Here is a 72,089-nt window from a genome sequence, read left to right as displayed (position 1 = left end):
CAGAGCAGGTCACATATATGTCTGGGATGACGTCATCAGCGTACAGCGTTAAGTTCTGACGGCACAGTCCTTTACACCTGGAATGCGCGTGACAATGTTTATACAGCACAGAATTGTAGATCACTGTAGATCATTGTAATCAGGATGTTGTGCTCATAGTTGAAGATGTTTCACCTACCGTGGTGTTACATGGCAGGTTCAGACTCGTTTTATTCAGTATTTCGTTAAGAGGAGGCCTATAGTACACATATAATTGCTACAGTTAAATGCACGTGGTGGTAACATTTCTTGCATTGAAAACATGTTTTAAATAAACTGCTATAGATTTGATAACATCAATATTCTTAGGATTTAACAGACTGGACAATATTTGTTTATCTGTTAGACGGGTTGATATATCGATTATATACTTACTTAATCCATTGTCAGTGTTACCCTTATTACAATGTTTACAGATGGATTCATTATTATCACTCGAAACTCGCTTGGATTTGCGTAAATAGTGAATTTTAAAATCATGAAAACCAATTCTAAATTTACACAACTCCCGCATTAATGATTTGTCTTGTAGATTCATAAAGGTTCGGTTCTAAGTTCTAGCAACGATTTATGAAAAGAATAGTGTCCTATAAAACTTGAATTATTTGTTTGACATAAACAATTCTTGGAAGAAAATTTCTCCAAGGCGTTGCTATAAAATCATAGCAATTACTTGTCATACTCCATGTTCTGAGTTACCCATGGAACACTGTCACTGTTAACAGTCCAGGTGAAATTGTCTGTCTCCTGACATCTTCCGCTGCAGATCAGTGTAAAGTGGCCAGGGAAATCCCGTCCTGTCAATTCTTTTTCTGATATTGTCACACTTCTGAAGTCTGAAACATTTCTCTGACGATATCATGTGGGGTGATGTATTACAGACATGACTGTATTTCATATAATACGAACACGTCGATGACTTCTAGTCGCTTCTTTTCAAAGTATTCTGTCACAAACATATTTTGTGATGTGTTTGAGTAAAGCTTCTTCTCTGGGAGGTCGTATTGATTTCTATTAAATAGCAATAGTGTATATCTGCCGTAAAACATACGAACCTGTATCAAGAACGATAACTCTTACTGAGTTGCTGCGTTTTCCTGCGATGTCGCACATCCACAGGGTGTTGTGGTTAGGGACTGACGCATTGTGAAATGTCACTGCATGAAATTGATCTGTGCAATTCTCTGTCAGATTTTGTTTCAGACTGGCACAATAGACCTGTAGGTCTACCTTACATGATTCGCCGAGTCTAAAGCACAATGTGCCATTCATGTACCAGGACGTTAACGACAAGGTGTCTTTATCTGATGAACAGGTCAAGGTGAAGGTCGATCCTATGTCAGTTACTGGATGGTCGGTAGACATGACAACTGAAAAGTAATGGAAAGTTATTAATTCCGGGGTTTTATGAGCCCAAGTGTGCGCTGAATCTAGGTGCCATTGAAACGTAGTGTGCATGTAACAAAATATCACATGCCATATTGATACTTTTGCTTGACTCTGACAGAAATCATCACAGACGGCCTTGCTTAAGAAATCTTATTGACACAAATCTCACAGGTCGTATTGGAACAGCTGACTGTATCACAGATATCACAGGACGATTTGATGGCCGTACTGGCACAGCTGTCTGACTGTGACACAAACAGCACAGGCTGTATTGTCTTTGAGACAAACATCACAGGTCATGTTGATACAGCTGTGTGACTGACACAAACATCACAGGACGTATTGTCACAGTTGTCTGTCTTTGAGACAAACATCACAGGTCATGTTGATACAGCTGTGTGACTGACACAAACATCACGGACAAACATCACAGGACGTATTGACACAGCTGCCTATTATTAATTCTGGGGTTTTATGAGTCTAAGTGTGCACTGAATCCAGGTGCTTTCCTAATCAGCCATTGACGTCTTGAAACGTAGCGTGTACATATTGACACAGTTTTCTGCATGTGACACAAACATCACAGGACGTACTGACACTGTTGTCTGCATGTGACACAAACATCACAAGACGTATTGACGCAGTTGTCTGCACGTGACACAAACATCACAGGACGTATTGACACAGTTGTCTGCATGTGACACAAACATCACAGGACGTATTGGCACAGTTGTCTGTCTGACTGACACAAACAGCGGCGGTGTGTAGCCCGATGGTTAAAGCGTCAGCTCGTGGATGCGGGTTTCACCCACATTCGCATTTCTGGTGTCCTCCGCCTTGACATTGTTTGAATATAGCTAAAAGTGGCGTAAAAATGCACACTCACTCACAGTGCATAAAAACAATTATTATAACATAAGTCTTTACTCACATCTGCCTTCTGGTATTAGTGTAGCTGTTGAACCGTTACTTATCATGCCCCCTATCCTGCAGTACCAGGTGTCGTTGGATGTGATGTTCCAGACAGTCAAACTCTGGTACAGGTACCCATACCTGACAGTCATACTATGTCCAGCATCAATCAGTGTCTCCTGTTTGCACGTTGTAATATCCGTTCTTATTACCATGTCAACGCCTCTGGCCCATGTCACCTCTGTTGCGTTGGGGCGACTAGCTTCGATTTCACTCCATGTACAGACAAGCGTGAATGGACGTCCGATGACGGCAGGAACTGACGTGGTATACAGCATAGGATGTGCAAATGCTGAAACATGACAGGCGTGTGTTAGTGATATGTTTGAGGAGAGCAAGGAAGTACACGCCTTTCACCTATATCCAGCTGATATCAGGGCAGAGAGGCACCGGAACCACGTCATCTAACGTCAGAGCGGATGTCGAAGGCGAATGTGCGACGCGAGAAGATATACTGAATCAAAAAAAAGAAACTTCACATTCTTTCTTCAGGGCACTATAAAAGAACAAGAGATGGTAAGATAGTTAAATTGTTATTATTGCATAACTGAAATATATATGATGTACTCGATACACTGACAGTGCCACAATCAGGTCCATTAGGCTACACCGGCGTTCCAAAACATGCGTATACAGAATGTCAAGTCACAAGAATAAAAAATCGAATGGAAACTGGCAGTCTGCAACCGATTTCGAATGGTCTGTGAGGACAGTCGATCTCTAAACATCTCAGCCCTGGTTAGTGTAGCCGGCAGAAATCTGTCACGTAGGTGGTGTATGACGATTTGACGGTTTTCTGCTCGTGACGTCACACGTGGACGACCCGATCTTGGGCGATCAGAAGTGGTGCCAGTTTGTCGCAGAACGACCTTGCAAGTCCTACAGAGTACAACGGCTGCATCCCATAGCTCTTGCGACATCAGTAACTGATCAGTGCAAAACCTGATTTGGCACTAACGTCATTTGCACGACGAATGGATCCCATTTCGGATACATAGATGTATTATCAGAGAAAAAATATTCATTATTTTTAAAAATTACATTTGTGAAGCTTCTTTTTTGACTGTAGATTTGTAGTTGTAGATGTAGAGTTTTATTCAGAGTATCAGCATCTCTTACGAACTGACTCAAGGAGTGCATGCACACGTCGTGGTGTCATTATAATTACGGGGCGAGTTGAATGGGGAGATGTGCGAGTCCAGAAGTAGCAAGAATGTAGTTCGGCAAGTCGTCAGTGAGAAAGTTGGCTGATGGAAGTGAAATAATGTGAGTGGCCAAACTCATAAGGTGAGTCAGACTATGAGTTACCGAGGATGATTTTTCTTTGCAGAATGAAATTACGTGAGTGAATGAAAATTAAGACTCTGATATGAGAATCAGGAAGTTAGTACGTGGGTGAGTGAACCCGAAAGTTACAATCAAAAAGTGAACGGGGTGCAGAAAGTGAGTCGGAGTATGACTGGGAGAATCGGAAGTGGAAGTCAGCTAGACAATCATGCGTCAGAAACTGTGCAAACGGGGGAATCTGACTGAATCCGAAAGTGGGGAATTCACTAAAGAGTCAAAAAGTCAGCTCCTGAGGCAATCTGCGATCATGGAGGCAATTAGGGTGTTGGCGAGCTAAAGCATTAAACTTTGAGAGATGTGAAGTATATGAATAAGCGTCAGAATCAAACAACGAGAAGATACGAGAGTGAGTGGTCAGAAAGTTGAGACCCAGATATGTGACACTACTGAGTCGAACTGGCAGTTCTGTAGACTAGTAGGTGCTTTGCCCCGGGAATGATTTTCAGTCAATAGCTTAACAAAGTCAGCAATGTTGGTATTTCTCCTAGGAAAAAATAACAATATGAAAAATGAAGGGCCCTTGGGCTATTTACTTTGCACTACCACTCTACACCACTATACACTACACTATACTACCACGCACTATTCAACCAGGAAGTAGAAACAGTCAACAAGACGTTTACACATATTCAGTAATGTTAACTCAAGGTCACGTCCGGAACATAAGTCCGAGGGGGTGTTATTACGCCGCTTGGAACAGCGCTGTTCGAATATGGACACAGGAATAGTGAAACCACGGAAACAGACAATGTTGGCAACCACTGAAAGGAGCGAAATGGGGTTCGAATCCATGATCGACAGATTCTTCCTTGGCTAAGATACTCAACTCTTTCTTCCAAGCATTCCCCGCGCCCGAACCGATTCCAGGGTGTTACATCACGAGTATTATAAAGAGAACGGAATGTGCACAATCCTAATGTGGGCGTCCTAAAATGGAAATAGAGGCAGTATACGAAACTGACTAAGTAAACTTTCGGGTAGAGTAAATAATGAAATACCAAACCTTGATACACTGTGTAGACTACCCAGCAGTAGAAGACAACAGTCACTGCCTTCATACTTGACTGTATACATTACACAACTGGCGAGGCATCCTAACTATCACTGTTAGCTAAATATAATATACATCCTAGTGTGCACTTCCCTAATTCTGTATCTTCCGGAGATCACATGACTCATTTATCGTCTGAAGTGAATATGAATCTGTTCAGCTTCTAGGACTACAGTGTGTCCCTTGAACTACGTTCTATACTGCGCTCTTTTCTATTTTTTAAATATATATAAATTTTGAGATGACCCCCGACGTGAGACGTATCACAGTACAATATATGTAGACAAGGCCGGACACTTCGGTGTACCCCACCCGCCTGCTTTGCCGATCGCTACGCTACCATCAAAAGCAATCGATTAAAACTTCATCTAAACATAGTCATGGGTGATTGGCCTATGGATTACCACCCATGACACCTACCAGTTCTTTATTGTCATTTCTACAAGTCGACTGAGAGCCCATTTTGACCCTCAGTTATACGATCTTGACACAAATGGTGGACGATAGCAAGGATAGCAAGGACGATAAATAAATGAATGGGGTGTGGTCAAAGTAAGCACTCTCATTGGTCGACACTTGCTATATCTACTGTTCTTTGTTCTACGTTGGTTCTACCGGGGCCTTGTTCAAAACAACCCTATCTCTTTAGGATTACCTTGGCCCTGCTGTTCAAAACTTAAACTTCTGTTCCTCATACCCATGTATTACCCTGTGTTTGGTGCTACGTTCTGCATTCTCTTAACAACACTGAACACCATCTTCTACACCGAATATCAGCATGGTAATGAAATGAAATAGGGTGAAGAGGAGGAAGACATGTATTGTCCATGGCAATCGCCTCAGTGGCAGGATACCGGTCTGACACCAAAGCTCTGACACCAAATTGGAGTAATGATAACTTCCACCATCCTGTCAAGTAATGATCATCTCATGTGAGATCTGGGCATGATGCTGCTGCTGCTGATGATGATGATGGTGATGGTGGTAGTGGTGATGGTGGTAGTGGTGTGGAGGTGGTGTTGGATTTGGTGGTGCTGCAGTTGTCGGTGCTGCTGCTGCTGCTGATGATGATGATGATGATGATGGTGATGGTGGTAGTGGTGATGGTGGTAGTGGTGTGGAGGTGGTGTTGGATTTGGTGGTGCTGCAGTTGTCGGTGCTGCTGCTGCTGCTGCTGCTGCTGATGATGATGATGATGATGATGATGATGATGATGATGGTGATGGTGGTAGTGGTGATGGTGGTAGTGGTGTGGAGGTGGTGTTGGATTTGGTGGTGCTGCAGTTGTCGGTGCTGCTGCTGCTGCTGCTGATGATGATGATGATGATGATGGTGATGGTGGTAGTGGTGATGGTGGTAGTGGTGTGGAGGTGGTGTTGGATTTGGTGGTGCTGCAGTTGTCGGTGCTGCTGCTGCTGCTGCTGCTGCTGCTGCTGCTGATGATGATGATGATGATGGTGATGGTGGTAGTGGTGATGGTGGTAGTGGTGTGGAGGTGGTGTTGGATTTGGTGGTGCTGCAGTTGTCGGTGCTGCTGCTGCTGCTGCTGCTGATGATGATGATGATGGTGATGGTGGTAGTGGTGATGGTGGTAGTGGTGTGGAGGTGGTGTTGGATTTGGTGGTGCTGCAGTTGTCGGTGCTGCTGCTGCTGCTGCTGCTGCTGCTGATGATGATGATGATGATGATGATGATGGTGATGGTGGTAGTGGTGATGGTGGTAGTGGTGTGGAGGTGGTGTTGGATTTGGTGGTGCTGCAGTTGTCGGTGCTGCTGCTGCTGCTGCTGCTGATGATGATGATGATGATGATGGTGATGGTGGTAGTGGTGATGGTGGTAGTGGTGTGGAGGTGGTGTTGGATTTGGTGGTGCTGCAGTTGTCGGTGCTGCTGCTGCTGCTGCTGCTGCTGCTGCTGCTGCTGCTGATGATGATGATGATGGTGATGGTGGTAGTGGTGATGGTGGTAGTGGTGTGGAGGTGGTGTTGGATTTGGTGGTGCTGCAGCTGTCGGTGCTGCTGCTGCTGCTGCTGCTGCTGATGATGATGATGATGATGGTGATGGTGGTAGTGGTGTGGAGGTGGTGTTGGATTTGGTGGTGCTGCAGCTGTCGGTGCTGCTGCTTCGAGTGGAGCTGCTGGTATACTACTAATGTGCTACTAATATGCTACTGTGCCCACTTGTATCTTGTCTTATGTGGTCTAGCATTCCTCACCAACTCGTGTTACTCAGGGACAATCCGAATAACGTCTCGTACCCTTTTGAAAGATTTCATATCGGCGTAGGAAGATCAGAACTCCTTCAAACAGGAACGGTAACTCTTTTCCTGTCCCAGTGTTACTTGATATCTCCGAAGTACTCATACACTGTATTGCTGTTTTCGTTTTTGCTTATTTATTTCAAAGAATTAAACCCTACTGACACATCTAAAAGAAGGAGAAAACATTATTAGTTATTAACACATGCTCACCTTATATATATCCATTTATATTTCTGAAAAAGGGTTTAATAATTACAAATGAGATTTGTTTCATCGAATACGCAAATACACTTTATTAAAAGAAAACAGCTTTAAATCCCAAAGCAAAAACTCAAAACTGACTTTAAAATATTTCTCAAACTGAACATTCGTGTAACCTTGCTGTCATACCTCAAATGGAATTTCAAGTGAATTCGCTGAATGATATATGAATGACAAAAAACAATAAGGCTACAATATTCCCAGAGGTGTGAAATATATGCCCATTGTTAAAGATTAACGTTGATTAGTTGTACAGATGTAATATTATTGTTTTAAAACCCCTAGCGATTTATAATTACAATTCCTTAAACTGTTTGAAGCGCACGTTCAATCACCACAAGCCCACAGATCGTTAGGAAAACCCTCATTTAGACCAATGAGAGCCTGAATCTCTCTGACGGTCAATCGAATGCATTTTCATGAAAACCTTCACAATAGACAGCACATTTCTGTTAGTTACGTTTTTTTCTACTTTCCATATGACGATGTATATTTTTCATGATTTTTAAACAATAACATAATGCCTTAAAGGATATATGTAGTCGGGATTATTTTCATTAAAGCACCGCATCAATCCATTATGAGCGGTCTGACTCGTTTGTCGTATTTCGCACATGACAAGCATCGAGTGGGGGCGAGTTGTGACGAATGGTAGTCTGGAAGCCAGGAACCCTAAATAGAGAACATGTGCTACCGCTGTGACGACCGAACGGGGTGTGATTTTTCACAATCAGGAATGATTAAGCTTTGATTTCATGACGGTGGTCATCAGCTAAAGTGCGTGACTACCATGCATGGGCCCCTTTAAGGTGTAACATGTCATATCAGTAATGGCAGCATTTTAATGGGTCGCTAATTTAATAACTATGGTTAGAATTGACCGATTTGTATCAAAATAATAGTTTTGGGATGCTCAGATCTTGACTTAAAATTGTGGATAATAATACTGCGTGTATGTTCATCTCAAAAATATTTTGGTAAGATCATAGGCCATTTAATGAGAAAACGTTGAAGCATATCCACGGCAGAATTCAGACTTAACTTATTTGCAGCATTATCACAGAAGAATAGTTCACGAAGTCCTAAGACAGACACATATTGCTTTGAATACGAAACATTAAGTGCCTACTTTTATGGACAACATAAAGATATTCCTGGGTAATATTCATATAAACGTCTGTAACGTTCATAAATATATGCATCTCTAATGATAAAACAAAAGAATCACACATGACATGGTCACGCAACTATGAGCATCGATCTTCGCAAGTGGGACACAATGCCATCACTATCGACTGCATGTGATGGTAGCGTAGCGATCGGCAAAGCAGGCTGGTAGGGTACACCGAAGTGTCCGGCCTTTTATAAATATAGTGCACTGTTACGGGGACGTTGGTATATCCGTCAGCAGTATCTATAGAATTATTTAGCATAACTACATTTTTCGTATCATTGTATGTGAAATCATCACGTGAATGACTATCAGCTGATGAACGTCGACAATGCCAAATCAGCTTTAAAACTTTGACGGACCCCACTACATGAACACTAGCAAGTTGGCTGCATGTAGTCAACTGCATTGTTCCAAGAAATATTGAGACGAAACTAACTATGTTCAGCAGATCGTGTTTCAAATGAAGGACACGTTCTGCTGCCCAGATCTATGTACAGAGTATCTATTTTCCGAAAAGCAAAATTTTTAATGCTGATATAACTAGGATCTTAGTTGTTGTTTTTATTTATTTTTTTTTTTTCAAAATCCGTTTACTTCATTGCAAGAACCTCATTCGCTCTGTACGGCGGAAACTAGTTTTGTTCTGCAGAGCGTGTTTTAAATGAAGGGCACGTCCTGCTTGCCCAGATGTATGTACAGTGTATTTATTTCCCGAAAAGCAAATGCTGATATAACTAGGATCTTAGATAGATCGAGTATCTGTCTGTCCTCTGGCGTCTGGGTCAGAGGTCTCAAGTTGATACTTCCTGAAAGTGAGTGGGTTTCCGTAAGACAGTACAGATGAATGTTCAGAGAGACGAGACGACATGGGAAATAGAAGGAGGGAGGAGATTCGACTACAATAGGATGAGTGAGACATAAAGCAGAACAAAAGAATAGGACTGTATATGCTCGGCAAGTGAAAACAATAGACACATGGAGCGGAGATTGTGAAACAGAGAGCGGCATCACGTAGAATGTAGCTCCATGCCACAACCTCTACTAAAACGTAACGTGTTCTATTTCAAATCATGTTGGTTTTGGTCCTGACAATACATATCAGACGTTAAATATTCTCTCCTCAAACTGTTCGGTGATAATAGCGGAAAATTACGCTTGAGGCGACAAACGATAAAACGATAACCCTCTCCCTTCCCTGTGTATTTCTTTCTGTGTCTCACCGTGGTTAATGTGTTCGTCTCTTTATGTCACTCTCCCTCTGTCTCTCTATGCCTTTATCTGTCTCTGTGTGTGTCTCTCCCCTGCTTCTCTCTGAGCCTCTCGCTGTGTCGCTCTTTCTGTCTGTGTGTCTCTCGTAGCCTCTGTATGTCATTCTGTATGTGTTTGTGTGTCACTTTCTCTCTCTGAGAGACCTTTTCTGTCTCTTTTGTCTTTCTCTGAGTCTCTTGCTATCTCTCTCTCTTTTTCTTTGTGTGTGTATCCATGTCTTTCTGTGTCTCTCTATCTCTTTGTGTCTCTTTCGCTCTCCCTCTGAGACACTTTCTCCGTCTCTTCTCTCTGAATCGCTCGTTGGGCCTCTCTCTTTGCCTCTCTCTGTCTCTTAAGTCGTACGTTGTGCTGCACCTCGGAAAGCTGAACCGATTAATGGTGTGAATAATCTACGTATCCGAGTTATCTCCCTTAGGCTGTGATTTGAACTTCACTGGCATCACCTCGTTACATCCCTTCGCTTTACATAGTACAATAAGACCCCGTCAGCGACAGTATACGTACTCTAGCGTTATAAGCCCTTGTGCTCTTGACTTTACCCTGTATATACCCGCGGCCTGTGCCACTGGTTGGATGGAATAGTATCACCTCCTCGCAAACATCTGATATCAGCGCTATTTGATTGTAATTCCTTGCCACACACTCCTGATTTGGTCGCCATTATGCAGTCAGTTGCTTCTCCTTACCGCTAATACCTCATTGGGTGTTTTGGTACAATTTATGTTTCGAGGTTTTGGTATTTAAGCTGTACATTACACGTGTATTGACGTATCCAATGTTTGCATCTAGTAATATCATTTGTGACACATTTGCATCTAGTAATATCATTTCGGGACAGACTATTACAAGGGCCTCGTGCCGAAATACTAGTACATATATTTCTGGAAAACAATTGGTGAATCTTTAAAATTCAGTTACTCGCAAGAATTGCTGAATGGTTTGCATAAATTGTGTTTTGGATATATGGTCAATTACATGTATACATCTAGTTTAATCGTGTCAAGAAGGCTGATTTTAGAGATTATCAGAAACTTTTCTGAAATTCAAGTCTTACTTTGATTTATAATTAGCCACATTCGTTTGTTGACTCATGTCAAAAGCCCAAAGCCCTTTAAGTGTAAGGGAAGGCAGGGCATTAAAACACAAACATGTTTGATATTAAGCGTACTACAGATTACCGTAAAATTAAACCAAACAGGCCTTTCTTTCATGCTCTCCTCCGTATGAAACTGTGAGTCCTTGTCGGGCGTAATGGACTTTTGACAGAATCAGTCACATATTCGCTGTTTAGCTGCATGATTTATAATCCATGATACTCCCAAACGATAACGAACTTCAATAGCTATCATACGACTTACGTATTTTGCTCGATCTGAACCATCAAGGATAATTCAATAGGAATAATGGATATGTATGGAGGGAACTCTTCTCACCAATGGATGTCATGTACCACGTCAGGGTTATGAATCACGTCAGGGTTATGAATCACGTCATTACTAATCGTATGGCATGAGAGTGAGTACGTTTTTACGAGGATTTCAGCACCATTCCTGCAATATCACGGCAGTACACTACAAATGGGTTTTACACACTGTACCCATGTGGGGAATCGGCGTGGAGAGCGAACGCTTTAATCATATAAGGTCTGTGGACTAAAGGATAATGAAAAGTAGGTTTTCTAATGTGATGAGGATGAAATCATAGGGAAATATAGATGCTGGGTTTGACAATAGATGTCCCTATTCTCAAGTTACAATGTGGTATTGATTGACAATATTCTGATGCTACTCTCTAAACAGGCATCCACATATAATGAGCGCTTTTACACGTGTACATACAGACAGTCACGCCTGGCACACTCCCTTATTAGACACGCGCACACGCACGTATATACATAAAGCACACATGTATACTCAGACAGGAACATAACTCATATATGAAGAGTACACACCCACACAAAGCAATGTTGGCAGTTATTACATGTGTGAACACAATGCACCACCACCCGCCGTCGGGTGCGTACAATCTCCAAATCACGATCCAGCGCATACGAGACACATTGGCCCGCTCTCTTAGAAGCATCTCCCTCTAATCTTTGGACTTCAGTATCTAAGTGTGCACCGCTACCCCAAAACCCACTCCCGCCCTCTCTAAAATCCTGGATCCGGCCCCAAACCATATGTCTCATGTCCATTATGTCCGCACATGCGCAAACACTGAAATAGGTTAGTTTCAGACTACTTCAGGCACCAAGAGTTCTCTAGTGAACAATAATCTTTTTGCGTATCACAGAGTTACACAGTTCATGTGGTCACATGAGCACACAGCTACACGCATCCCAGTGCAGTGGATAAGAGTGATTCAGGTAAGGGCAATACATCGAGTCAGCTGTGGCTTTTCTGTGCCTTTCAAATCAGAAACGGTCTTGTTGCTTGGCCAGTTTTCCCAAAAAGCTAGCTGATGTTGAAGCACACTGGAACCACAGACTAGAATAGAGTTCATCACAGTTTGTATTGTATCACTTAAATTGCATAAATTGTACGGTTAAGAGCAGAAAACAAGTGACTTTTCATGATACAAGCAGTATATTATGACTGTACAAGTAGTGAAAAATGATCAAACCTAACCTAAAACGTATAAATGGATATCTTATTTTCCAATTTACCAGTGTTGTCCATATAAACAAGCATGTTGTAAGCCTTTTTGAGTAATCTATGTTCTTGCATACACAATATCGTAAACCATCCAATCTTTATACATCGAGTGTACAGTGATACTTCCCACACTCACTGTACACAATACAATTCGGTGTAGATGGTTCATCGTTGAAAAAGCCTTACTTGTATTTCTATTTGCTCAATGTCATTTAGAAAGTGGCAAATGTAACATATGTCATATTTTGGATTACACTTTCCTAGTAATTTACAGATTCTAGCACTGTTTTGGCTGAGTCCCATTCGGTAACAACCGGCACCCTCAGAGATAAAAAAATAGTTGCGTAGAAGGTCGCGTCAGGTAACCTTTGAGCAACAAATGGCCATCCAATCAAACGCGACACGGTTAAATAGATTTAACCAATCAGACAACGGTTACTATTTAGGGATCGGAGGGACTTTCAAAATATGCAAGACACTGACACAGATGCCTCCACAAACAAAAATCCGCATATAACACAGCTATTTGACTTGCAGTATATACGCGTTGGGGTTTCTGTTGACAAAGTTACCATTAGCTAATATTTCCGCGAGATGACATCCTTGAATATTGCCAAAAAGACTATTTTCAGCGTCTGTTTACTCACCGTTGTCATGGTTGTACGCACGACGTGTGCATCATCCGGAAGCGAGCGTACGCTAAATACCATTCGGAATCGTTCGGGTACGAACCTTTTCGAGATAAAACGTTCAAAAGGTATGTGCGAATGTCCACTTTCGCGATTTGGTAAGCTGTGTTCTGATTGGTCAAGTCTCAAAGGTTACCTGACGTGACCTCCCATAAGGTTTTGTTAGACTCAGTGGTGGAGTGTAACGAAAAGTACTGAGGATAAGTTTACTTAGACTGATATATGCTCAGTCGGATTCATATGTCGCCAGGGTAATCGGTCAACGCCTTGTTGTAAGGAAACGCTGTTGATAGCTGCTGCACGATCGGAGCGGGCCCTGTCGTGTTGTAGTGGAAACTTGTCTACATACACCCGGCGAGCATACGGGAGTAAAGTCTGCTCGACCACTTGGTGGTACGTGGCGTGGTTGACGTTTCCTTCTAGAATCAAAAGTTCAGTTTTACCGTCATACACGCACTTACGCACGCACACACGCACATATATAGGTACAGCTCTAAAGCAACATCTAACAACATCTAACAATGGGATTCTGTAGGCTACGCTAAACTGTTTTAGTCTGGTTTTCACAAGTGAGCGCTGGCCCGTGTATTGAGTGGGAGTTTATTCCATAAGAATTGTGCTGCTGTTGCTAGGCCCGAGGAGATGGCTGTCAGCTGACCAATTTTGGTATGGCTGGATAAAACTAAGGATGTAGTTTGGAGCTCTGTTGTGTATGATATGCTCTAACTTGCGAGCAAGATTGACCACACGAGCCGCTGCATTCTGGACCTGCTGCGGTTTCTTGACAAGATCAGCTGGGAGACCACAGAGGAGAGAGTTGCAGTAATAAAGGCGAGATAAAATGTAGGCCTGAACTAAAGCTGCTGCTGTTTTCTCATTTGGTGTTCCTGATATGATAGTAGGACTGCCAGCAAATTGATGTGACATGGGGCAAAGATCACTCCAAGATTACCTGCTTCCGTGGCTGGGAAAAAAGAAACGTTAGTACAATCCTCTTGGGAGGCTTGACCGACTGTTAAGTCTTGTCCTCATTCAATGGATATTCACCCACCTTTTCATATTTTCAATGCATCGCTGAGCAGAACAGGTGTCCTCAACAGATAGTTGATCGAGATGTTTAAAGGACAGCTACAGTGGCGAGTCATCCGTATCGAAGTGGAAGGAGAAGTTGTAAGCTCTGGTTAGTTCAGCATGTGGAGAAGTGTAGATAGTGAATAGAACTGGGCCAAGTTCAAAACGGAACTTCAAAACGAAGAACTATCTACAGTGACCTGCTGATGTCGGTCAGTCATGTAGAAGTGGATCCACCGAAGAACCCGTCCTCTGATGCCAATACGCTTTTTCTCGGGTGTTGAGCAGGATGACATGGTCAGTGGTGTTAAATTCAACAGATACGTCTATCAGAACCAGGATAGTTGTACCGTCTCTGTCTACTGTCTACATGATGTCCTTCTTGCTGTCTCTGTGCTGCTGAGATCCCGGTATGTTGACAGCATTTCTTCATAACACCCACTACTTCAGTCTTTTTAGCGACGGCACGCTCGGTCAAATTTACAGAACGAGAGACTAGACACTGGGCGATAGTTCTTCAGTGTGTCCTGGCCGAAATGGGACTTCTCTACTAGTGGAGAGACCACCGCTTCCTTCGTGACAGTAGGATCAGTCGCCTCTGGTAATGAAAGTATTTGCAACGTGTGTAGAGAAAGGAAAGGATGCCACCCAAAATGAGAAGTGAACCTCTTCCACAGGCCACAGCGCCATCTACAGAGCCAGCCCCAAACATTTCTCCCCTTGTAAGCTCCGTCCATCTACCCGATGGATCAGGAAACGCTATTCGTCTGTGAAAATGACGTGATACCAATGTTGCAGAGTTACATTGCGGTAGTGTACTGTCCATCCACGACTCCATTGCGTGTGATTGTACGTCAATATGGTCGTCGACCTTGTCTAGCTGTCTAGCCCTGTCATCTAGCACTGTAGCCCCTTGTAATTACTTCTTATTGGCTGTCTCCCGAGAAACTCTAACATTACCTATTTGGCACCATCTATCGCGTTGTGGTCATGCCACAGTAAACGGTCTTGGTCAATGCCAGTCTTCCATGGACGTCCTGAACCCTTCTTTTGTGTGACACTTTGGTTGATTGTGTGTGTGTAGGTTTTCTATTTGTCGCATTGTTCTTTTGCGAACATAAAGCTATTGACCAAGACCGCCATTCAAAGACCACGCCAAGGCCGTTCCAACGATTTGGTTCCGGATGCTTGGAGAGGATGGCCATGGTAATGGTATATGTTTTCGAAATTCCATAGCGAATTATTGCATCTAAAGATATTTTCTGTCTGAGCACTGTCTACACACAAAACCACGAACATTCACAGCCGACCGTCCTCGCAGTGGAAGACCGCCTGTACAATTTTGAGACAAAATTGGCAGAAAGTTCATCATCACCTGCTAAATTGTTTCACTAGGGCTACAGAAAATGCACTGACAACCATTGGCAGTCACCATAGACCAATCAGCGCAGACACAGTGCGAAGGCGTTTGGGGCAGGGTACGATCGTCTCCGTTTGACATCTCCACTGGACCACATATCGTCGGAATTGGCCTCACCAGGAGTGGCCGGTATTGCGTCTCGTAGGCTGACGGCAGAGTGAGGGTGTGGCGACGACGCAGGGAGCGGTTTGCAGATGATTGTATCCTGGAAAGAGACTCGTGGGGAGATCCGAGCATAAGGGAATTGGGTGTTATTGCTCTCAGTTACAAACTAGGCTCTATGGTGTTCCAGAATATTGGTAGCAAGCGCTGAAACCCTTCGTCGTGCCGCATTTTTGTCGTAATGGGAACCAGCAGGATAGCGCGTGCCCATACTGCCTGATCAATTAGAGACTTTCTCCATTAATACGGCATACAAACACTTCAATGGCCTGCACTCAGTCCGATTTGGGAAGAGATTCAGAGAAGGCGCACTGATGTACGACCAAGTAGACAGTTGCATCTGAACCCTCTCAGGCGTCTCATGTCTGGGTCGCAAGTTCTTATGGTCTTCATCAACCGCCTCATTCACTTCATGTGCAGACAATGCAACGCTGTTGTCAACGCTCAACCTCATTCACTTCATGTGCAGCCGATGCAACGCCGTTGTCAACGCTCAAGGAGACTATACTGTTGCACTATCGCGCCATCTGGGGTCATTTTGACTTGTAATCGTCTTCAAGTATTGATGATCAACCATGTCAATGTTGAAATCTTTTCGACGATTATTATGCTATTTACATCTGTTCGAATTACACTGATTACCATCTTCAAAATGGGGAGTGACTTTTTGTTATCAATGTTTATATTTATTTATTTTTTATTTTCATTTATTTCTTTTTTTTACTTTTTGCGGTTCAGTGCCACCACTTATAAAATTTATGTATTCCGGTGTTTATTTCTCCAGCACAGGCTCCTCTTGTTGGGGTGTCCAGTGTGCTTCGTTCCGATGGCTGGAGACTTTTCGTTTATCTTGTGGTTCCAACCCTGTATTGCCCCTTGTTGTTGGTTCGATTTCCAGGATAATCGAAGTGGTTCCAAAGTTCTGTTCCAAACTGGCGTCCGTCCACCCCCATTGTGGTAACGTAGTCCATGAGCTTAAACTTCTCACAGAATAAGTGCTGCCCACTTCTCTGTGTGTCCATATACGTAACACAGAACTGTGCATTTATCATTTTGAAAAATGTAGTGTACTCTTTAACTGAAAATTATATGCCCTATGTAATCCCAGTTAAAATGTTTATTGTTTAATTTTCTTAATTCTTTGATAGTCGTTAGACATGTTAAAATAGACCGGTTTATTCATTCATTGTATTTATAAGAAAGAACTCCCATTCAGTTAGTTAGACCCATGAAGGTTCGGGTTAGAATAGGCCTTCAGCAACCCAGGCTTGCCATAATAATAAAAAAAAAAGACTATGCTTGTCGTAAGAGGCGACAAACGGGATCGGGTGGTCAGGCTCGCTGACTTGGTTAACACATGTCATCGGATCACATTTGTGCAGATCGATGCTCATGTTGTTGATCACTGGATTGTCTGGCCCAGACTCGATTACTTAAAGACCGCCACCATATAGCTGGAATATTGCTGAGTGCGGGTTAAAACTAATTAACTCACTCAATCACTTATCAAAATGAGAATGACATGCCAGGTGTATGCATACCCACTGCCTGGTATAAACATATTTACTTCTCGAAGAAATCTGGATGGATTGGTAAAAGAACAAAGCTTGCTTATTTAAATACCTCTCCTGGCAAAAAGTTGAGACAACTGGTTAGTATATACACACGTTTTCCATGAGAGTGCTAAACATAATGTGCAGTCAGCATTTTGTGGCGTCTGAGCAGAATTGCGATAATGCAGTTATCACTTTTCAAATATTTTGCTTTTTACCTGAGCAGTAGTCTAATCTTGGTTGTGTACACAAACGAGTAAATAATCTACTCGTTACATGAAAAAAACCCATGTTGATTGTGGTAAGCAGCCTCTGTTACAGAGAAAGCTCAATGTCTGGTTTATTGACAAATATGCAGTACACAGCTTCAATCATTGACCACATGCAATTTGAACTTAACACCTATCAGGCTATACGCCATAAACAAAATAAATTGATTTATGACCCCTGTTCCTGCCTCTGCCACATTATGTAATTAGGCAGGTGTGATACTTGTACACATGACATGTTTTATGTCTGTTGGTTGCAAACAAACTGCATCCATTTTTCTCGGATGACTGGATCTGATCTGCAAACTCTTGTCAGTTTCAAGTCCTGCTTTGTACTTAGACGAATGACAGTTCCCAGCCACGCAGTAGTTCACCATCTGTACTGAGATGACTATTGATTGGAATGGGTTCAGAGAATCCAGCATCTCTATATACATTCTTTATGGATAGCAACTTCTTCGGGCGTATTTAATTTTGTTTGACAACGGTGTATGAATCCAAACTGACACGACGCATCAAGTACAATAAAAGAAGTTGTTATCCATAAACACTCTTACTTTCTGGTGACTCGCCATACTTCTAAAATGCCCATCAAACAGTTCTTCTTTCTGTACACACAATGAGCCCTCATCGTATCAGCAAAGGAACCAACGAATCGGAAGCCGCCGTTACACTTCAGTGCACACCCACCCGCTCTGACTGGGTTCGGTCTCCCGAGGACTTCGTTTCGAGGGAAGTAAGTACAAAATATTGCACTTTTGAATCGCGATTATACGGTTATAATTTTGTTGATTTGTTTTCTAACAAACAGCAATGTATATTATATGTCATGAATAAGTGATAACCGTGTGTTAATTATGTTTTATGTTTTGGTTCCATGTGACCTTTAACGTGTCCAGATTATTTAGAGTTTTTCATCTTCAGTGTATCATCGGTTAATCTCGGGATAATCTGTTTCCAAAGTAAATAACATATCAAGAAATGAAAAGGCTCACAGCTACGGTAAAAATGACTGAGCGCTATTAGTTTGAGCGGGTTTATGGGTGGAAACCACCCGGGAAGCCGGAGTGCGTACAGCGATCACTGCAGTAGAACGCCTGTGTCAACACCACGGCTTGGTGTGACGCCATGAAGCTTGGACTAAACCGTTGATTCAGGTGAGGGCCTACTCTTTTGTGAATCTGGTTCACCTATCACAGGGTCTGTCTGAATGATCGAGTGAATGTGACGCTGTTATAAGTAGATGTGCAGTCCATCTGGGTTCAGATGAGAACGATGAGAAAAAAAACCTCGAAATACAGAACGAGGGGTCACAAACCGCTGGTGGACCAGCGTCGGAACGCGCAACTCAGCACAGACCCCGACTAGACAAGAAACAACTAGCGCTGTAAGACCAGCGGAATCATCATTTGGTGTGATGCATGAAACTAGATTAATAATACATGTTTCTTAAACACCTTATTTCTGGGATTGATTATTAAACGTCAGATTTCAGACCCTTGTTGGGTACAAAGGTTTCAGAACCATGTGTCCTATTTATATAATATTCCATGTCCTTATCCCTGTTTATTATTTTAATCAATCATTCATCGGTCATTTGAACCTCAAATAGACTACGAGTAGTTTTCTGCTGCCATTTTCTCTATACACAAAACACGAGGTCGTTGTAAGCTGCTGGGAACAGGACTTGAACGCCGTTAGGTCACGTAAATCCGACCTTTGGAACGGTCTAAAAACAACCAGATCGACGTGCTGTCTGTGTCGCTAAAGCCGACCGGTTGTTGACTATCAGCAGTCAGTTCTTTTGCAATGCCAATGCTAAAATGTTCACCGAGAAAACAGTGAACAGGGATCACACTGTAAAATGTCATTTATATTTTTGTGTATTCATTTTATAGTAATTTCCATTACCTACATTATCTACTTTATAATAGGCTGTGAGAAAAACACAAAACATTCAAGACTGATGTTGCTTTTACCTTTTTTCAAATAAGTATCCATTGATTTTGCTATAGCCGAAATTTTAACTTTGACTTCATTGTGCACAGATCTGAGTTTGTGCTATCCAGATATTTTAGTAATTACATCGTTCACTGTTGGGGCATGTTGATCTGCAGTGTTTCTACAAGGACCTCACCAGACAATAACCATATACACATCGTTCAACACAAGACGTAAAACAACACGTGTAGTCAGTCTATAAAGTGGATGAACTCATAATGAAAACTGTCATTTCCAACATTCTTACAGCATGCAAGTTTACGTAACAAAATGGAATAACTCACTACTATTGAACTGTGGGAAGTAACATGGATTCACTCACATGCTGGTATACATGTCGTATTTCGTTTCGTTACTATGAACACATTTACCTTTTGTACAAGCTATTTGTCTTAATAATTCCCGATGGCGCAATATCAGAGGATGTAGACTGATGATGATGGTGATGATGTCTTTAATATAATGCTATTGATGATAATGTCAGGGAAACATAAGATTTCTGGTTTATAAATGTTTATATTCATATATATCATGTTATCTACTATAAATAAAATATGAATATAATCACAATTGTGTTATGTTTGTGCTATGGGCAAGTCCATATCTAAATTGGGTGTCGCCTGATTCACATTTATTATGTTTTATTATGTAGGCAGAATGAGATGTAAGCAGAATGTGAGTAAACCTACTGGACTACCCATAGAACGCGTTATCTGATATACCCGGGAACTGGGCAACTGTCTATACTGGCAGACACATCACAAGGTTGCTATGATAGAGCTATCCTAAGGGATACCAATACGATGTACCCCCAGTCTGCTAGATGTATCCCCAGTTTGCCAGGTGTACCTTCAGTTGCCAGCTGCCAGTAGGGGATTACCGGGGATTAGACAATACACATGAAGGAGCTTGCAGGACAGGTTGTTCCCGGTGTACTATAGCCCGGCGTAACTGGGCTACCCACAACCAGGGAGCCTATATAGAGGTTGTAGAGTATCCCTGCCACAACACTGACAGTATGACTTCATTCGTTCAATCATTTCAACATCTATATACCATTAAAAAGTAGAGAATATTCCCTTTTTGCGAACATTCTACTAGCCAATGCCATTATGTATGAGAAAAAGTAATATATCCATACAGATGAAACATTTCCAAAAGGCAATGGAATAAATTGTCTCATGTCCCCTTAATTTATCTTCACCGTTTCCTCCTTGACTTCATCTTTTGCATTTTATCAACTTTGTAAATCCAATATCCCATACTTTTTGAAGGGTATATTATCATTATCATTATCATTATCATTATCATCAGTCATATCAACAGCAATATGAGCTACAACCATTAGGCAACATTAGCGTTATCACCATGTTACAAACATGCATTACGAAATATCACATTATACACCGCATACACCATTATTGGTTTGGATATTCAACGGAATCATATAATAGTATACAATTGAACAAATGATTCATGCTGGCTTATAAAACTGATATTTCATCATGAATTTCACTAAAATATACAGTTTTGCTATATTAACTTCCTCTTGGTACTCGTCTGTGATCAACTTTGACTATTTATGTCAAGTTGGCAAGGATGACATACGACTTCAGCTTTGGAAGATCTGGGACATGGTTGTGGACGATGTTCCTGTAGGTGGTAATGAGGTTGTTGGCAGTGTTGGTTAATATTTTTGTTCGGTATCCAGCCTTACAACATTTCCAGTGTTTAGTCTCTCATTATCTGGTTTTCAATCGAAATTTGTGTCCATCATACTGTAAACACTGGCCACGCCGAGAATTCTGGATGAGTTTGTGCTGAACTAGTGCTTTTGCCATAACGCAATGATTTAAACATTTAATAACTGTGTCCACATCTCAGCTCAGTGGTAAGTTGAACCATGTCCTCCACCTCAGGGGTTGTAATAGATTGTCATGGTCCAGTGATCTGGAACCTTTAAACATATCTGCTGGCAAACTGGGGACACTTCCTCCAACGCAGGTCGTCGTCTTGACAACGCCGCGGCAGTGGAGCGTGATGCTAAATGAAGCCATGCATGCCGTTCAGACAGATAGTTGGCGTCTCTCCTCAGCTGTAAGTTAAATGTGAAAGGAAAATACAATTCTATGGAGGACAACTTCGTGTTTAATGCCATTATCAAAATGCCATTGTCATCCATAATATAATTATAACTGGGCAATGCAATAGGACATGGGCTTCATTTTCCACGCAGGTACCATAGTACGAGCTCTCCACTTCATTAACTGACTCAAACATTAATGACTAGAATTGTGCCCAACATAGCGTGAAAAGAAAACAATCTATCCTGGTTACAAAACTCTTATGATAAACTGAAGGACAACAGAAATGCTGGCAACATATTTTCTTATGAAATGAAAACGTAAGACAATATATGTATGCAATTATGACTTTATATCAAACAGACAACAGGTGTACACGCTATAACAATCATATGGTGCATATTTAAGAAATTATGATAAATATTGTTAAAGCTGTTGGATTGTCACACTGAAATCACCCAAAATTTAGAAAACGTAATCAGTATGAAGTGTGTCCACCTCTAGCTTGAATACACGCCCTGACACGACGTCTAACAGATGTAATCAGTCTCCTGACAGTTGCTGGGGTGAGTTGACGCCACTCCTCTTGCAGGGCTTGCTTCAACGTCTGTCTGTCGTGAGGACGTTGCTGACGTTGCCTAAGCCGTCTCCCGAGGTGATCCCACAGATACTCTATCGGATTCAAGTCGGGGGGTCTGGCTGGCCAAGGAGGAACCTGGATGTTATTAGCGTTCAGAAAGTCCCTTGTAACACGTGCACTGTGTGGAGTGGCGTTCTTGGGTTATTCGTCATGAAGGGAAGCACGACTGGTCTCAATACCTGGTTTATATATTCTTGAGCATTTCGATTACCATTAGTGACCACCAAATCGGTCTTCCTGTCACCACAAATACCACCCCAGATCATGACACCGCCACCATGGGGTTTGCACCTCTTGAACACAGCAACGTGACGTTTGTTCCCCTCTACGTCTATAGACGAGCACTCGGTCGTCAGCACTGAAGAGTTCGAATCTGCATTCATCCGAGAAAACACTCTGTCCCACTGTCGTCTTTGCCAGAGTTGCACAATTTGAGCCCACCGCAATCGGTTCCATCGATGTTGCAGGGTCAAGGTCATTCCTCTGAACGGTCGATACGCCCTCATTCCATAATGGCGAAGACGTCGGACCACGGTCTTCATGTTGATAGGGTGTTGTAGTGCATCTCTTGCTGACGATGTAACAGTGAGGTATCTGTGAAGCAGACGTTTTCGGTTTCATTTTGCGTTGTCACCCGCAGCCTTCCACTCCGTGGTCTGTCTGATGTCTGACCAGTCTGTCTGACACGTTTCACTAGCCTCTCTATCGTGGTTCTATGACAGCCCATGATTGTCGCAACCCTTGCCCCATCTCCAGCATACCTAACGCTCTCTCGCGCTGTACTGATGTTAAACGTGGCATTCTTGCATCACATCTAAACGGTCGAATGTCAGAGAAGAGTTTTAGTCATTATTTGTACCCGATCTTTGCACGAAATATTCGTAAAAAGCACTTTTGAAATTATATGCAAAAGGGCAGATTTCAACAAAACATAATGCTGCATGTTCATCGCATGTTATCAGCCACGAAGGTTGGGTTTGCAAGAATGTTCTTATATTGCTGTAAACCATGTTTTTGAGTTTGAATCAATTTTGCGACAAAATTTATGAGACCAATGGTTCTCTTGTCCGTCAGTTTACATATTTAAGTAATATTTTCCCGTAACTGTAAATCAAGGTCTTCATGAAAAAAACCGAAGACAAAAAGTATTATTTGTGGAAACATCACTTGTCTCATTGTATCTGACACATGACTTTACATCGCTATACAGTGCCCTATATGTATAACAAAACCTGTCCCTTACGTTCAGCTTAATGAATTTGAGCCACAACTGTCTCTACATTTGATACACATTACAGAATACCTTTTGACCATCTACAAAATCACAAACTACCTTCTCTTTTCCTTAAGGATATGATCTATCAATCTATCTAAATATAGCCAATATTGTAAAAATAACCTGAGACGTATTTGCAGCCACGCTACGCGGTATGGTTAATGTTTTAGTGAATGATTTGCTAAAACTGTTCAAGAGGTAGAAACCTCTCTAACTACAAGTGTCATTAACAGAGTTCATCTAATGTAAAGGTACTATAGATTCGATTGATCAGGTGGTGGAAAACATCTGGAATGACGTATAGTGCTGAAAAAATACCACTACAGACTTCGTGTATATTTCTGTCCATAATGGCGTCCATCATCGACAGGATTTAACCATCCAAATGTTTTCATTTTTACTTTTTTTTAAATTGTTTTCGTCACGACACGGCTGAGATATTGCCGATGTGACATTAGATAATAACTTACTCACTCATTCCTATTATTTGGTGTTTTACTTCAGTCAAGGTTATTGGTGTATTTAGTTTTTCATAACAGTCATTTGGTAGTCTGTCATTTAGTTCTTCTTCTACAGTTATATTTCTAAAGCTTTGGTCGGAATGTGTTAATATGAAAGTTAATTATGATTCAGCAGAAGGTATTTCATTCCTATTTATGAATTTCCCGAATTTCCCACGGTGTTTCATTTCCAGGTCACAAAGTTCAGATGCAGTTTCAAATTTGAATTGTGTCTTCCTTCTTCGTACACAGTTTTTATAATGTTGTTCACAGTATAACACATGGATTCTTTGATAAGTAGCGTCCCGTAAAAGTCCGGGATATAATGGGCCTTCAGCAACCCATGTTTGTCATAAAAGGGTGACTTTGCTTGTCGTAAGAATCGAATAACGGGATCGGGTGGTCAGGCTCGCTGACATGGTTGACACATATCATCGGTTTCCATTTGCAAGAAATCGATGCTCATGTTGTTGATCATTGGATTGCCTAGTCCAGACTCGATTTTTTTCAGACTGCCACCATATAGCTGGAATATTGCTGGGTGCGGCGTAAAATAACTGCTGTGCTCGGTACACTCTGTTCTACAGTGTGTGGTGGATGTATATACTCACCAGGGCGTTACTGAACGTGTCGTTGCTGTGATACTACAGCCACTCAGCTTGGTTCCCTGGACGTGAAGTTAAACTTCAAAATGATTTGATTTGTTTTCATGACTACAACGATGGAAATGTTAAAAAAGATGACCAAATAATTTTCCGATTAATTGCAAAACGAAGCAGTATTTCGTTTTCGATCAGTTATAGGATACGCCCTAAAACAGCCAATTGCGCTTTCGGGTAGCGCACGAGAACACGAAGGAAAAACAGTTCGGGCACATGGTCTGTTTAAGCGATGCCCAGATGATGTAGTTGTTAAATTTGTCCCTGGGGACTCGGAGTCGAGAGTCTATGTACCTTTTCCTCGGCCCTGCAACTGATGTAGATTCACTTCTGTCAGTGACTGCTCCCTCTTCTTGGACGGCTTCGTAGATGTTTAGATGTTTCTTCGGTGCCACCTTGTTGATCTTGTTTTGGTGTCCCTCCAGATGGTTATTTGTTCCATGTCCGTCGTTGCCAAGGTGTTTCTGCATGGAAGGCGTCCATTATCCCTCGATTCAGGTGGAGGTCACTGAGTACATAAGGCTGGTCGCCTTCTTCCCAGCAACGGTCCCAACTAAAACATCTTTAAACAAAACCGCGACCCCAACTGCACCCTCACAATACCATCCCTCACCTTACACACACACACACACTAAAACTAACGCACACATGTTCTTACATATATATTTCATCAGTTAACTAAACTCACTCACATGCGGACGTTCATATAAAATTCAATAGCTTAACAAAACGTCAGGGAGCATTCCTCGGTAACCAGGATAGAAACAATCACACATTATCGACCGGTTCTCTGTCAGTGAGAGTCGGGTGGTGGAGACAAGCCGTAGAAAAATCATTAAAAATAGCATCCTGACTACCAGCACTCGAATTGTAGAGTAATCTATAATGCATGAAAAAATACAACACAACCATGTTTTTCAGATGCATTATCCACAGATCATTACGCATCGTTCAAATCCCTTGCAAGTCATTATCACTGACCAAGATTCATCTTGACGTACTTGACATCGACCGAATTTCGAGGTGAAGGTCATTTTGTATCATCAGCTTGTGTATAGGATTGCTATATGTGTCTCTGACACCCAAGGCATCGCCTATCGACGCTTTGATCACTCGCAATTCATGGATTGGTGTAGCAGTAAGGGTGGTCGTAAATAAGTCTCTCACGTTTACAAGCAACCGCCGTGAACCTTCGTTGTAGCTGTAGCTGTGATCGGATCTAGGTAGGTCACACGTTGCTTGTGTTAACTGTTTCATGGTCGCATAATGGTACTTGGAGATATGTCTGCCGTTGGCCTATGGCGCTGAGCTTCTGGTAGTTTTGGCAGGTATCACAATTGTAATTGAAGAGAAATTGCAAAGTTTAACTCATTATTGCTTTCATGACCCAAAATTGCATTTCATGTCGATGGCCCTGCTCCTGCATGGATGTGTGTTTGCGTTTTTTGCTCACTTGTTCCAGAGATTTCCTTTGTTGCTTTTTTGTTTGTTTGGCTGGCCGTATTTCACTCGACAAAATACTCGTGATGCATGTTGACACGGTACATTCGCACTTGTTACAAACGTTGTATGAAGACTGCACCTAATAACGTAGTATCATCAACAAGTAGTATACATGCAATCAGTCGTTTTCTATACAGAGTTCACACGTTACATTTATACTTATCATTGCCCTTTCTTCAGGTGATTCAGGTGAAAGGGGAAGAAGTGGCCCAGAAACGCTGCCTTATGCATTAGATACGATGTTGCAGCCATCGCTGCCGCACAACAAGTTAAAATATTATACATGAATAATAAATATACACAGACATATTGCTTATTTCGAAGTCTTATCTCATACATTGTACATTTAAAACATCGTAACAAAACAGACGAGCGTATAAAATAAGCCATCTCATATGGGATTATGAGAGGTTATTTACATATATATATGAATATCCGACATATTAAACAAAATAAACAAATATTAGACTAATGATAACAGTGAACTCGCCGTTCTTTTAAAATATCAAAATTGGTGTTGCCTGATAATTTACATAAAATAGGACCAGGCATTAAAAACTATAGCTTTTCCACAACTGTAAAATTTATGAAATTACTATTTATGACATTGCAGTTATTAAAGAAACATTTTGTGAAAGGTTGAAAAAAGGACATGCATTTTATTTTCAACAACATTGAGACAGTTAAAACACACGCTCTCCTTTCTATAAATAACGGGCCAGCACCGCATCTAAACGTGCCTAGGGCTCTTCTGTGACCTCGTGTGATCTTACTAATAATGTAACGTTCCGCTTCATGGTTCATCTTAGAGCTTCTGTACTAACGGAGCTTATTACCTCCTTGCCAACACGACTTGTCGGACGGTCTATCTTCATCTTTCAGTTCCCATAATATCTCTCTCGTACCTCACTCTGCTCTTTGTGCACAACGCGTAATCCACTATTAACATCTTTAAAATCGGTGAATTTTTATGTCATTGATGTCTATTTCATATGTAAGCGTTTTATCCGGTAATCTGTTAGTCAGTTTGGTCTAGCTGAAAATGCGTGGGGGAGGGAAGTTAGGCTGTTAGGTGTAGGTTCTCATCACTATCTCTCAGAATCTCATAGTGTAGAGGCCAACCCCGTGTCTCCTCCCGCCGCTGTGCTGGGGCTACGAGTCACTGGATACCCATAAAGAATTTCATAGCTGTGTTCTGAAGAGTCATGACATATGTAATGTTTGAGCTCCCCCAAATCGCTGCTTCAGAGTCAACAGTAGACCAGACCATGATGTCTGAGAGTTTCTCGTATGTGCTATCGTGCATAACGCCCATGGACCATCCTCGATATCGCCAGGATATACGTTCCGATAAGTCTCCACTCTACCCAGTATGCATCTACGGGTAGGCAAGATACTTTTGTTACTCTCTTTGCTTGCTCCGCATTCTCACAGTAGCCAATCAGCAAAGCAAGTAGTATAGGGAATGACAGTTCTAAAACACTTTCAAGAAAAGTCTCTACAAAGCCTTATTTACTAAATAAGGCTTTGGTTGGGACCTTAGCTCTTGCTACTATTACCCCTACTACTTAACGTGTGTTGGAGGTAACACTGTGCCGTACGGTACGATCAATAATTCTTCTCTTACAAACCCCCTACCCGGCCCATCTCTCAAGTAGTACAAGTTAGGTTCGTCGGCTTTCATATCCACTTTATCTATGTTGTAAGTTTTGACTGACCATATAGGATCGGTGGCCCGCTTACGGCTATCACCCTCGTGTTCCCCTGGCTGGTATAGATACCTCACTAGGGCCCTATCTGGTATCTGTTTCTCCTTCCCACGCAATGGAGCGGCCAACTCTGCAACTATTGATTTTAGTTTGATAGCGTCTGCCGGTTTCTTACCGGTGAGACGGGTGACTTCATGGTTGATTGCCGACACCACCTTGGGTAACCTCATGACCCATTCAGTCGATCGTTTTCCAGGGGTGGCCATCTCCCTAGCATACTGATGGCCGACCAAGCGCTCAGCCAAAGTCCTATTAAATCTCTCAACTATGGCTTGGCTGCGATGGGCTCCGGCCGTGCCACGCCTGACCTTTGTATCGTGTTTGGCTAGCAGTTGTGACACGGCACCCATGAACTCCCGTCCGGGGTCAACTTGCAGCTCTGTTGGCCACGTCAGCGGGCTGCGTTTGTATATGCGTTCGAATCCTCTGGCTACCTGGGCCGAATCTTTCGTGGTCAAGGGTTCGGCTTCCTTGTAACGACTGGCTACGTCCACTACGGTTAAGGCATACTTGTACCTCTTGTCGTGGGGTAGGAACAGTAGGTCTGCCTGGTGAACGCTATTAGGTATGTTAATACCGAACCTCCTTCTAGGCACGTAGCGTGGTGCCAGCAAATAGATCTGCCACAGGGCTTGTTTTTCAAGCCACGCTTTGGCTTCCTCCTGGGGTACTCGCGCTATTTTGGCTAGCTTATCTACTGCGCTAGCTCCTTTCCAGTACCCACGCGGGCTGTAGTAAATAGACTCAAATTTTTTCATGTCCATACGCGTATGTGTTTATCCCATCAATAGCTATCCAACGTTTCGTGTCCATAGGCGACAGGGACGTCTTGTTTATAGTCAGTCCGTATATCTTATGCCCATCACTTCTAAGTGTGTTCATTTTATGCCTAAAGGTACGGGTCTTGAACAGGGCTTCCTTGAATCTGGCGTGTTTGATGTGTTGTTTCACCACATACTTCTTAACCCCCTTAGCCTTCTGGATCTCACTATTGTCGGCTTTCAGTATGGAGTACATCTTAGGTCTCAAACCTATGTACTCGGCTATGGGCGTGCCAGCACACTCGTCCTTCATCTTACCTAGGACCTTTTTATTTACCGTACTGTGTATGGCATGGGTCTTAGGGTAGTCGCTGGTGTCGTATAAATCGAGGTGTTTTTTCATGTCCTCGTACACGTCCTCGGTTCGAATCTCCATCAGCAGGGAATCCGTGTCAGTGTACAGCACTTCACACCTGTCGCCGTACTGTTTCTTGAGCTCGTTGTAGTAAAAGTCGTACATCAGGTGTTTGGATAAATCGAGGATGCTCATCCCCACGTAAACAGGCCGGTTGAATTTTATGTGGCTTTTCTTCATGTGTAGGGCAACCAGGTTGTCTGTGAATATCTTACTACGGTTGAATGCCGGACTGGCTATCAATCTCCTGAGCTTGTCTTCCTCACTCGACCGAACCAGCTTCACGGTCACGCGTTTCCTCAGGTTCTCCATAGTCTTACCAAACACCGAGTTGTTCATGAGCTTGTAGAGATTTTTCTCAAAATCACTGGTGGCTTTTTTTCGTAGGTCTGTGTTCATTCTGATGTAGGGCTCCATCCATGGGCTCTGGTCGAACATGAGCACCCTGTGTATTTTGCTCAGCCTCATACCCAACGACAGGTACAGCTGTAGGTTGCGATAGTGAACGATGTACTTGGTCTTATTCATTAAGTTAGGCACGAGTTTTTCAACGTCTGTCACACGCCCACCTAACAAGTTATGTTGGTACTCAGACATCCAGTCTGGGTTAACCCTCATACGTTCGGGGGCCAGGGGGTAGCTGTTGTGTGATGTGTGTAATTCCTTGGTATACTCTAAGTCAACCTCGAGGATATACCCTTTGTTCGAATCTGGTGCAACCCCCATAACATCAACGTGGGGTACCCATTCGAATCCCCCTGTAGGTAGATACTGGCTCATGGCCCAGCCGTACAGGTTGTTTGCGTCGAGGTAGAGAATGTGATTGGTTGGTTTGCTAGGATCGTAACCTTTCACGTATTGATTATTTGCTTTCGCGTATCGTTTGGATGCCATGGAAATCCCACCTCGCAAGCCTTTCTCAATGAATAGGTGCATGTCGTAATCTGTGAGCAATTCCAAATTAACTCCGGTCTTTTTAAGCAAGGCGTCCCACGACAGACCTGGGCTGGTGTAATACCATGCGGGGTCGAGTTTATACTGCTTGAAACATGTCCGCCTAAACGTTTCAAACACGTCGGCTAACAGCAGTACATCTGTCCTCAAGTACAGGTCGTGATAATCACCCAGGTTCTTACAACCCAGTTTATTCCATACGTTAGTCGCGTGCGAGTAATCATCTCGTGAGACGGACGCCTCATTCAGCTTGCTATAAAAGCAGTCAATAGGGGGTAGTCTGGTCTCGGTGAACTTGGCCCAACTATCCATGTACTCATAGGGGTACACACCCTTCCTCATAAGCAGGGGTCTAGTCTCGGCGTCTGTGTATCGATCGGTGATAGGGAAGGTATTGTTGGCCTTGACCAGACTGTCGAGTAACGACAGGAGGAACTGAAACGAGTCAATGAACCTAAGTCCGTTTAAGCTGAAGGAGATGTATCTCTCCATGTTGTTGGGGATGCACGTTATATTACCATCGATTTTCGCGATGGCCTGCATGATCAAGTGTGAGTCGTACCCTCTCAAGTTGTGAAAGACAACGGGGATGTTTATTGTCTTAGGGTTGATTTTAAGCTTGAGGTTGCACGCGCTGTGAGCGGCGCCTCTATACTTACCAGTTATGTGACAGTGATCTCTCACCGAATCACCGTTAAGTGGTGAGTCACACACGTGACAGTTAGTGCTACTAGCGTGAGCTAGCTTGTCGTCTTGGGTCAGACGCATGGGAGCGATTCTATACAATGCATTCCTAATAATTTTTTCTTCCTCCTGCAAACACTTTAGAAACCTTTCAGCCGCGTCAGGACCCCTATACACTACCGGAGCTTTCGTTTCCCCGTCACAACGGACGACAATGTATCCAAACGAACAGGCTTTATGCTCTTGTGTTTTGTGGGTGAAGCTCTCACCACTAGGGGGTGTGGGGGAATCCCCACCCACAACTAAGGCTTCGAAGTCGGCGTATATGATATAAGGCACAGACATTTGGTTCTTGTGGTTACTGAATTTTAGGATTTTGTTATCTTCCTTAGGCATGTCGACTCGTATAGCCGTCTGCCCCACACCTTGGCAATCCTCCCGGTGGGATTCTAATAAATCAGCTCGACTGAAACCGTGTAGGCATCGTACACAAAAGTGTTTTTCCCCATCGTGTTTCGACTGGTCGTGCAACAACCGGCTGAGATGTTTTATCCACGTGTAGTGATACTTTTCACCTCGTTGGATCATGAATATATTGATAACGCGACCCACGGGTCCACCCAATCTGTGTACTATTGTTTTGTTACCTTCGTGCCCAAAGACATTTATAGCCAGATTATTCTGTTTTTCTACTTTAGTGATCTGGGATATCCTCATCCTGAGGATAATTAGAAGGCCTGTTCGGATTAGTGTCAGCTGGAAATAAGGCTGACCTGATAGCTAACCTCAGGCAATCGTTTCCTCTATTCTTAACGTTTACTATGGCATGTTTGTTCCTATAGTAGGGAGGCAAGGCTAGGTATGACCCGCCTCTGAACGGCACGTAGTTAGCTATGTCTAGATAGACATTATCGATTTTATCTACAGCCCACCCGGACCCCAAGTGTGTGTAGCGTTCTAGGTATTCTCGTATCTGCTGAAAACTGGTATCGATTGATGCGTCAATGGTCTCTGTATGTGTGACGACCTCTTGTTTACCTCGGAAGTAAGGCTGAACATATTCGGTGGTACTCCCAACCTGCTTATCGAGCGACATTTTCACTGTGATCTGAAACTTGATACTTCCTAGGTTATTTAGTTCCTGGTTGACCTTATCAGCTATCAGAGGCTTGATATCTGTAATGTCTATGTTTCTATCAACGTGCATGCGCCAACCTCTCAAATAGTTGCCTACAGCGCGCTCAGTGCACACGAACTGTAGGTCAATAGCTCTATTCTGTCGTAATAATTCTACAAGCTGTGGTTTTCTCATACGAGAATACCCGCCTAAACCCAAATCGTGTGCCTCGGCTTTCAGTTGTTTTACAGTGGGAGGTTTTGCTACGGGGGCATGTGATAACAATGCGGTTAACCCGGCTCTCCCCAGGTTTGAATAACCCGTGTATCCAAGCTGTTTTGCTTGAGCTTTTAATTGTGTTACCGTAGGAGGGGCTTCTAAACCTAGTAATCTCAACAATGCTGACTTCCGCATTCGAGAATACCCGATCACACCTCTCTGTTTTGCGACCCGCTTCAGCTCGCGCACAGTAGTCATAGTGTTTACACCTAAGAGAACCAATGTCTAATTGGTTCACAGTAAAGGGAGGTAACCCTTAAGTGGCTGTTTCACGCACTGTTGGATAACATTTAATTGGAGTCTATCTTGAGCAGTCGCCTACGTTCTTTTATGTAGCCCTTTTTATTCTCGTAGATGAGTTGATGTCTGACTACGTTCGCTCCGTGAGTTTTACATAGACAGTAGTGCCCTTTAACCCCGATACCACACACAGAACACGTGTAGTTAGGGCGTCCCATATGGAAACAACAGAACCCCTGATTCCTGCATTTCCTACCACAGGCCTCGGTCTTCCCCATAAGTATGTATTCGCATGGGTATGGAGCGGGTCTCATGTTTACTTATATAGGTATTTTAATTCAATTGCTTAGCAACCAACGCAGTAGCTGCTATACCCAACACTATGAAGCCCAGTTCACGATTCATTTGTCCCTTGGATGGTGTGTAGTACTGAGCGAGTGTGGGTTTATTGAGCGGTTCCAATTGTTTACCAGTTAGTAGGTAGTATTCTTTCATTGCTTCATCGACATCGTTGAATGTTTGAACGGCATGGTTTTCACGCTGGAGTTGTTCGTTAATAAAATCGATCCTCTGGAGACGTTTTTTAGCGTACTCGGCCTGTGCTCTTTGTAATTTCTCAGTAGCGAGATCGTGCCGCTTCCTTTCTTCCTGTATTTCAGGAGTGTGACAATGTTTTGCCGTGATAATCGCCGCCGTCACTGGAGCCAACAACATACCATATTTGTGGTACAGCTCGCAGCTGATAGAGCTCACGGCGTGTTCAATAAAAGGGTCTTTATCTAGGTCCTCCCACATGTAAAGTCGGCGCTCTGGTGGAATGGGAAGGAAGTATGACACAATACCGGTGTATATCTGGGTCATAGCCGATCCTATTGTCTTTGTCATTTCTGCTCCGAGCCGGGACTCGTATCTAGCGTACAGCTTATCGATTTCTTCGGCTGACATTTTGTGAATTTTATCCGGAGTGTAGTCTCCAAAGTAATGTTTGGCTTTGCCGCCAACAACCAACGCCACCAGTTTCTCTCGCTTGTCATCAGTGGGGCCTGCCGGCGGCGTGGGGGAGACCCCCAACTGTTCGAGCAATTCCTCACACTCCATCTTATAATATAACAAGTAAGATTTAGTTTTAACTATATAATACCCGATGCAGACAAAACACAGAGAAATGAAGGTTAAGTTGCACACGACAAATACTTCAAATATCATAGCTATATGCTTAGCTTTGCTTAGCTTTAGCATACTATATATGCTACTGGTTGGTCGGTCTTGAGCACGAGCTTAGCGTGTTTAGTTTCAGCGAGCTGTTTCTTCACCCGTTCCCGTTCTAATTTACTCATCACATCGTTCTCTCTCAAACACTCCTCGAATGAATCCCTGTCCTTGCAGTGAAATAAGGCCACCCATCGCGTCTGCTCCCTGAGGTCTTTCAACACCGAGTTGAACTTCTGCGTTAGCACCCAGACGCTGTGATTTGCATGCCGGCCGGAGAAGGCCAGGTACGATAGCATGTCTCTCTTTTTTGTTATCTCGCGATTAGCGCTGCAGTCGTCCAGTATGAACAGCGTCGGTTCCCCTATAAATTTCTCGTGAAGAGCTTTCAACCAGTCCTGCAGGCGTGTTCCAGGGTCGATTTTGTGTACGTCCGGGTCCGTCATCACCCAAGGTCGCGCGTACGTTTTATTCATGCTCAGAGTAGGGCACATGATAACGATGTTATCGAACACATCCTTGTAGTAACCCTCCAACATATCCAACAAGAAAACGGTCTTCCCACAGCCAGTCTGCCCGCACACTATGGCGCAGTGTGGGTCAGTGGGGAGGTGGGGCAGTGGGGACTGTTTATTGTTGGGGGGTGTGGGGGGGTACCCCCCATCAGTAGATGGCTTGCACGAATCTCCCATTGTCTATATTAAGTTGCGCGTCCATAATAACGTACAGATATAATTTCAACTTACCAGCGGGTTGAGCCTTCTTAGTAATCTGGATGGTTATCCCTTCGCTGCCGTTATCTATACGGCGCCCGCTACCGTGCAGTTTATCATCATCCGTGGATCGCATGTCCAACCATAGGGCGTACTTGGTGGTCAGGTATTCACCGATCTGCACGGAGCCGAGGTCCAGGTCCTTTGTTATGTAATCCCCCACTGGTAGCTTTTTTATCTCATCCCACTGCTGGTGTGGTCTCATACCATGACTGAACAGCTGGTTGGGCACGCCCTCGATGGTCACTTCCACCTTTTCAATCTCGGGGTGGATCGTAATACTCCACGGGGATGACCAGGATACCTTTCATCGATCGCGCCGGCACGTTCATGTTGATATTCCACACAGTGTCGCTCTTATCTCGCACGACTGATCTATGCCTCAGTACGCGATCGTACAGTATAGCCATCTTCCCAGAGTACTGACTTCGAACCTGCCTGGCCAGCTCCGGGCTAGTGACCATGTCGAACTCCAGAGAGATGTTGTCTATGGCATAACTGGCCTCATCACCGTTCGGCGTACGCACTACTTTGCTATAGTCGTTAAACGTGAGCTCGTATTCGAGTCTATCACCCAGCACGGCCTGGTAAAACGGCGCGTGTCCCGTGAGCAACTCGAAGTCGAGCGGCACGCAGAATCGATTCCCGTATGCTCGAGCGATGGCCTTTTCACCGTCCGATAGCTTGCCTTGCTGGTCTTGCGTGAAGACATACCCTATGCGCGCCCGGGTTGATTTGCTGATGCCCTGGTACACATCATTGACTCGTTCTCTCTCGCTTTTCCAGAGATCCCTGTAGCAGTGAAACACGTCGCTGTCGTCGATGCTCAGCACCTCGTTACCGCTGATCTTGACGGTCGTTTTCTTGATGATGGCTCGCCCCACGTTCCGCACTAGTTCGCGTTTGTCGTTGTCGGAGGTCAACGTGATATTGAACGCCAGTCGAACAGTGCCTGGTACAATGAGGTCATTCTCACCAAGGTTTGGAAATCTAACCAGCAGAGTTTGATTCTGGTCTATCTTGCTGGGATTGTTGGTGATGGTCACCGACTGACGCACGGCTCTGGCTCCTAATGGCTCTCTCAATCTTCTGAAAGGATCTAATTTTCTGCCGTACATTATTATATATAAACGAAATATATTTTTAATACTAAATAATGGATGAAGACATACCTATGAGGGAGATGTGGGATGATACTATGGATGATACAGGGGCCGATCAGGAGACCTCATTCAGTAATCCGGCTGTCGAGCAGGAGATCTCATTCTCACCAAGGACCACACTCATGAAGGACACCGTCGACTCTTATTACAAAGCAGTTGAAAAAAGAGACAAAATCAAACCGTTGTGGCGAGACTATACCAAGTTTACCGTTGATGACCAGGGCAAGCTGCGTTTTTTATATAATAACCAGGAGATCGATCTCATGCATCAAAAAACGAGTAAACCGCTTGCTTTATCAACACTGAGCGGTCGACATGGACCTGGTTTTGTCCAAAATGAACTAGGTTTCACAGAGTACATTGACAAGCGACGTAAGATTCCCCCGAAGGTCAGTCAAGATCTGGAAGTCATCAGGGACGCCACATCGGTTCAAAACATGACTTATGATATTGAAAAGGTGTTGGCCGACTACGAGAACAAGCCCTTCCCGGGTTTCGAAACTACCTTTCGGGAACTGCGGGGGTTGGACCTGTTGATGCAAACCATTCGTGGTCAGCTCTGGAAAAGCACGGCCAAAGTGAGTGAGATAGACGACCACATCGCCCGTGAAAAGACCAAACTCGGTGAAACTGAGGACGAGTCTCTGAAAGCCACCATCGAGGAACGAATACGAAATTTGGAAGATGAAAGGCAGGTCTGGTTGGAGACAGCGTCCGGCTACAAAGAAAAGCTTCGATCCCAGGCCAACCGTGTGCGGGAAACCATCAATCAAGTCCTCTACCGAGACACCACGTTAGCAGACAGGATTCGGATATTGTTCCGGGAGCAAGGGATCACCATCGCCAGCATTTTGACTGAATTTGGTTTCATCATATCAACCCTGGTGGTGTCACTGACAGGGGGTACTGTGGTGCCTGCCGGCGGCGGAACTCCAAGTGGCGGTGGAGGTGTTAAAGACTGGATGAAAAAACTCGGGGAAGGCCTAGCTAAACTGGCTGGTAAAGCCGCCAAAGCCCTTCCCGGCATCCTGGGTAGTATCGTCTCGTGGTTGTTGAGCGCTCTGTCTAAAACTGCCATGTGGCTCAGTCAAAACCTGTGGGCAGCCACCGTCGCCGTGGCGGGTCTGGTGTACGTAGCGGCTAAAAAATCTTTAACCAAATAAGTCCCAAAGCTACCCCACCAACCACCAGGGCCGTTTTACTATCAATATGCTGCTGATAGGAGGTCTGAATATGGGGGGCCACCTCCTGTGGTGTTGGTTGAACTTTACCAGTTTCACGTGGTGGGATGTGTGGGATATAGGTGGTGTTAATATCGGGGTTGATACCCAACTTTTGATCCTTCGTGGCTATGACTATTTTGTTGTTATAACCCACCACTTTTTTTACTCTCAGTTGCATATCACTCGGAGCCATGTACAACCCCACGCCGAACACGTAATTGACTTTCGATCTGGCGTATTCTAACACGTTTTGGTAGCGTTCGATGGCCCGCGGGAGATCAACTGGAGAATTGATAGCATCCTCAACGTTGGAAACGAACTGTTTCTGAGTGTCGTAAGCAGTTCCCTTACCGAGGATGTTGGAACGCGTCATAGACTGCGCACCCAACAGCGCCCACACGTACGTTCGAATCGAGTCGTTCAAGTGTATTGTACCAGCACGAGTGAATTCTTTCGATGTTTTTGAGATCATTTTAGTCCAGGCTGTGGCTGCATCAGGATTGGTTTGCTTTATACAGCTGACATGGATCTGTTCATTCGTTGTGGGGCCTGTAAATGTATGACGGTGTGGGTTGTATGAACCATCTTTAGAACCGGCCTGATATGTTCCGCACCTGTAGAAGTACACGAGAACTATACCGAGACCATGGTTCACACCAGGAAGGCGAAAGTCTTTATTCGTTGGAATCTCAAACTCCCCACAAACACGTTCATAAGCGCGTTTATCATAGGGGTTATTCGTCATACTCCACGCTTTATCTTGGGGAAGAGGAGCACTTATTTCCTTCAATATTCGTCTCGTTTGATAATAAATATGAAACAAAATGACTGCCTTACTCAGTTCGTCTATACCGTAGTCTAGTGTCACACCCGACCCTGTCGTCGCACACCACACAGCAAAGTTGAGTTGGTTCTGCCAAAACTGCATTGGGTTTTGATTCCAGTTTACCACCGCCTGCGCGTTATTAACGGACACGACATAGTTTTCAAAGATATTAATAAAGGTTGTTTTAAACCCCGTACTACCTACCACCACGATTTTCAAGTGTGCTAAGTCCATATTATAATATATAATTTATATATTATAATATGTACATAACACTTCCAGGAATAACGAGCGGTGAGGCCGTTCAGCTGACGCACGTGATCGATAACACGTCAGGCCAACTCGAAGTCGCACTCTGCGATATCACCTACCTACCGCAATGGACTAACATCAATATCAGCAACAATAAGCTGTTTGTCAGTGGAACTCGCAGCCAGATAACTGACGGCTACTACAGCGTGTGCTCTCTAAACGACGAGGTCTTCAAACCCCTGGGAGCCGAACTCAAGATGAACGACTCAAACGGCACAGTGGTGTTAATCAACAACGGAAGAACCTCATTGAGGCTCGGCCGACCATTAGCGAGGATACTCGGTATGTCTCCTGACGAGATAAAACCAACAACAACCGTCACAGGCACGAAGTTACCCAATCTAGTACCGTACCGAGAGCTGTACATTCATCTCGGTCAGGTGAGCACAACGTACAACATTCAAGGAGGTCACCCTTCCACTATACTGAGAGCAGTGCCGGTGAAAACTGAGAAATTCAACGACGGTAGAACCGAGTCGTTTTCACCACGGCAGTACAAGAGATTAACCCAGGGCAACATACCTGAGCTAACAATATCGGTGTTAGATATAAATCATAATCCTGTAAATATAGGATACCTCAGCTTAACTCTTCATGTAAAATGACCAGCGCACAATGGCCCGGAGTGAAAAAATGCGTCAATATCGGGATCTCCGACCTCGGAGACACGCGCGGTTTCGACGCTCCCGGAGTAGATGGTACATCGTACGCCTTTCAACTGAAAAACAACATTTACAAACGCGTTGAAGTCCCCTCCGGTGGAGCCCTAAGTGATATAATAGATACCACAAGAGCAAAAGTCAACACTAAGTACGCCCTTGTCAACACCGGTGATAATAACTGGATAATATACCCATCGTTCGGGGGTAAACTGTTCGACTTAGACGATGTTGAGAGCACTACCGTCGTCCAAAACAAACCATATATGCTCGTCTTCACCGAAGATGACAAGTGGGTGTTGTTACCCGATAACGACGACTGGTTTCTCAATATTAGACTCGTCTCTCCCTACGTGTTCACGGATAACAAAGACAACCACCTAAACAAAGTCGTGAACAATGGAACCCTGCTCGTGGCTTACGTCCCAACTCAGAGACGTAGCGTAGTCGTCAGCCCACTCGACACTATGGCAGCCCACATGCTATCGAGTTAACTGACAATACAAAACGTGAAATTGCAGTTGGTGTCTGAATTCGAAGGCGTGGTCACTATACTAGAGAGTCTACCGGCAAACTCAACACTGATCATCAAAGTCTACCTAGGGGAACCATCGGGGAATGATGTCGAGATCGTGAAGGGGATCAAACTCGGGTGGGGGAAACGACACCAGTATCAAGTTTGCAACGTTTACGTGCGGGTGGGTGCCGACTCCAACACCAGTCTGCAGGGGGTCAACGTGATCGTAGAAAACAAGATATCACTAACCAATATCTTACTGCCTGCCAACATACACTTCATGGGTATGAAGTGAACTATTATCAAAAAACCAGTTGGAAATTATATCGTAATAGTATAATAATGGCCAGTCATCATCCCAACACTACGCTTAACGACCTAGGAGATACGGAGGGATTCGATCAGCCTGGTGAGGAAGACACCTTATATATCCTGCACTTCAAAGACAACGTGTACAGACGGGTGTTGTTATCAGATTTTAAAGAGCCCAAATGGCTGATCAACTTAACATTCACCTCACCTTATATCACATTAAAAGATGGGGTGGAAGAATTGGAGTTGGTCTCTAAGATTAGGAATAACGGTATCTGGCCCGGGGATTTCATTCCGGAGAGTGAATTATACATGATAACTATTGGTATCGAAAAAAATAGGTTAAAGTCTTTAGCAAAAAATAAATTAACATTTAGCAATAATGCTTATAGCAGATATCTTGATAGAATATTAGTCCCTTTCACACTCATCATAGAAGTCTTCTTTGGTTTAGACAATGAAAACACCTCAAGAGTACACCAATTTTTACCCGGGGTGTCAATACACTGGTTTGACGAACACCAAGACCAATATTGTCGTATTGTTATACAACAGGATCACGCGGGTCCTATAAACCGCTTAATAAGCCTCAGTGGGGTTTTTATTGCAACAGGAAATTCTATTAGACTCTCACCTATTACCCTGACTAATAGTCTAGATCTTGTGGACTTCAAATACATTAATAAACTTTTAACTGAAACCCAATTAAAATATCTTTCAAAATATATATTATAGGATGGGCCTGTACCTAGTCGTAGAGGAAGTAGCGAAGACGTTGGAAACCGTAGATGGGTTCCGCTTGAGGCAGTTATGTGATGTGAAACGTCAACTAGAACATGACCGTGACACGCGGAAAGCACTATGTAAGAAGTACAATAGAGCTTTCAATATCGTGGACGGGGCTGACACTACCCTTATGGCAACCAGCATGGGACTAGGGGCTGCAGGTGTTGGGTTGTTAACAACCATCGTGGCTGCACCTATAGTGCTAGGTTTTGAAATAACAGCTGGGATAGCGGGGGTGTTAGGGTTGGCGCTTAAGTTGGTATCACGCAGACTGCATCGTAAGGCATTGAAACACGACGAGATCAGGGTTCTGGCCGAAGCAAAGCTGAACACAGTGAGTGAGCGTATTTCCACGGCACTCTCTGATAGTAAGATCTCAGAAGAGGAGTTTCGTTCAATCCTCTCTGAACTCAAAAAATATAACGGAATGAAACAAGATATTCGATCCAAGTCTCGTAAGTCTGCTATCAGTGAGGACGAGAAAAAAAAGTACATAGAACAGGGGATACAAAAAGCCCAGCAAGCCTTTATTACGAACACCAAAGAGATCATAGGCGGTTCACGTTAAACTGTTTCATCGATATAAACGTGACATAGGCACCCAACCTTTTTGTAGTAGGGGTAATAGTAGCAAGAGCTAAGAGCTCAACCAAAGCCTTATTTAGTAAATAAGGCTTTGTAGAGACTTTTCTTGAAAGTGTTTTAGAACTGTCATTCCCTATACTACTAAGCAACAATAACAACCGAGCTTGTCAGTGTCCACAGCAACAGGGTTTCTTGAAGTACGCCTCAGATTAAGGGGGACATATTACAGGCAAATTGATAGGTCCGAAAATTTTACAAAATGTATGCAAGCACCCCTTCTACCTCTTTCAGAGAACCTCTGCATGGTTTGTGACGCCAAGTTTTATCGGTTACATAATTTAAAAAGCGAACGTGAGTTGAGATGGGTTCGCACAACCTCCCAGAGTAAACACCTGATTGGATACAAAGCCAGCCAAGGAAGGTAATTTATCCGGATCTACAGCCGTGTGGTTATCCGGATACCAGTGTGTAAAATGTCTGTCTGTCTGTCTGTCTGTCTGTCCGTAGAGGTGCGTGAAATTCTCAAGTGACGCTTTCGGGTTTTAATTAAATTTAGAGCTGTTAAAATTCCATAATTACCTCTAATATCAAAACGCAATAGGTTATTCTCCTGAAATGTGTTCGCTGAAAGGGGAATACCCCGCTGTACATACATCTCCCTCAACAGAAACAAAAATATGATTACTTGATTGTTGCTTGGAGCAGAACAGCCGTACTGAAAGTTCGTGATGACAATGTGAGCGCGAAAAGAGAAGAAAGTGATGCCCACGTATCAGTCAGGGTGCCATTGACGATCAAACGTTTCTGATTGTACCACTGAAGAAAGTTCAAATTACTAACAAACCCTTCGTGTGTATTCGCCCTTGTTTGAAACTTCTATGTTTCGCTTCTTGCGAACCTCCTTTGCGGTTGATAGAGCAGTAACATCATACCTAAAGACATTTCTGTTCCTTTCGTACGACATTAAATCATTTAAACAAGGACCAGTCGTCTCCGCGTCCAATGCTGCGTTGGAAATCCATGTTCAACATCAGATTGATTCTTTGACAGGTAATACAATTGCTACAGCGGACAAGAAGAGACAATGAGGTGGCCCACAACGCGGGAAGTACTGTGCGGTACGTTTCATCGTCATCCACCCCTTATCCCCTTCTATGTCTCTCCCACCCTCGAGCTCTGTCTGTCTCTTTCTCTGACCCGTGAAGGTTATTTCATATTTTTTTAGTTCGTCGTCACATTTAAATTTACTCCAATGTTTTTCAAAATGAATAGTAGGAATGGGGATAAATGCATTTATAAGGTATGTTTTCATTACTTTGTGTTTAGAATGTCATGGTGGATGAGCCGGTATACTTGTACATTGTACTTTTAACATATGACACTCTGTGACACTCACAAAATAGTCTTTGTTACAGGTACGGTCATATTGTCATTATGTATACTGCTGGGGGTGATGGTCACGGGAGTGAGAGTCACGGAACTCCACAGAGTGCTGCCAGGTAAGAGAGTATTACATGCATTAATTTTTGAGAAGTCAGTATAGGAAGAAGACAACGTACAGGCCGATATACAGACACTATCAGCTGCTGCAATCGGAACCTAGATTTGCATACTATTCTTGTATAAACACAAGATACCCTTATAGCCAATCATCATGCATATGAAAGTTCGAAAAGTGTCACATCTTGTTTTGTAAATAATGAACGTAAAAATAGTAAACAATGAATCTAGGTCTGTGTGTTCACACCCATCTGTCCAAACTGATGTGACGTGTATGCGTCACAATGCTGTGGGTGAGTGAGGTTAGTTTTACGCCGCACTCAGCAATATTCCTTTTATATGGCGGCGGTGTGTAAATAATCGCGTCTGGACTAGACAGTTCTGTGATCAACAGCGCAACAGTGATCCGATGACATGTGTCAACCAGGTCAGCGAGTCTGACCACCCGATCCTGTTAGTCGACATATATGGCAAGCATGTGAAAAGTGTGTTTATAAGCAACTCGTTTTAACTAAAATCGACTAAATTAGAACACTATTACAATAACCTTGTTTACTAAAAGTGCGCTCTGCTCTGCAGAATAGTAAATGTTTGTCTACACAATGGATCAAACAGTTTGACCAAATGGCCAGTGAAATCTTTTCAGATTTCTTTTGTGCATGGTTTGCAATAACGATAGATCATTGCCTATAGCTATCCTGACACTTGACAGAATGCATTTCTATGTTTATGTAGTGTTATCATCTTGATCAAAGTTCATTGAAAATATCATGATAACAAAACACAGAGGATGAAAGTGATTAATTTTTTCTTTTGAAACAAGTGCCTTGAACATATTTGTGTCATGTTGTTGTTTTTTTAAACTGGGAAAATGTCATGATAATTAAGTATGATTAAATATGATAATTATTGTTATTGATGTAACGTCAATGTTTTTGATTACCAAACTATCCCAGTACAATCTTAATTGTTTATTTATTGGGCATATTCCGAATCAAAATAGAATCTTTTCTTTTTGACTCTACTGGGCCGATCCATTATAAGAATAGGTGTCAGCGTGTGGATTTGTTGTGCAGTGAACCGGAAATGTTGTTAGCTATGGGTGTCTAAGTTTTGTGACGTTACCGCAACTCCGATACGACAGTTGTAAAAGACGGCATTGGCATTACATGACTATTCATTACTTTTGACGGTAGACTATTCCATTGACCTACTGTACTTATAACATGGGATCTTTTGAACGTACTTGATGTGCTTCATATCTAGAGATGATATGTCAATGCTTGTATCATCTAACAATAGACGTTTCAATGTTTTCATTTCCTTGGCATATATAAAAATGATAGTGGCCCAAGAACTGACCCCTATAGAACTAGAGAACTGGACTACTAGCTTTACTTGTTGTGAGTGACTCTACCAAACAGGTTGTTTTATGATGTGAAAATATTTAAGTTAAACATCAATATAATTATCATAATTATCAGGTATAGAACATGGTTATTATCGTCAATATTTGGAACTGGAACATAAGTATTCCACGGCTCGGAGTTTTCCCAGTCCGCATACCATATACACTCTGTCTGGGTTCAAATGACAACCATGAATGATTAAATTACTCGAAATAGGGATACGTTCACAAAACATAAATGACAATGAAGCGTTGGTGCCTTCAAGGCTCATTTCGTTCCTGAATGACGGTAATACGTTTATTGCCTTGCTGACCTGACGGCGATGCATATGCAAGTATACATACATACCAAATACATTGCACGAATTGCGTTTAATTATTTGAGGTGAGGTGTGCTGAAACTGTTCAGTTTGAAGGCTACAGTTGTTGTTGGATTACTTGCCTGTCCGACTGTCTCTGTGTGTTTTGTGTTATGTGTCTTGACATGTGTTTGTGGGGTTTATTCTTTTTGTTTATGTGCACGTGCGTGTACGCGTATATGTGCTTTAGGAGAGAGATGGTAGGCGTTACTGGTTCTCGTTCCACTTTACCTGGTTTATAGTGTTAGTCCATTCACCCTCAATGCCTGCAGCATCAGTGTTCTACATGGATGGGGTGGCAAACACATTAATTTACTGTTCCTAGAGTATGTACATGTTTAGATGATATTATAAGGTACAGGTATTGGGTTCCATATGGACATACAATAACAGGATCTACCATTTCAACATAATATTCAGTTTTCACGGGAACCTCATATGTCCGTGTTAACATGGACCATCACGCCATATGTTTCCAGTCATTGTGTTCACTGCCATGGATGCTGCACTCACACGAAACATATTGGCAATAAAAGGCAGTTGTATAACCAGTTAACAATCGAAAAAATACTACTTTCCATCAACATGATAATAATCAATAAACCCATGACTGAGCATGTAGAGAGTATGAAAGGTTAAACAAATCTAAATAATGAACCACATTTACACAGATAATAAATGTATGAAAATGACGGTCATAAGTACATACCTCTGTAATATTAGATCCAATTTGTTAAAAAAAAGTATTCTCCTATTTTAGGACCTACGATGGCCTTACGATCAAATGGTCAGCACATTTCATTTTGGTCTGGTTCGTTGTTGCACACAGCACTATTCCAGCTATCTGGCAGCGGTCTGTAAATAATCGAGTCTGGACCAGACCATCCAGTGATAAACAACACAGGCATCTATCTATCTATGCAACTGAGATACGATGGCGTGTGTCAACCAAGACAGCACGCCTGACCACCTGACCAGTCTGACGGCAAGCATGGGTTCCTAATCACAAATTCTAACATGGATCTTCACAGGTGGAAACAAGCATGGGTTCCTAATCACAAATTCTAACATGGATCTTCACAGGTGGAAACAAGCATGGGTTCCTAATCACAAATTCTAACACGGATCTTCACAGGTGGAAACAAGCATGGGTTCCTAATCACAAATTCTAACACGGATCTTCACTGGTGGAAACAAGCATGGGTTCCTAATCACAAATTCTAACACGGATCTTCACAGGTGGAAACAAGCATGGGTTCCTAATCACAAATTCTAACATGGATCTTCACAGGTGGAAACAAGCATGGGTTCCTAATCACAAATTCTAACATGGATCTTCACAGGTGGAAACAAGCATGGGTTCCTAATCACAAATTCTAACACGGATCTTCACAGGTGGAAACAAGCATGGGTTCCTAATCACAAATTCTAACACGGATCTTCACAGGTGGAAACAAGCATGGGTTCCTAATCACAAATTCTAACACGGATCTTCACAGGTGGAAACAAGCATGGGTTCCTAATCACAAATTCTAACATGGATCTTCACAGGTGGAAGCAAGCATGAGTTCCTAATCACAAATTCTAACATGGATCTTCACAGGTGGAAACAAGCATGGGTTCCTAATCACAAATTCTAACATGGATCTTCACAGGTGGAAACAAGCATGGGTTCCTAATCACAAATTCTAACATGGATCTTCACAGGTGGAAACAAGCATGGGTTCCTAATCACAAATTCTAACACGGATCTTCACAGGTGGAAACAAGCATGGGTTCCTAATCACAAATTCTAACATGGATCTTCACAGGTGGAAACAAGCATGGGTTCCTAATCACAAATTCTAACATGGATCTTCACAGGTGGAAACAAGCATGGGTTCCTAATCACAAATTCTAACATGGATCTTCACAGGTGGAAACAAGCATGGGTTCCTAATCACAAATTCTAACACGGATCTTCACAGGTGGAAACAAGCATGGGTTCCTAATCACAAATTCTAACATGGATCTTCACAGGTGGAAACAAGCATGGGTTCCTAATCACAAATTCTAACACGGATCTTCACAGGTGGAAACAAGCATGGGTTCCTAATCACAAATTCTAACACGGATCTTCACAGGTGGAAACAAGCATGGGTTCCTAATCACAAATTCTAACACGGATCTTCACAGGTGGAAACAAGCATGGGTTCCTAATCACAAATTCTAACATGGATCTTCACAGGTGGAAACAAGCATGAGTTCCTAATCACAAATTCTAACATGGATCTTCACAGGTGGAAACAAGCATGGGTTCCTAATCACAAATTCTAACATGGATCTTCACAGGTGGAAACAAGCATGGGTTCCTAATCACAAATTCTAACATGGATCTTCACAGGTGGAAACAAGCATGGGTTCCTAATCACAAATTCTAACACGGATCTTCACAGGTGGAAACAAGCATGGGTTCCTAATCACAAATTCTAACATGGATCTTCACAGGTGGAAACAAGCATGGGTTCCTAATCACAAATTCTAACATGGATCTTCACAGGTGGAAACAAGCATGGGTTCCTAATCACAAATTCTAACACGGATCTTCACAGGTGGAAACAAGCATGGGTTCCTAATCACAAATTCTAACATGGATCTTCACAGGTGGAAACAAGCATGGGTTCCTAATCACAAATTCTAACATGGATCTTCACAGGTGGAAACAAGCATGGGTTCCTAATCACAAATTCTAACATGGATCTTCACAGGTGGAAACAAGCATGGGTTCCTAATCACAAATTCTAACATGGATCTTCACAGGTGGAAACAAGCATGGGTTCCTAATCACAAATTCTAACATGGATCTTCACAGGTGGAAACAAGCATGGGTTCCTAATCACAAATTCTAACATGGATCTTCACAGGTGGAAACAAGCATGGGTTCCTAATCACAAATTCTAACACGGATCTTCACAGGTGGAAACAAGCATGGGTTCCTAATCACAAATTCTAACATGGATCTTCACAGGTGGTAACAAGCATGGGTTCCTGGCCGCCAAGTCTAACCCGAATCTTCACAGGTTGAGACAAGTTTGAGTTCCTGAAGACCAGATCTTGATGTTTGATCATTCCTCTGCTCAACATGTCAGAGGAACAAAACAAGAACTATGACATTATGTAATTAGTTTTTCGTTTTGATCCCCATTTCTCGACAGAAAATCACCCACAACACCACCGAACGTTCATTTGTCTTTGTGCCCCATACTCTATAGACCGCAGCTCATTATGTTGATCCCTGAATTGCCTGGTCCATGCTCTACTATTTACAGACCAACTGATGTTAAACAGCAATCAACAAGGATTTACAAACAAAATCTTGCTGAATTGCACGGTGACTTTATTATATATTTTTAATACATTTGGTACCGTTAATAATGTCGAGAGACTAATTAAAACCACTCTCATTACTTATTCTTTTTGAGACAGATTATTCTATAGAATTATTTTTTTCTCTGGTTTATTTTTTTAATGATACTAGTTCCTGCAGGAGACCACACTCTTCTGGACAACGCAAAGAAGAAAACAAGTAAGATATCATCATCGCCGTCAATATATATTAATTTTACTATTCGAGTTTAGAGATCTATTCAATCCTTTCACGTTTATTGTGAATGAATGAGTGGCGAGTTATACGCTGGTTTAAGCAATGACCATGCACAACAACCAGCCCTTCTCAAGTTACCACTCCACCCACGTTATGTGCATCGCAAATGCATCGCTGATAAGTCAAAGGCGCGACAGTCATTTTCCGTTATTTGTTAAACTTTATTTATTGCATCATGTGAGCAGCGACCATTTGTGTTAGCGTCGATTACGTAAAGAAATAGCTATTGATAGCCATGGTTTGTGTTAGCTACAAATGTTCAGCTTGAAAACTGTGTAAGTCGAAGAGGGTATAACGAGCGACGGTTGTTTCGAACTAAGATTACTGGTTGTTTTAGAGTTTGTTAGAACCATAGTTCACTGTACACCAGCATAACTGTACACCCAGCACAACTGTACTAGTAAATTACATTAGGGTGGCAGTCGTGTTTGTGGATTTAATCTAGTTGCGTCAGTCATAAGTTATGCGTGAATTTATTAAACTGTGTTCCCCAAGAGATAGAGATTGTACTAGGTCATATGATATCTCCAAGGAGATATCATTTTTTATTACCCATGTAGTCGACGCATGGGTAGCTGCACACTACGGGGCAGCGATGACGTTAGATGTGTAGACCCGTGAACAATAAAACATTTAAGACATATGTTTAATATATTGAATGAACTGTGTAAGATGTGACGAATCGCCACATAGAGGCAGAGGCAACACTTATATCAACACTCTGTTACGGTTAAGAATTTGCTGTGACAAACGATGTAAGAAATCCCCGTGATCCAGCAAGTCATAAACTTCACATTCTGTATTATTTAGGCAAAGAGAGCACGTTATACACGGTCACGAGTCAATTTCACAATACCGATTTCAATACGATACAAATGAGAGAAAATCTAAGGCAATGGGTCACAAAATAGATAGCAAATTCACCAACGTCTTAGTACGAGGAGAAACAGTTATGTAGAATGTCGGAATGAAACACGAAGAGCGGTCTGACAGCAGTTTCAGACGTTGACGGATATGTTGGCGATGTAACTCCAGTGAATGTCCGTGTTGCAACACGGCAGCCAGCCTTTTTATATATATTATTCAGTCATTTCCTGAAAGTTCGGGTACATATGACCATCGCCCACACTGTAGAAATCTTTAGTAGTCTCCCGGAAGTAGCAAATAGAAAACCAAGATCAGATAATTTCCAGAAAACCAGAATCCTAAAAGTGTTGACCATCTTTTATACGAAATGTGACCTATCATAATTACTATCAAAACACTAAACGTTGTGACCCATTAATAATTATTACCTAATTAATAACAAAAATATACAGAAAATACACACTCGTAGCAACTCGTCGATGACGGTATAAATATACCTCGGATATTTGTAACTTTATCAGTAAACACCTTGTTGAGAATCACCGTTTTTAACAAACGTTTAAAGAAAAGACGTTTATGTTCGGGTTAAACATTCCCTCTGTTTAACTGCAATGAAGCGTCTTAGTTGTACTTCCAATAAAATGTTTGATCACACCCAGACAAAGCCGACTGGTCACCTGGCATTGAACAGGTACATCGTGGGACTGTGTTGTGTCTTTGAACATTTAATTCAGGCTGCTTAACCGTAAGTCAAGGCATTTTTCATTCGAAAATATAATATCCAATGTTTACTACTGACTGCAGCACCACCAAGTCACAAGGCGAGATTGTAATGTTTGGATTTAAGCAGGTTCCACTCTCTTGGACACGAGGAGGGCAGTTGCTAAAGTACTGTCGAAAACAGGAAAACAAATCTTTTAGCTTTTACTCTGTATCCCTAAAATGTACACAAACTGCAAACAGGATATGTCTAAATAACCCACTTTGGCCTAATTTAGCATTCAGTAGGATGCGTTAGAGGTTATCCAGAAAAACACGCTTACTCGCAAAATCGGGCAAAATTATAGATGGCATTTAGGTCGCTCAGCCAGGTAGGACGAGGTACCTCGACTCTACAGGCACAAGGGGTCATCTCAAAGATAGTGTATGCCTCTTATGCATGTGGAATATGCCTCACCTACTGAATAACATCTTACGTGTCTTTTACTCATAAAGTTTTTGTTTAGACATCAGTAGATACTTGGTTGTGGGATTCGCTATTTTGTTACAAAGGGTTAAAGAAAAACGTTAATGTTCAGTTAAACACCCTCTCTGTTTAGCTGCAATGAATGAAGGGTATGATACCTGATACCCAGGAAAGTTTTAAATCAGCCATCGTAATAAATGTCTCAAAATATATAGGCGTCATGAGCACCCGAAGGTCGACGGCAGTGGATATTATTTGCAAATTATGATGGCATGCCATGTACTTCCCCAGTTTAATTCCCCTAAAATATTATCATATCTTAGCTGATACCTTTATCTCACAGACCTACCCCAGCCATCGTCTACGACACCTGCCCTGGTTGTGTTTTTGAGACGACCCTCCTACCTGTTTCATTTTATCGTGACAGTGAGACGCCACGGTAGCGAAATCCTGAATAGTTTCCACCTGAAAGATCATTTTTATGTCAGCTAAGCCTAAGTTGAAAATAGGCATTTATTTTTGTCTTGTTTCTTTTTGTTTGTTTTTTGTTTGTTTGTTTGTTTTTTTGTTGTTGTTTTTTTTTTTCGGGGGGGTGGGGTGGGGGTGGGGGTCGTAACACAAAATCGTCGTACACTAATTTGCATAAAGGCATTTTCCGTTTTAAATAAGTCCCTTTGGATTTAGAAAAAACACATTGCCCATTTCTGCATTAGTCTGTCCTCAGTAAAGACCTTTTTTACGTTTCTTATCTCTCTCCTTAACACTGAGACTGTAGCTTGGCCAAATTTAGTTCACACTTTCACATATCAGCTACATGGACTGAAGAGATAAATGTGAAAAACGTTGTGTTTTTTTCTATTTCCGATAGTATTTTAACACACAGATTATCCGAACACATAGCCAGTGCAAACTGCCATGCTCGTGCCGCTGTGAATGAGACAATTATGAAATCAGGAATCTGAAGCGGAATACGATTATACAAACACCACCGGGATGTTCAACGAACACGCATCGCAGTAGGCAATGACAAAATGACGTGAGTCGTTACGGTTGTTACCAAGGTACACGTACTAACGACCACGGGTGCTTGTGTCGGTGAGAAACAGTGTTAGAAAGACACATAGGTGTATAGCCCCTACCGAAGAAGGAGATATCATATGACCTAGTACAATCACCATCTCTTGTGGAACACAGTTTGAGATGATAAATTCACGTATAAATTATGACTGACGCAACTAAATTAAATCCACAAACACGATTGCCATATAGGTGTATAGACCTATATAGTATAAGGCAAAGGATGTAACGAAGAAACCACCCCCTCCTCAATCAAAGCAACTGTTGCATTTCACCACGTAAAATAATTTGAGGCCCCACAGAGACCTACAGATTTCCTCACAAAATGAGCTTTAAATATGGTCACAGTCGGATCATTATTTCAAAAGACTCATCGAAAACAGCCACCTCCGCAATTCCACTCAAAATCATGAATCAGCCAAGAATCAGCGAAAATTTAGTCTTTTAATTCGGTTATTAATTCCAGCCACGTTGATAGCACCTATGCAGGGCTAGATTTGATCGACGGCAGCATTCCACGGTTCTAAAAGCTTATTGCAACATCTACGTATCATTTCCTCAACAGAAAGCAGTCACTTGTCAGCCATAATTGGCCGTATAACTTCTGAAATAATGTTCCGATTTATAGCTCATTTTGTAGGGAAATCATCCAGATTTCGATCTGTATGCCTCAGCGGGGCCTTAAGATATGTTACAGGTAATATCTTCGTTACATCCCTTTCCTTTTATATGTTACTGGAGGGGGTCGATACACCTACATGCATGTGCCTTTTAACACTGTTTCTAAGCGACACACGCCCCTGTGATTCCGATCGGGCAGACTAGAACATCGAGATCTTCTTTATCGTACTGTCAGCGCCTTTGATCTTTCAGCGAATCTTTTTAGAATTATTAATACTATTAAAAAGATGAATGAATTATCTTATGAGTTCGGTGAATGTTCATAAATGAAAATTACATATATTTTCAGTACACGGGGAGAGTTCCACGGATATTCTTCTGAACGACTTCAAGACGAAACTGAAAGGTAAATTACTTCAAACACAGTAGTGATAAACAAACGAGATAGGGAAACATCAAGAAGCACCCGTGCAAGAACAACTCAACCATCACAGTGTATCACGAGCTAAAGTCATTACCGGATACTGTTTTCAGATATTCAGACAGCGGGATTATGGAAAGCTAACCCGTCTGTGCAACCATGCAGCCGGACAGGTGGATGTGAGTACATTATGGATACTCGTCTCCGATGTTTGTCAGGAACAAGTTGTCCAGACGGCGCAGCATTGATACATAACTTCAATCGACGCAAATGTGTAGCAATTTCGGTGGGGGGAGGGGGGATAAAAGCGTTCGCTCGTCACGCTGAAGAACCCCATTTCTGGTGTCCAAATTATACTGCTGAAATATTGCTAAGTCGTCGGAAAGCTCACTCACTCACTCACTCACTCACGAATCCCATCGTCGTTTTTGACCCTTTTGCAGCCTTGCCGTGCAATGACACGTCGTGCAGGAGGAGACCTTACCAAGAGTATGCGGACAGATTACGTAGTATCCTGAAGCCAATAGAAAGTGTGAACACAACCCTGAGGGATAACATTACGGAGATGATGAAGGTTAAGTCTCCTGTCAGGCGGGTTGTCATAGCAACTGGAGCGTCGTCCGACCACTTCCTTGAATCACAGGGCCTTGTTCGAAGCCTACATCAGAACGTGTTTCCAGAACTGCACAACTACACCTTCGTTTACTACGACCTTGGCCTGAATCCAAATCAGATTAAACAGGTAGATACCACAGGTAGGCCCAGTCTCGTAACACAGCTGGGAGGGTGATGAAACAAGCCCAAAGTGTAGAGATTCTACAAAGTATATCCCCTTTACGAAGTACATTGACTTTTGACTGATTCATTCGAAAATGTCACATTCTCATTCAAAATATCCCCGTTTATTGAAAAGATGAAGGTAGCGATATCTTGTGAAGCATGTGTTTGGGCTTATAGTTTCCAGTCTGGGTTTTCATGATTCTGAATATAGATACAGACAACATCCGTTATCTACTACGTGTTCTTCCACTCCCGTCTCGTGCACGTTTCACCCACATCTTGATCTCACTGTTACATTCTGTCATGAAATATATAAACTTTGGCAACCCCGGGTAAAATCAGCAGTTTTGGTGTCGTAGTGTATCTAAGACTGTCGTCAGTAAGCAATCACGACACCGCACGTTCACTTAATTCTTCGAAAATGCAAACATAAGAAAGATTCACATTTTTTCCCTATTCCTCATGAAAGCCTTTTATCGGATACTGAAAAATAATACGATTTTGTGGTTGCACTTGTTCCCAGTGTAAGAAAACTCAGACTCGGTAATATTCGTTACACTGACGTACTGATTTCAACAAGCCCCAAAGAAAGATCACGTCAGTCGAGCTTTGAGCGTCCTATGACCGTCCACTCAAACGCAAGACTGCCGAACTGATTTAACCAATCAAACCACAGCTTCCATTTTTTCAGAGTTTCTGAGTGAAGCTCACAACACAGACATGTGAGCTGCAGTATATATGCTTAAGGATTTCTGATGAAATGGTTACATTTGGCTTATATATATTACTACTCATCCACAGTTTAGACTTAAAGCACTCACGATGTGTTATTTGTGTGTATGTGGTTACCTCGAAAATAAATTTCTCCACTAACTTGGGGGAACCAACTACAAACTTTATGCAGACGAACTGCACAAGGGTCATATATAAAATTGCCGAAAGGCATGTGTAAATATCGTGCACGTGAACAACTGCGTTTTGGTGTTAAGGTTTCTTAAGAATTCGCCAATTTTCACTACATTTCATCATTTATTGAATTCATGACAATAATCTCTTCAACGTTACGATTTGTCTTACAAATACATCAGTTAATGTGTAAGCAGCACCAGTATGGAATATTTTGCAAAATTTAGATTACATTAGTTGACAGAGGTAAGTGGCTACATTTACATTTGTGAGTCTAAACGTCTGGTATTTAGTATATTCCCCAAAATGCGTCCTCGAATATTGATAAAAACGGTATTTTCAGCGACTGTTTACTAACTTTTGTTAATAACGGCACCAAGCATGTGTATCGCCCGGGAGCGGTCGTGTGGAAAGTAGCAGTCGGAATCGTTCGACTACATCCGTTTTTGAGGTAAACGTTCCCCCTGTGTTTCAAATTGTTAACTTTCGCAATTTGGTAAGCTGCCTTCTGATTGGTCAGTTCAAAAGGTTAGCTGATGCGACCTCCTACTAGAGTTTGTTAGACTCAGTATGAACAGTGTAACGAGTAAGACTTACACAGTCAAAGGCACAGAATTTCCATTTGTATGGCATTACGATAATTGTATAAAATCCGGGCAACGGGAATCCGGTATTCTTGCAATACACAATACAAGGGCTCAAATTGTTCCTCGCGAACAGCTCATGTAGTGCTAAAGAGGCAAGTAAAGGTGTCGGGTGGTTAGGCCTAGTGACTTGGTCGATCCATGCACCGAATACCAACTGCATTGATCGAGGCTCATGATGTCAATCACTGGACGACTGCTCCAGATGCGACTATTTCCTACATATACAGTATTTTCGACATACTCCAAATGTATCGTTAGGCAGCGGGTTCCTTTCAGGCAAACGATCAAAATTGTTTAAGAACAAAATGTTAATTCTACATACAATGAATGTATATTTCAGCTGAAGAAACACTGCCAGTGCGAAGTACGACGGTATCCTGTTGAGAAGATGCCAGCCATGCACAAAAAGCTCCGATGTTACACATGGAAAACATTCATAATTCAGGTACCCTTCTTGAACGTCGACATAACAGAGCTGGCTAGTAAGCGATGTCCTGCAATAGTTACAATGAATTATTTTTGTATTATTTGTCCTTTCCCTTTGACCCGTAAAGATACGGGTTAGAATTGGTTTTCAGTAACCCAGTGGCGCAAATCGATGCTCATGCTGTTGGTCACTGGATTGCCTGGCCCAGACAGTGTTATTTACAGACCGCCGTCATATTGTTGCATGCGGCACAAAATTACATTCACTCCTTTCTCTTCATTTCTCCGGTATCGTCTTTCCTCGCTCTGACTCGTGAAGGTTCCCGGGGTTGAATAGGCCTTCAGCAACCCATGCTTGCCATAAACGGTGACTCTGTCGTAAGAGGCGACTAACGGGATCGGGTGGTCAGACTTGCTGACTTGGTTGACATATGTCATCGGTTCCCAATTGCACAGATCGATACTCATGTTGATCACTGGATTGTCGGATCCAGACTCGATTATTTGCAGACCGCCGCCATATAGCTGGAATATTGCTGAGTGCGGCGTAAAACTAAACTCACTCACTCACTCACTTTCTTCGTTCTCCTGCGTGTTTACATTATTAACCAAGCTCACGTCACAAGTATAGTGAATCAATCTTTTTTCCGGTACAGAAAAAGTTTCTGGCCAACAGTACACTACATACATTGCTTTATAAACTTTCAAGGAAAATTGCGTTTTCTATGTACAAATGAATAGAAAATGTACATGGATAGTTTTTCAATTTCTTCAGGATTTGAACTGTTCAGCTGTAGTGAAATCTTGAGCCTGTTATTTGTTATCTATCCATATTTACATATCAACGTTTCTCGATCAGCAGTTCATGAGATAAGCATCTAAATCGTGTTAAACGTAATCTATACTTTTTAACTAGTGAAAATGGTAGACAAAATTCGGTATCGATATTGTTTTTTAAAACATTACTTTAGTGGCACATTTGCTTGAAATAGGTATTTGTCCTTGCCAGTTTTTGAAATACATGTCTTTTGGTCTTTGAGTAAATGACTTGATGAATTCCGGATGTATTTCATTTTCTTGGTTGTGCCAACTACCTCCAACTCCAGTAGAAAATAATAGCTGTCTCATCTCAGTTACACAGTTCTTCTGTCCATTTCTATCATCTAAAGGACTGGTATTTATTTCCCATTTTATTATAGTTTACTGGTCAGCTTTCCTTCTTATGTTTTCTAAATTTGTTTAGACATCTCCATTGTTCAATTTTCGGTTTTCAGCATTCTTAGTCAAACCAGTCATTATCAGATGTTTTGGTTTTCCTTAGTTCTCTCTTCATATCAGATGCGGCTAGACTAAGTGCCTATACCAGACAATCAATGCTTCTATCAATGTACGCAAATGCGCAGTCCACAGATTTATCACAGGGTTCTTGTACATTATCTGATGATATCTTATATCTGAATTTTCTAGTTTATTCTATCCTAAATGAATTTAAAGCCGGTCTTGCTTTCTGCATCTAATACATCACGTTGCTTGCATGATGCGCTCGTAATTTTAACATAACTGGGAGACAGGATGACTCTGTTCTCGATGTTACAACCATGTGACAAACAAAATCAAATACAGTTGCTGGGAATATTATATAATCAGTCACGGTGGCACCATTAAAACCGATACATGTAAAAATCTAAATTTTCTGAGTCAGAGCCACATCGTCCGCTCATTATCTGGATATTGAATACAGAGCATAAGCCAAGCAAATATTTGCCAGAGTTGTTGCCATATTGTGTATGCATATAGATTGATATCGTGTATGTATTTATTTACCTGCCAATACCACTGTTTCTTCGGTCGTTTCGGATATGTTTGTCAATTGAATTATATATTTCACACCATTCTTTTATCGGTGGGCAGTATTATGCCAATGTTAAGTTGTTGTTGGTCTCACTGTACATGTCAGCATTGGTCTTTGATGAAGGTAATGTAGTATGATAATTTAACAAAATTATGCGATTCCCTTAATAATATTGGCTACTTTATTCTTTCAGGCAAACATTCGATTTGGTGACATATTAATTTGGGCTGATGCATCAATTAGATTCTCAAAGTCCAGTATAGGACCGCTTCTCAAAGACGTTAACGCAAAGGGCGTCATCATGGGATTGGACTCGCCAGTTTACTCTGTCGCTGATCACGTCCAGAAAACAACAATCGACTATTTCGGTGAAAAAACATGTGATTTCGCCCAAGTTGGGGAGATGGCGGCAACGTTTCTAGCTTTCAAAAACGAACGTTTCGTCAGAGAGGCCATACTCAATCCGTGGATAGCCTGTGCCTTAGATTCCAAATGCATGTGTCCTTCCGACCCAGAGAAACTTATAGTGTGCCATACGAACTTTAGAAAATATAACAAGTGCCACAGGTTTGATCAGGCAGCTTTGAATATAATTCTAGCGAAGTTGTTCTGGGGCAACGAGCGGTCATTTTCTCCATCCACAAAATACTTTGACATAAAGAAAGAGGATAGAGTGAACTATTTTGATAAGTTAGGAAAATGATTTTCGGAAAAAGAGTTTGCGTTGTTATTTGTATGCAATGAAGATGTTAGAAGACAGTGGGCATATAATACGGTCGTCGTTATGAAAAAGGGGCGATATCAGATATATGATGCTGTGTGGTGTTACAACGGGACAATATCAGATATATGATGCTGTGTGGTGTTACAACGGGACAATTTCAGATAAACAATATGTGTGTAAATAAAGACTGTAAGAAAATGTCAAAACAATCTATGCACTTTATCATTAGTGAAGATGAAGGGGAATATACTGGCTCCTACAGATCGTCTATGGTGTACAGAATATTATTGTTAAGGTTATGCAGTGAAACAACTCCACGAGTCTGTATCGCGAACACTGGGGTGTGTGATGGACAAGGTTTGCCGGTCAGGGGACATGAACTACAGAGTGTTCACCCAGCAGTATAAACATATCATATACCCTGGGCTGAACTACTGCTCTGCCATCTGGGATGTCACCAAATATATGGAAAGGTATGTGGTTCAAAGTAGAGCCTGAAGATTGTTTCTGTGAGTCAGTAAGAATTCAGCGAATCCGGCAATGCGAGGCGACATGGGGTGGCTCCATCCCGCAGTACAGAGTCTACAGTCAGGTAGCTCGTGTGTGACCCAGGCTCGAACGGATGGAAGCAAACAGACTCAGTAATGCGATGCACCCGTTGACTAACACTGGAATAAAATCCCGGGAAAGGTAGTAGTGAAAATATTTGAGGAACCTAACTTGATGGATGTGCTGAGACTACCAACTCAGAGCACTTTCTGTATTATCAACAATATTAGAGAAAATCTGTCAAATCAACGTTTAAAATAAGTACTGGCCCAGTAGCCAAATGCTAGATGATTGTGAATTGGGCTAGTAATATATTGTTGAAGCTATTGCCACTAGCTAGTTGAAAATTGCAGATAATTTAGTTCTGTTTTTGTTTGTACAGTAATACAGTGAAGTCAATTATTAAGGTGTTAAGAGACCGCAGAAGTCTGGTGATCTAAATCTCAAAGATCGGTATAAAATGATGTTAATTGCAGGCCAGTGAAGTGTGACGTGGACTGGCAACATTTTTACTAAACTGGTCCTCATGGCCAGTGACTTTTCAAAAGGAGCTCATACACAAATGTCAAATACTGAATGTCAAATATATATGTATGTATGTATGTATGTGTGTGTGTGTGTGTGGTGCGGTGCGGTGCGGTGCGGTGCGGTGCGGTGCGGTGCGGTGCGGTGCGGTGTAGTTGTGTAGGGCTGTTTGTGTGTATGATGTGTGTGAATTATGTATTTTATTTATGTATTATGGATGTACATATTTTACTGATTTTACAGTATAAATATAGGTCAACCTTGGCCGTATATCATGCTATTGGTGTGGACTTTTTAACCTCGTTTTATGTATGTGCGTATAGCTATCGGCACTTTAATGAACAACTGTCTCTCTCTGTTCTTTGACTATGATATAAATACTACTACAACATCAGACAAACCCTACAACATGTTGCGAGAACGGAACAATATGAGACAAACCCTAAAGCATGTTGTAAGAACGGAACAATATGAGACAAAACGTACAGCATGTTGTAGGAACGGAACAATATGAGACAATCAGTACAACATTGGCATTGAGGTGAGGAGGCCAGTTGGTAGACAATGGTGGAAGGCCTAGAAACCAGAGATGTGCAGATGAAAATGTGGCGGTCTAACAAAATGTGTAACGATATATCTGATGGGGCTTGGTGGAGGGGTGCATCATACGCTGATGGAATGTGGGGGATTTATCACAGTAATTAGAGGAAAGAGAGTAGTATAGGTATTGAGGTTTAGGACCAGGTCTGATATAAGCCGCGATCTATGAAACGAAGCCTTTGTGCCCTCCGCATTGTTGTCCGTGGGTGCCGTGGAAATATGATCAGTTATAGTGTACAACTTTGCATTGGCTAGGATTCTGATTTCATCGTGTTTCAATGCCTTATGATGCAATCTGAGGGACACCAAACCTACCAACCCTACAGATCCCGCCACTGTTTCGATACACAATACTGCAGGCACTGCCACGATGGTAGACAGCAACCCAGCACCAACTACTTCTAACCCTATACTGGTCATAAGGGCAGTGTCAATTCCGTCGATAGTATCTGGGTATTGTTCTAACTGACATTTCATGTCACATAACTGTTTCAACCAGAATATGTCTTCAGTTTCCAGTGTCTTGGCTACATCCTCTACGACCGGGTACAGTCCCACTCTGTGTGCGTATAATAATCTTTAAGAACAAAATTGATTTGGTTTTGTTTATATACTATAACAATATAGTTTCCAACTGTTTTCTGATAACCTCACAGAGGTGCACTTCAACTCCATGAGGCGTATGTTGCCGGGTAGGAAGATCTTGGTCAGTGATATCTTGTTTTCCACGACCACGCTGACCCCTGAAGACTGGTGTGGAAATCAACACCCAACTGCATGTAAATAGAGTGAACGTGACACTGGTGATGTTTGGCCCATCGGAGTTTGATTCTCTTCATGACTTCATGCTTCGATGGTTTACCTAGGTAGACTTGGTTGATTAACGTGGAATTTGCTGGCAGATCTCCCAGGATTTTGGTCACGCCATCGAATTCAGACACCAACTGCAATCCCACGTTTTGAGTAGTATAGGGAATGACAGTTCTGGACCACTTTCAAGAAATGTCTCTACAAAGCCTTATTTACTAAATAAGGCTTTGGTTGGGTCATTAGCTCTTGCTACTATTACCCCTACTACAAAAAGGTTGGCGGTAATTACTGTGCCTTGGTAGGAGGTAATACTGTGCCGTACGGTACGATCAATAATTCTTCTCTTACAAAACCCCTACCCGGCCCATCCCTCAAGTAGTATAAGTTAGGTTCGTCGGCTTTCATATCCACTTTATCTATGTTGTAAGTTTTGACTGACCATATAGGATCGGTGGCTCGCTTACGGCTATCGCCCTCGTGTTCCCCTATGTTATGTTTATATCGATGAAACAGTTTAACGTGAACCGCCTACGATCTCTTTGGTGTTCATAATAAAGGCTTGCTGGGCTTTTTGTATTCCCTGTGCTATGTACTTTTTTTTCTCGTCCTCGCTGATAGCAGACTTACGAGACTTGGACCGAATATCTTGTTTCATTCCGTTATATTTTGTGAGTTCAGAGAGGATTGAACGAAACTCCTCTTCTGAGATCTTACTATCAGAGAGTGCCGTGGAAATACGCTCACTCACTGTGTTGAGTTTTGCTTCGGCCAGAACCCTGATCTCGTCGTGTTTCAATGCCTTACGATTAAGCCTGCGTGATACTAACTTAAGCGCCAACCCTGCCAACCCTGCCACCCCTGCCGTTATTTCAAAACCTAGCACTATAGGTGCAGCCACGATGGTGGTTAACAACCCAACGCCTGCCGCCCCTAGTCCCATGCTGGTTGCCATAAGGGCAGTGTCAGCCCCGTCCACGATATTGAAAGCTCTATTGTACTTCTTACATAGTGCTTTCCGCGTGTCACGGTCTTGTTCTAGTTGACGTTTCACATCACATAACTGCCTCAAGCGGAACCCATCTACGGTTTCTAATGTCTTCGCTACTTCCTCTACGACTGGGTACAGACCCATCCTATAATATATATTTTGAAAGATATTTTAATTGGGTTTCAGTTAATTGTCTATTAATATATTTGAAGCCTACAAGATCTAGACCATCAATCAGGGTAATAGGTGAGAGTCTAATAGACTTTTCTGTTGTAATAAAAACCCCACTGAGGCTTATTAAGCGGTTTATAGGGGCCCCGTGGGTATCCTGTTGTATAACAATACGACAATATTTGTTTGTGTGTTCGTCAAACCAGTGTATTGACACCCCGGGTAAAATTTGGTGTACTTTTGAGGTGTTTTCATTGCCTAAATAGAAAAAGAAGACTTCTATGATGAGTGTGAAAGGGGAGGGTATATCAATATATACGTTATAAGGATTATTGCGAAATGGTAATTTATTTTTAGAAAAAGACCTTAACTTATTTTTTCCGGGACCAGTAGTTATCATGATTAATCCCCCCTCCGGAATGAAATCCCCGACCCAACTACCGTTGTTCTTAATCTTAGAGATCACCCCATTTTCACCTATTGTGATATAAGGTGAGGCTGGTGTTAAGTTGATCAACCATTTAGGCTCTTTAAAATCTGATAACGACACCCGTCTGTACACGTTGTCTTTGAAGTGTAGGATGTATAATTCATCTTCCTCACCAGGCTGATCGAATCCCTCCGTGTCTCCTAGGTCGTTAAGCGTAGTGTTGGGATGATGACTAGTCATTATTATACTATTATGATATAATTTCCAACTGGTTTTCTGATAATAATTCAGGGGTTAACTTCATACCCATGAAGTGTATGTTGTCAGGCAGTAAGATATTGATTAGTGATATCTTATTTTCCACGATCACGTTGACCCCCTGCAGACTGGTTTTGGAGCCGACACCCACCCGCACGTAAACGTTGCAAACTTGATACTGGTGTCGTTTCACCCACCCGAGTTTGATCCCCTTCACGATCTCGACCTCATTCACCGATGGTTCCCCTAGGTAGACTTTGATGATTAATGTTGAGTTTGCCGGTAGACTCTCTAGTATCTTGACCACGCCTTCGAATTCAGACACCAACTGCAATTTCACGTTTTGCATGGCCGGTTTACTCGATAGCATGTGGGCTGCCATAGTGTTGACTGGGCTGACGACTATGCTACGTCTCTGAGTTGGTACGTAAGCCACGAGCAGAATTCCATTGTTCACGACTTTGTTTAAGTGGTTGTCTTTGTTATCAGTGAACACGTAGGGGGAGACGAGTCTAATATTGATAAACCAGTCGTTCTCGGGTAACAACACCCACTTATCATCTTCGGTGAAGACGAGCATATATGGTTTGTTTTTGACGACGGTAGTGCTCTCAACATCGTCTAAGTCGAACAGTTTACCTTCGAACGATGGGTATATTACCCAATTATTATCACCGGTGTTGACAAGGGAGTACTTAGTGTTTACTGTTGCTCTTGTGGTATCTATCATATCACTTAGGGTTCCACCGGAGGGGATTTCAACGCGTTTGTAAATGTTGTTTTTCAGTTGCAAGGCATACGATTTACCATCTACTCCGGGAGCGTCGAAACCGCGTGTGTCTCCGAGGTCGGAGATCCCGATATTGACGCATTTTTTCACTCCGGGTCCTTGTGCACTGGTCATGTTACATGAAGTGTTAAGCTGAGGTATCCTATATTTACAAGATTATGATTTATATCAAACACCGATATTGTCAGCTCAGGTATGTTGCCCTGGGTTAATCTCTTATACTGCCGTGGTGAAAACGACTCGGTTCTACCGTCGTTGAATTTCTCAGTTTTCACCGGCACTGCTCTCAGTATAGTGGAAGGGTGACCTCCTTGAATGTTGTACGTTGTGCTCACCTGACCGAGATGAATGTATAGCTCTCGGTACGGTACTAGGTCGGGTAACTTCGTGCCTGTGACGGTTGTTGTTGGTTTTATCTCGTCAGGAGATATACCGAGCATCCTTGCTAATGGTCGGCCGAGCCTCAAAGGGTTTCTTCCATTGTTGATTAACACCACTGTACCGTTTGAGTCGTTCATTTTGAGTTCGGCTCCCAGGGGTTTGAAGACCTCGTCGTTTAGAGAGCACACGCTGTAGTAGCCGTCAGTTATCTGACTGCGAGTTCCACTGACGAATAGTTTATTGTTGCTGATATTAATGTTAGTCCATTGCGGTAGGTAGGTGATATCGCAGAGTGCGACTTCGAGTTGACCTGACGTGTTATCGATCGCGTGCGTCAGCTGAACGGCCTCACCGCTCGTTATTCCTGGAAGTGTTATGTACATATTATAATATATGAATTATATATTATAATATGGATTTAGCACACTTGAAAATCGTGGTGAATGCAGATGGTACGGGGTTTAAAACAACCTTTATTGATATCTTTGAAAAATATGTCGTGTCCGTTAATAACGCGCAGGCGGTGGTAAACTGGAATCAAAACCCAATGCAGTTTTGGCAGAACCAACTCAACTTTGCTGTGTGGTGTGCGACGACAGGGTCGGGTGTGAAACCAGACTACGGTATAGACGAACTGAGTAAGGCGGTTATTTTGTTTCATATTTATTATCAAACGAGACGAATATTGAAGGAAATAAGTGCTCCTCTTCCCCAAGATAAAGCGTGGAGTATGACGAATAACCCCTATGATAGACGCGCTTATGAACGTATTTGTGGGGAGTTTGAGATTCCAACGAATAAAGACTTTCGCCTTCCTGGTGTGAACCATGGTCTCGGTATAGTTCTCACGTACTTCTACAGGTCCGGAACATATTATGCCGGTTCTAAAGATGGTTCATACAACCCAAACCGTCATACATTTACAGGCCCCACAACGAATGAAAAGATCCATGTCAGCTGTATAAAGCAAACCAGTCCTGATGCAGCCACAGCCTGGACTAAAATGATCTCAAAAACATCGAAAGAATTCACTCGTGCTGGTACAATACGCTTGAACGACTCGATTCGAACGTACGTGTGGGCGCTGTTGGGTGCGCAGTCTATGACGCGTTCCAACATCCTCGGTAAGGGAACTGCTTACGACGCTCAGACACAATTCGTTTCCAACGTTGAGGATGCTATCAATTCTCCAGTTGATCTCCCGAGGGCCATCGACCGTTACCAAAACGTGTTAGAATACGCCAGATCGAAAGTCAATTACGTGTTCGGCGTGGGGTTATACATGGCCCCGAGTGATATGCAACTGAGAATAAAAAAAGTTGTGGGTTATAACATCAAAATAGTCATAGCCACGGCGGACCAAAAGTTAGGTATCAACTCCGATATTAACACCCCCTATATCCCACACATCCCACCACGTGAAACGGGTATAGTGGCGCCACCTCCGGAGCCTAAAGTTCATGTACCCCCCACACACCCCCATATGCATGTGGGGTTACCCACCTATCAGCAGCACATCGATAATAAAACAGCCCTGGTGGTTGGTGGGGTAACTTTGGGACTTATTTCGTTAAAGATTTCTTAGCCGCTACGTACACCAGACCCGCCACGGCGACTATGGCTGCCCACAGGTTTTGACTGAGCCACATAGCAGTTTTAGACGATGCTACCCAGGATGCCGGGAAGGGCTTCGGCGGCTTTACCAGCCAGTTTAGCTAGGCCTTCCCCGAGTTTTTTTATCCAGTCTTTAACACCACCGCCAGGGGGTGTGGGGGTAACTCCCCCACCGGCAGGCCCAACAGGGGTTCCCCCTGTCAGTGACACCACCAGGGTTGATATGATGAAACCCAATGCAGTCAGAATACTGACGATGGTGATCCCTTGCTCCCGGAACAATATCCGAATCCTGTTGGCTAAAGTTGTATCCTCGTTCAGTATTCTATCGATTGTTTCCCGAATGCGACTGATCTGGGATCGAAGATGTTCACGATTCGAGGAAGCGGCTTCCAATCGTGTACGTCTCTCGTCTTCTAAATCACGTAGTCGTTCATTGATGCGACGCTTCATATCATCGTTTTCAGTTTCGTTGAGTTTGGTTTTTTCCCTAGCGATGTGCTCGTCGATTTCGTTCAGTTTCCCCATATTGTTCACGAGTTCTCCACGCACGCGTTTCACGGCTTCGTCTAAGCCGTGCAGTTCCCTTACCGGAAAGTCAAACCCCGGTAACGGTTTGTCCCAGTAGGTGCTCAACAGTTTTTCTATGCTGTCCGAGGCTTCTGTAGCACGCTGTGGTGTCATTTCATCTCTAGTGGTGAGGTGGGATCTGGTAGCTTGCAGATCTTCTTTAACAGCCTTAGGTATTGCACCACCGTAATCATGCATGTTTAGATGTTCACGGATAAATTCTACACCATGGCGGCTGGCTAGAGTTTTCAAGGCCAGTGGTTTTTTATTGCGCTTGTTAACGAGGTCAACCCCTGGGTCAGACTTAAGACGTAGAACACCCTTTGTATCAATAAAAAAATTATCAAGGTATCGGCCCTGTGGTTCAACGTAGTTTTTATCTCTTCTTAAACTTTCGTAATAATCATTTACCGTTGTTTCCAAGAGTTCTTGGTTCAATGGTGAACTAGTAAATGAGGTCTCCTGCTCATCATATGCCTGGGCACTAGCGCCCGGCATCTCCGTCATATCTATGTCTTCATCCATTAGTATTTAAATATATTTTATTTATATGTAACAATGTACGGTAGAAAATTAGATCCTTTCAGAAGATTGAGAGAGCCATTAGGCGCCAGAGCCGTGCGACAGTCGGTGACCATCACCAACAATCCCAGCAAGATAGACCAGAATCAAACTCTGCTGGTTAGATTTCCAAACCTTGGTGAGAATGACCTCATTGTACCAGGCACTGTTCGACTGGCGTTCAATATCACGTTCGCCTCCGTCAACGATAAACGCGAGCTAGTGAGGAACGTGGGGCGAGCTATCATCAAGAAAACGACCGTCAAGATCAGCGGTAACGAGGTGCTGAGCATCGACGACAGCGACGTGTTTCACTGCTACAAGGATCTCTGGAAAAGCGATGGAGAACGAGTCAATGATGTGTACCAGGGTATCAGCAAATCAACCCGGGCGCGCATAGGGTATGTCTTCACGCAAGACCAGCAAGACAAGCTATCGGCCGGTGAAAAGGCCATCGCTCTAGCATACGGGAATCGATTCTGCGTGCCGCTCGACTTCGAGTTGCTCACGGGACACGCGCCGTTTTACCAGGCCGCGCTGGGTGATAGGCTCGAATACGAGCTCACGTTTAACGACTATAGCAAAGTAGTGCGTACTCCGAACGGTGATGAGGCCAGTTATGCCATAGACAACATCTCTCTGGAGTTCGACATGGTCACTAGCCCGGAGCTGGCCAGGCAGGTTCGAAGCCAGTACTCTGGGAAGATGGCTATCCTGTACGATCGCGTACTGAGACATAGATCAGTTGTGCAAGATAAGAGCGACACTGTGTGGAATATCAACCTGAACGTGCCGGCGCGATCGATGAAAGGTATCCTGGTCGTCCCCGTGGAGGATTACGAGCCATTCCAGAGGGACAGCGAGAAGTTTTTCAACCCCGAGATTGAAAAGGTGGAAGTGACCATCGAGGGCGTGCCCAACCAGCTGTTCAGTCATGGTATGAGACCACACCAGCAGTGGGATGAGATAAAAAAGCTACCAGTGGGGGATTACATAACAAAGGACCTGGACCTCGGCTCCGTGCAGATCGGTGAATACCTGACCACCAAGTACGCCCTATGGTTGGACATGCGATCCACGGATGATGATAAACTGCACGGTAGCGGGCGCCGTATAGATAACGGCAGCGAAGGGATAACCATCCAGATTACTAAGAAGGCTCAAACCGCTGGTAAGTTGAAATTATATCTGTACGTAATTATGGACGCGCAACTTAATATAGACAATGGGAGATTCGTGCAAGCCATCTACTAGTGGGGGAGACCCCCACACCCCCCTGGGGTTACCCACTGACCCACACTGCGCTATCATATGCGGGCAGACTGGCTGTGGGAAGACCGTTTTCGTGTTGGATATGTTGGAGAGTTACTACAAGGATGTGTTCGATAACATCGTTATCATGTGCCCTACTCTGAGCATGAACAAATCGTACACGCGACCTTGGGTGATGACGGACCCGGACGTACACAAAATCGACCCTGGAACACGCCTGCAGGACTGGTTGAAAGCTCTTCACGAGAAATTTAAAGGGGAACCGACGCTGTTTATACTGGACGACTGCAGCGCTAATCGCGAGATAACAAAAAAGAGAGACATGCTATCGTACCTGGCCTTCTCCGGCCGGCATGCAAATCACAGCGTCTGGGTGCTAACGCAGAAGTTCAACTCGGTGTTGAAAGACCTCAGGGAGCAGACGCGATGGGTGGCCTTATTTCACTGCAAGGACAGGGATTCGTTTGAGGAGTGTTTGAGAGAGAACGATGTGATGAGTAAATTAGAACGGGAACGGGTGAAGAAACAGCTCGCTGAAACTAAACACACTAAGCTCGTTCTAAAAACCGACCAACCAGTAGCATATATAGTATGCTAAGCAAAGCTAAGCTAAAGCTAAGCAAAGCTAAGCAAAGCTAAGCAAAGCTAAGCATAGCTATGATATTTGAAGTATTTGTCGTGTGCAACTTAACCTTCATTTCTCTGTGTTTTGTCTGCATCGGGTATTATATAGTTAAAACTAAATCTTACTTGTTATATTATAAGATGGAGTGTGAGGAATTGCTCGAACAGTTGGGGGTCTCCCAAACGCCGCCGGCAGGCCCCACTGTGGGGGATTCCCCCAAGCGAGAGAAACTGGTGGCGTTGGCTGTTGGCGGCAAAGCCAAACATTACTTTGGAGACTACACTCCGGATAAAATTCACAAAATGTCAGCCGAAGAAATCGATAAGCTGTACGCTAGATACGAGTCCCGGCTCGGAGCAGAAATGACAAAGACAATAGGATCGGCTATGACCCAGATATACACCGGTATTGTATCACACTTCCTTCCCATTCCACCAGAGCGCCGACTTTACCTGTGGGAGGACCTCGAGAAAGACCCTTTTATCGAACACGCCGTGAGCTCTATCAGCTGCGGGCTGTACCACAAATATGGTATGTTGTTGGCTCCAGTGACGGCGGCGATTATCACGGCAAAACATTGTCAATTTGAGAGAAAGAATAATAATAATAGTATAGATGGATGCTGCACAGGAAACAGTGGGGGATACCCCCACACCCCCAACAGTGAGTTCACAGGAACCAGTGACCCCAGTGGAGGTACCTCCAACAGTAACCAGGCAGAAGAATCCTAAGAGAGTAGCTGCCGGTAAAAAACGGTGGTGTAACCAACATAAAGTGACCAACCCAACCCGACTGTTGTTGGCTGTAGGCGTAACTGCTGCCGTGGTTATAACATGGTTATACGTGGGGGTACCCTCCCACAGTGAGCCCCCACCCAACAGTGAGCCCCCCACCCCCACGGTAGACCCGCATATCATGTTATAATTTAAAATATTTTATATCATATACATAATGTCTGAGGGGAAAACGTTCGTCAACGACGCATACCACGCCACAGTGGTAGCCAGTCTAGCCGTAGGGTACGCTCGGTTGACTAAAATGGTGCTTAAACAACCAACTATCAAGCTAGATTTCAACCTGCAGGATATGGGTATGCTTATAATGAACCTTGGTATGGCGATGGCCACAAAAGACATCCTAGTAAAACAAGGAATAATACCTGATAATATAATGAAATAAATATAGGGATGGCCACGATAGCTATGATGGTCGGTGGGGCGTTAGTGAATGCCCTGGCATTTTCCGGGAGTAATTTCCTCTTCTCGAAACTACGAGATGATCACGCGGCTGAAATACAGGAAGAAAGGAAGCGACACGATCTCGCTACTGAGAAATTACAAAGAGCACAGGCCGAGTACGCTAAAAAACGCCTCCAGAGGATCGATTTTATTAACGAACAACTCAAGCGTGAAAACCATGCCATTAAAACATTCAACGATGTCGATGAAGCAATGAAAGAATACTACCTACTAACTGGTAAACAATTGGAACCGCTCAATAAACCCACACTCGCTCAGTACTACACACCATCCAAGGGGCAAATGAATCGTGAACTGGGCTTCATAGTGTTGGGTATAGCAGCTACTGCGTTGGTTGCTAAGCAATTAAACTAAAATACCTATATAAGTAAACATGAGACCCGCTCCATACCGATGCGAATATATACTTATGGGGAAGACCGAGGCCTGTGGTAGGAAATGCAGGAATCAGGGGTTCTGTTGTTTCCATATGGGAAGTCCTAACTACACGTGTTCTGTGTGTGGTATCGGGGTTAAAGGACACTACTGTCTATGTAAAGCTCACGGAGCGAACGTAGTCAGACATCAACTCATCTACGAGAATAAAAAAGGCTACATAAAAGAACGTAGGCGACTGCTCAAGATAGACTCCAGTGCGTGAAAGGGTTACTGTGAACCAATTAGACATTAGTTCTCTTAGGTGTAAACACTATGTATACTGTGCGTGAGCTGAAGAGGGTCGCAAAACAGAGAGGTGTGATCGGGTATTCTAGAATGCGGAAGTCAGCATTGTTGAGATTACTAGATTTAGAAGCCCCTCCTACGGTAAAACAATTAAAAGCTCAAGCAAAACAGCTTGGATACACGGGTTATTCAAACATGGGGAGAGACTGGTTAGTCGGATTGTTATCACATGATACCTCGCTGATAGAAGACTTCAGAGACATGTTAAATAAAATATATTTTTAATAAGGTTACTGTGAACCAATTAGACATTGGTTCTCTTAGGTGTAAACACGATGTCTACTGTAAGCGAGCTCAAGCGGGTCGCAAAACAGAGAGGTGTGATCGGGTATTCTAGAATGCGGAAGTCAGCATTGTTGAGATTACTAGGTTTAGAAGCCCCTCCTACGGTAAAACAATTAAAAACTCAAGCAAAACAGCTTGGACACACGGGTTATTCAAACCTGGGGAGAGCCGGGTTAACCGCATTGTTATCACATGCCCCCGTAGCAAAACCTCCCACTGTAAAACAACTGAAAGCCGAGGCACACGATTTGGGTTTAGGTGGGTATTCCCGTATGAGGAAACCACAGCTTTTAGAATTATTACGACAGAATAGAGCTATTGACCTACAGTTCGTGCGCACTGAGCACGCCGTAGGCAACTATTTGAGAGGTTGGCGCATGCATGTTGATAGAAACATAGACATTACAGATATCAAGCCTCTGATAGCTGATAAGGTCAACCAGGAACTAAATAACCTAGGAAGTATCAAGTTTCAGATCACAGTGAAAATGTCGCTCGATAAGCAAGTTGGGAGTACCACTGAGTATGTTCAGCCTTACTTCCGAGGTAAACAAGAGGTCGTCACACATGCAGAGACCATTGACGCATCAATCGATAACAGTTTTCAGCAGATACGAGAATACCTAGAACGCTACACACACTTGGGGTCCGGGTGGGCTGTAGATAAAATCGATAATGTCTATCTAGACATAGCTAACTACGTACCGTTCAGAGGCGGGTCATACCTAGCCTTGCCTCCCTACTATAGGAACAAACATGCCATAGTAAACGTTAAGAATAGAGGAAACGATTGCCTGAGGTTAGCTATCAGGTCAGCCTTATTTCCAGCTGGCACTCATTCAGATAGGCTTTCTAGCTATCCCCAAGATGATGGGCTTAATTGGGATGGTATAGATGAACCCACCCCCATATCCCAGATCACTAAAGTAGAAAAACAGAATAATCTAGCTATAAATGTCTTTGGGCACGAAGGTAACACAACAATAGTACACAGGGTCAGCCCGGTGAAGGATCGCCAAGTTATCAATATATTCATGATCCAACTAGGTGGAAAGTATCACTACACATGGATAAAACATCTCAGCCGGTTGTTGCACGACCAGTCGAAACACGATGGGGAAAAACACTTTTGTGTACGATGCCTACACGGTTTCAGTCGAGCTGATTTATTAGAATCCCACCGGGATGATTGTCAAGGTGTGGGGCAGACGGCCATACGAGTCGACATGCCTAAGGAAGGTGAAAATATCCTAAAATTCAGTAACCACAAGAACCAAATGTCTGTACCTTATATCATATACGCCGACTTCGAAGCCTTAGTTGTGGGTGAATCCCCCACACACCCTGCCGGCGAGGCTCCCTTCACCCACAAGACACAAGAGCATAAAGCCTGTTCGTTTGGATACATTGTCGTCCGTTGTGACGGGGAAACGAAAGCTCCGGTAGTGTATAGGGGCCCTGACGCGGCTGAAAGGTTTCTAAAGTGTTTGCAGGAGGAAGAAAAAATTATTAGGAATACATTGTATAGAATCGCTCCCATGCGTATGACCCGAGCCGACAGGCTAGCTCACAAGCGTAGCACTAACTGTCACGTGTGCGACTCACCACTTAACGGTGATTCGGTGAGAGATCACTGTCACATAACTGGTAAGTATAGAGGCGCCGCTCACAACGCGTGCAACCTCAAGCTTAAAATCAACCCTAAGACAATAAACATCCCCGTTGTCTTTCACAACTTGAGAGGGTACGACTCACACTTGATCATGCAGGCCATCGCGAAAATCGATGGTAATATAACGTGCATCCCCAACAACATGGAGAGATACATCTCCTTCAGCTTAAACGGACTTAGGTTCATTGACTCGTTACAGTTCCTCCTGTCGTCACTCGACAGTCTGGTCAAGGCCAACAATACCTTCCCTATCACCGATCGATACACAGACGCTGAGACTAGACCCCTGCTTATGAGGAAAGGTGTGTACCCCTATGAGTACATGGATAGTTGGGCTAAGTTCACCGAGACCAGACTACCCCCTATTGACTGCTTTTATAGCAAGCTGAATGAGGCGTCCGTCTCACGAGATGATTACTCACACGCGACAAACGTATGGAATAAACTGGGTTGTAAGAACCTGGGTGATTATCACGACCTGTACTTGAGGACAGATGTACTGCTGTTAGCCGACGTGTTTGAAACGTTCAGGCGGACTTGTTTAAAGCAGTATAAACTCGACCCCGCATGGTATTACACCAGCCCAGGTCTGTCGTGGGACGCCTTGCTTAAAAAGACCGGAGTTAATTTAGAATTGCTCACAGATTACGACATGCACCTATTCATTGAGAAAGGCTTGCGAGGTGGGATTTCCATGGTATCCAAACGATACGCGAAAGCAAATAATCAATACGTGAAAGGTTACGATCCTAACAAACCAACCA

The 72,089-nt window shown here is 43.0% G+C and overlaps 2 protein-coding genes across 4 annotated transcripts in view; one reads left to right on the top strand and one right to left on the bottom strand.

The window, feature by feature from the left end:
- LOC137281347 (uncharacterized) overlaps nucleotides 1-4,832 on the bottom strand; it is a 9,496-nt gene extending 4,664 nt beyond the window's left edge. Inside the window, exons 1-5 of the mRNA XM_067812558.1 lie at nucleotides 4,751-4,832; nucleotides 2,360-2,692; nucleotides 1,095-1,409; nucleotides 713-875; nucleotides 1-77 (exon numbers count right to left, since the gene is read on the bottom strand). The exon at nucleotides 1-77 is cut by the window's left edge and continues 57 nt beyond it. Of these exons, the coding sequence (XP_067668659.1) occupies nucleotides 1-77; nucleotides 713-875; nucleotides 1,095-1,409; nucleotides 2,360-2,692; nucleotides 4,751-4,805 (943 nt within the window). The 5' untranslated portion in view covers nucleotides 4,806-4,832. The remainder of the gene's footprint in view (nucleotides 78-712; nucleotides 876-1,094; nucleotides 1,410-2,359; nucleotides 2,693-4,750) is intronic.
- Nucleotides 4,833-25,788: 20,956 nt separating this feature from the next.
- LOC137281172 (uncharacterized) lies at nucleotides 25,789-58,594 on the top strand. 3 transcript variants are annotated; one of them, XM_067812327.1, is made up of 10 exons: nucleotides 25,789-25,961; nucleotides 41,117-41,246; nucleotides 41,876-41,943; nucleotides 42,241-42,324; nucleotides 47,610-47,657; nucleotides 51,836-51,892; nucleotides 52,021-52,086; nucleotides 52,351-52,649; nucleotides 54,581-54,685; nucleotides 56,712-58,591. In XM_067812327.1, the coding sequence occupies exons 3-10, from the start codon at nucleotides 41,910-41,912 to the stop codon at nucleotides 57,219-57,221; spliced, it is 1,203 nt and encodes a 400-aa protein (XP_067668428.1). In that variant the 5' UTR covers nucleotides 25,789-25,961; nucleotides 41,117-41,246; nucleotides 41,876-41,909; the 3' UTR covers nucleotides 57,222-58,591. The 3 variants fall into 3 exon arrangements, 2 of the variants coding, with proteins under 2 accessions (XP_067668428.1, XP_067668508.1); XR_010956726.1 differs by lacking the exon at nucleotides 25,789-25,961 and adding an exon at nucleotides 27,490-27,625 and having other exon boundaries at nucleotides 52,351-52,662; nucleotides 56,712-58,594; XM_067812407.1 differs by lacking the exon at nucleotides 47,610-47,657 and having other exon boundaries at nucleotides 56,712-58,586.
- Nucleotides 58,595-72,089: the final 13,495 nt, after the last annotated feature.

The sequence above is a fragment of the Haliotis asinina genome, chromosome 1 (genome assembly GCF_037392515.1).
Source record: "Haliotis asinina isolate JCU_RB_2024 chromosome 1, JCU_Hal_asi_v2, whole genome shotgun sequence".
NCBI classification, from domain to species: domain Eukaryota; kingdom Metazoa; phylum Mollusca; class Gastropoda; order Lepetellida; family Haliotidae; genus Haliotis; species Haliotis asinina.
This window is presented reverse-complemented; position numbering and strand designations above follow the sequence as displayed.

Excerpts from the sequence above, each read along its gene's own strand:
- LOC137281172 (XM_067812327.1), top strand. The coding sequence starts at position 41,910 with ATGAGGTGGCCCACAACGCGGGAAGTACTGTGCG. Across the intron at positions 42,325-47,609 it reads ACTCCACAGAGTGCTGCCAG|TTCCTGCAGGAGACCACACT; the intron begins GTAAGAGAGTAT and ends TAATGATACTAG. Across the intron at positions 51,893-52,020 it reads CTTCAAGACGAAACTGAAAG|ATATTCAGACAGCGGGATTA; the intron begins GTAAATTACTTC and ends TACTGTTTTCAG.